The sequence below is a fragment of the Ursus arctos genome, unplaced genomic scaffold (assembly GCF_023065955.2).
Source record: "Ursus arctos isolate Adak ecotype North America unplaced genomic scaffold, UrsArc2.0 scaffold_30, whole genome shotgun sequence".
NCBI classification, from domain to species: Eukaryota; Metazoa; Chordata; class Mammalia; order Carnivora; family Ursidae; genus Ursus; species Ursus arctos.
The window spans coordinates 73,867-145,955 of NW_026622986.1; positions in this window are offsets into that span (position 1 = coordinate 73,867).

Below are 72,089 nucleotides of genomic sequence, written 5' to 3' on the forward strand. Positions count from 1 at the left end.
GGTTGCTAGGGGAGCCGCCACTCATTCAGGGCGGGAGAACGGGCAGGGCCCTCTGAGTCCCCGGCGACATTCGAGGGCCCCTGGCGCCAAAACTTTGGGTACCGCCTTCCAGCTCGCCAGTGCCCTCACCATGGCCCGCCCCTCCGCTCGCCGCACAGCTGGCATATGGGGCCTGCCGGCCTCCTGGGGGCTAACCCTAACCCTAGGTTGGCCCCAGAGGGGCCCCTCCCAAGGGGACTGGTGACCAAAGTCGGGGATTGGGGACACCCGAGCCGCAGCGCCGGACTCACCCTGCCACCCCCGTCGACATCGGGCCCGCTGGGGCATCGCTAGTCCCTCAGGGTGGGAGAATGGGCAGGGCCCTCGAGACTCTGGTGATTTGGAAGGCCATCCGCGCCAAAATGCTGGGGCCCACGCTGGAGCTCGCCAGCGCCCTCACCTCAGCCGGCCCCTCCACTCTCTGCACAGCTGGCGGATCAGGCCTGCCGGCCTCCTGGGGGCTAACTCTAATCCTAGGTCGGCCCCAGAGGGGCCCCTCTGAAGGGGCCTGCCACCACAACGCCGGGGATTGGGGACCCTCGAGTCGTAATGCCGGACTCACGCTGCTGCCCCGCTGACACCAGTGGTGCTAGGGCGCCACGCTAGGGCGTCGTTTTGGGCGGGAGAACAGGCAGGGCCCTCTGAGCCCCGGTGAACTTTGAAGGCCCCCAGCACCAAAACGCTGGTGCCCACGCTCCGCTCGCCAGCGCCCTCACCTAGGACCACGACTCCATTTGCCTCAAGACGGTGGATTGGGCCTGCCGGCCTCCTGAGGGCTCATTCTAGCCCTACATCGGCCCCAGAGGGGCCCTTCCCAAGGGGCCTGGCACCGCAACGTCGGGTATAGGGAAGCCCGAGCCTCAGCACTGGACTCACCCTGCCGCCCCGCCATCACCCGGGCCGCTAGGGGCGCCGCCGGTCATTCAGGCGAGAGAACGGGTAGGGCCCTCCAAGCCCCGGTGACCTTCGAAGGCCCCCCGCTCCAAAACGCCTGGGCCCACGCTCCCGCTCGCCAGCTCACTCACCTTGGCCCACCCCTCTGCTCGCCGCTCAGCAGGCGAATTGGGCCTGCCGGGCTCCTGGGGGCTAAACCTAACCCTAGGTTGGCCCCTGAGGGGCCCCTCCCAAGGGGCCTGTCCCCGCAACACCGGGGATTGATGACCCCCAAGCCTCAGCACTGGACTCACCCTGCCACCCCGCTGGCACCCAGGCAACTAGGGGCGCCACCGGTCATTCAGGGCGGGAGAATGGGCAGGGCCCTCCGAGTCCCAGTGAACATCTAAGGGCCCACGCACCAAAATGCTTGGGCCCACGCTCCCGCTCCCCAGCGCCCTCACTTCGGCCCGCACCTCCGCTCGCCGCACAGTGTGCGGATTGGGTGACGGTCTCCTTGGGGCTAACCCTAACCCTAGGTCGGCCCCCCAGGGGCCCCTCCCAAGGGTCCTGGTGCCACTACGCCGGGGATCTGGGACCCCAAGCCCCAGAGCCAGACTCACCCTCCCACAACGCTGCCACCTGGGCCTCTAGGGGCGCCGCCGGTCATTCAGGGCGGGAGAATGGACAGGGCCCTGGAGAAACCGGAGACATTTGAAGCCTCCAGCGCCAAAATGCAGGGGCCCACAATCCCACTCCCCAGTGCCCTCACTTCGGCCCACCCCTCCGCTCGCCCCACAGCCATCGTATAGGGCCTGCCGGCCTCCTGGGGGCTAAACCTAACCCTAGGTCGGCCCCCGAAGGGCACTCCCAAAGGGCCTGGCGCCACGACGCCGGAGATTGAGGACCCCCAAGCCCCAGCGATGTACTCAACCTGCCCCTCCGCTGCTACCCGGGCCACTTGGGGCGCCGCCGGTCATTCAGGGTGGGGGAACGGGCAGGGCCCTCCGAGCCCCCGGCGACGTTCGTAGGTCCCCCGCGCCAAAACGCTGAGGCCCACGCTCCCGCTCTACAGCGCCCTCACCTCGGCCCGCCCCCCCCTCTAGCCACACAGCTGGCGGATCCGGCCTCCCGGGCTCCTCGGGGCTAACCTTAACCCTAGGTGGGCCCCAGAGTGGCCCCTCACAAGAGGCTTGGTGCCGCCACGGCAGGGATTGGGGACCCGCAAGCCCCAGCGCCGGGCTCACCATGCCACCCCGCCGCCACGCGGGCCGCTAGGAGCGCCGCCGGGCATTCAGGGCGGGATAACTGGCAGGGCCCTCTGAGCCTCCGGTGAAATAAGAAGGCCCCCCACGCCAAATCGCTGGCTACCACGCTACTGCTCGACTGCGCCCTCACCTCGGCCTGTCCCTGTGCTCGCCACACAGCCGGCGGATTGGGTCTGCCGGCCTCCTGGGGGTAACACTAACGCTTGGTCGGCCCCTGAGAGCCCTTCCGAAGGGGCCTGGCACCCCAACGCCGAGGATTGGGAACCCCCGAGCCCCACCGCCCGACTTACCCTAACGCCCCTCCTCCACCAGGGCCGCTAGGGGAGCCACCCGTCATTCAGGGCAGGAGAACGGGCAGGGGCCTCCGAACCCCTGGCGAACTTCGAAGGGCCCCCACACCAAAACGCCTGGGCCCACTCTCCAGATCGCCAGCGGCCTTACCTCCGACTGCCCCTCTGCTCGCCGCATAGCTGGTGGATCGGGCCTGCTGGCATCCTTTAGGCTAACCCTACCCTAGGTCGGCCCCCGAGGGACCACTTCCAAATGCCTGGCACCGCCACGCCGGAGATTGGGGACCCACGAGCACTTGCTGTGGGCTCACCCTGCTGCCCCACCACGACCCAGCCTGCTAGGGGCAATGTCCTCACGGGGCAGGAGAACGGGCAGGGCACTCCGAGCCCCCGGCGACCTTTGAAGGCCACCCTTGCCAAAACGCTTGGGTCCACGCTCCCGCTCGCCAACTCCCTCACCTCGGCCCACCCCTCCACTCGCCGCACAGCCAGCGGATCGGGCCTGCCGGCCTCCTGGGGGCTAACCCTAAACCTAAGTCAGCCCCCAAGGGGCCTCTCCAAAGGTGCCTGGTGCCACCAGCCGGGGTTTGTTGTCCCCCGAGCGCCATTGCCAGACTCACCCTCCCGCCCCGCTGCCACCCGGGCCGCTAGGGTCCCCGCCGGTCATTAAGGGCGGGAGAACGGTCAGGGCCCTCCGAGCCAACGGCGACCGTCGAAGGCCCCCCGTGCGAAAAAACTCGGGCCCATGCTCCCGCTCGCCAGAACCCTCACTTCGGCCCGCCACATCACTCACCGTACAGCGGGCAGATCGGGGCTGCTGGCCTCCGGGGGGCTAACTCTAAGCCTAGGTCGACCCCCAAGGGGCCCCTCCCAAGGGGCCTGGCACCGCCATGCTGGGGATTGGGGACTCCTGAGCCCCAGCGCCGGACTCACCCTACCGCCTCACTGCGACCCGGCCCGCTAGGGGCAACGTCCTCATTCAGGGCGGGAGATCGGGCAGGGACCTCCGAGCCCCCGGCGACCTTTGAATGCCCCCCACGCCAAAACGCTTGGGCCCACGCTCCCGATCGCCAGCGACCTCACCTCCGCCCGACCATCCACTCGCTGCACAGCTGGCGGATCAGGCCTGCTGGCCTCCTGGAGGCTAATCCAAACCCTAAGTCAGCCCCCGAGGGGCCCCTCCCAAGGGGTCTGGTGCCGAAATGCCAGGGATTGGGGATCCCCGAGCCCCAGCACCGGACTCACCCTGCCGCCCCTCTGCAACCCGAGCCGCTAGGTGCGCCGTCGGGCTTTCAGCGCGGTAGAATGGGAAGTGCGCTCTGAACCCCCGGTGACTTTCAAATGCCCCCACGCCAAAACGCTTCGGCCCACGTTCCCGCTCTACAGTGCCCTCACCTCGGCTTGCCCCACTGCTCGCTACACAGCTGGCGGATCGGGTCTGCCGGCCTCCTGGGGGCTAACACTAACGCTGGTTCGGACCCCGAGGGCCCTTCCCAAGGGGTCTGGCACCCCAACGCCGAGTATTGGGGACCCCCGTGCCCCAGCGCCAGACTTACTGTGCTGCCCCACCGCAACCCGGGCCACTAGGTGCATCGCCGGTCATTCAGGTCGGGAGAACGGGCAGGGCCTTCCGAGCCCCCAGGGACTTTCGAAGGCCCCCCGTGCCAAAAGACTGGGCCCACGCCCCCGTACGCCAGCGCCCTCACCTCGGCGCGCAGCTCTGCTCGCAGCACAGCCAGTGGATGAGGCTTGCCAGCTTCCTGGGGGCTAACCCTCAACCTAGGTCAGCCCCCGATGGGCCCCTCCCAAGGAGCCTGGAGCTGCAAGGCCTGGGATTGGGGACCCCCGAGTCCCAGCACCGGACTCACCCGGCCACCCCACCGCAACCCAGGGCACCAGGGGCGCAGCCGGTTATTCAGGGCGGGAGAATGGGCAGGGCCCTCCGAGCCCCCGGCAACTTTTGAAGGCCTCCCTCGCCAAAACGCTTGGGCCCACGCTCCCACTCACCAGCGCCCTCACCTCAGCCTACACCACCATCACCGCACAGCCGGCAGATCGGGCCTGCCGGTGCCCTGGGGGATAACCCTAACTCTAGGTCGGCGCCCAAGGGGCCCCTCCCAGGGGACCTGGCACCACAACAACAGAGATTGGGGACCCCTGAGCCCCAGCTCTGAACACACCCTGCCGCCCCGCCGTCACCCGGCACACTAGGGGCGCCACCGGTCATTCAGGGCGGGAGAACGGGCAGGGCCCTTCCGAGCCCCTGGCGACCTTCGAAGGCCCCCTCGCCAAAACGCTTGGGCCCACGCTCCCGCTCGCCAGCGCCCTGACCTCGGCCCGCCACCCCCCTCACTGCACAGCTGGTGTATCTGGCCTGCCGGCCTCCTTTGAGCTAACCCTAACCCTAGGTCAGCCCCTGAGGTTCCCCCCCAAGTGCCTGGAGCCGCCACAACGGGGATTGGGGACCCCTGAGCCCCAGCTCCAGACTCACCCTGTGCCCTGCTGCCACCGTGGCCGCTAGGGGCGCCGCCGGTCATTCAGGGCGGGAGAACTGGTAGGGTCCTCCGAGCCCCCGGCGAACATCCAAGGCCTCCTGCGCCAAAACGCTTGGGCCAACGCTACCACTCACCAGCGCCCTCATGTCGGCCCGCCCCTCCACTCTCTGAATAGCTGGTGGATCGGCCTGCAATCCTCCTGGGGGCTAACCCTAACCCTAGGTGGGCCCCAGAGGGGCCCGTCCCAAGGGGCCTGGCGCTGCCACGCCAGGGATTGGGGACCCCTGAGCCGCAACACCAGACGCACCCTGCCACCCCGCCACCACCAGGGCTGCTAGGGGCACCGCCGGTCATTCCGGGCTGGAGAACGTGCAGAGCCTTCTGAGGCACCCTCGATCTTCGAAGGCCCCCGCACCAAAACACCTGGGCCCACGCTCCCACTCTCCAGCACCTTTACCTCAGCCTGCCCCTCTGCACGCCGCACAGCTGGCAGATCGGGACTGCCGGCCTCCTGGGGGCTAACACAAACCCTATGTCAGCCCCTGAGGGGCCCCTCCCAAGGGGCCTGGAGCCACCACGCCCCTGCTTGGGGACCCCAAGCACCAGCACCGAACTCACCCTGCCGCCCTGCAGCCACCTGGGCTGCTAGGGGCGCCGACGCTCATTCAGGGCGGGAGAACAGGCAGGGACCTCTGAGCCCATGGCGACCTTGGAAGGCCCCCCACGCAAAAACATTTGGGCCCATGCTCCCGCTAGCCAGAGCCCTCACCTTGCCCCGCCACTCCATAATCCGCAAAGCCGGTGGATGGGGCCTGCCGGCCTCCTTTGAGCTAACCCTAACGCTAGGTCGGCTCCTGAGGGACCACTCCCAAGTGCCCGGCGCTGCCACGCCGGGGATTGGGGATCCCTGAGCCCCAGCTCCGGACTCACCCTGCCGGTCCACTACCACACCGGCCGCTAGGGGCGCCACCGGTCATTCAGGGCGGGAGAACGGGCAGGGCCTTCCGAGCCCCCAGTGACATTCGAAGGCCCCCTGTGCCAAAATGCTTGGGCCCACGCTCCCACTCGCCAGCGTGCTCACCTCAGCCCACCCCTCGCTTGCTGCACAGCCGGCGGATCGGGCCTGCTGGCCTCCTGGGGGCTAACCCTTCCCTAGGTCAGCTCACGAGAGGCCCCTGCCAAGGGGCCTGGCGCTGCCACGCTGGTGATTGGGGACCCCCGAGCCAAACCGCGGGACACACCCTGCCACCCCGCCGACACCCGGGCCGCTAGGGTCGCCGTCCTCATTTAGAGTGGGAGAACTTGCAGGGCCCTCTGCACACCCTGCGACCTTCGAAGGCAACCCGCGCCAAAACGCTAGGGCCTGTGCTCCTGTTCACCATTGCCCTCACCTGGGCCCCACCCTCCGCTTGCCACACAGCCAGCGGATCATGCCTGCCAGCCTCCTGGGGGCTAACCCTAACCCTAGTTCAGCCCCTGAGGAGCCCCTCCCAAGGGGACTGGCGCCGTTAAGCCAAGGATTGGGGACAATCGAGCCCCAGCGCCGGACTTTCACTGCCACCCCGCCGCCACCCGGGCTGCTAGGGGCGCCACCGGTCCTTCGGGGCAGAGGAAGGGGCAGGGCCCTCCGATCCCCGGCGACCTTCGAAGGCCCCCTGCGCGAAAACGCTTGGGCCCACGCTCCCGCTCACCAGCGTGCTCACCTCAGCCCTCCCCTCCGTTCACCACACAGTTGGTGGATCGGGCCTGCCTGGCTCCTGGGGGCTAACCCTAAACCTAGGTCGGCCCCCAAGGGGCCCTTCCCAAGGGTACTGGCTCCACCACGCCGGAGATTGGGCACCCACGAGCATGAGCGCCAGACTCACCCAGCCGCCCCGCCGCCACCCGGGCTGCTAGGGGTGCCGCCAGTCATTCAGGGTGGGAGAAGGGGCATGGATCTCTGAGCCCTCAGCGACTTTTGAAGGAGTCCCACGCCAAAACGCTTGGGCCCACGCTCCCGCTCGCCAGCGCCCTCACCTTGGCCCACCACTCCTCTCGCCGCACAGCTGGCAGAACGGGCCTGCCGGCCTCCTTTGGGCTAACCCTAACCCTAGGTGGCCCCTGAGGGACCACTCCCAAGTGCCTGGCGCTGCCACGCTGGGGATTGGGGACCCATGAGCCCTAGCTCCAGACTCACTCTGCCGCCCCGCCGTGACCTGGCCCGCTAGGGGCAACGTCCTCACAGGGCGAGAGAACGGGCAGGGCCCTCTGAGCCCCCAGTGACCTTCGAAGATCCCCCACGCCAAAACGCTTGGGCCCACGCTCCCGCTCGCCAGCGCATTCACGTCGGCCCGCCCCTCCGCTCGACGCACAGCCAGCGGATCAGGCCACCGGACTCCTGGGGGTAACCCTAAAGCTAGACAGGCCCCAGAGGGGCCCCTCCCAAGGGGCCTGGCGCCACCAAGCCTGGGACTAGGACCACAGGCCCTATCGCCAGACTCACCCTGCCTCCCTGCTGCCACTCAGGCCACTAGGGGCGCTGCCGGTCATTCAGGGCGCGAGAACAGACAGGGTCCTCCAAGCCACTGGAGACCTTTGAAGGCTCCCTGCTCCAAAACCCTGGAGCCCACGCTCCCGCTCCCCAGCGCCCTCACCTTGGCCCGCCCCTCTGCTCCCTGCACAGATGGCGGATCTGGCCTCCCGGCCTTGTGTGGGCTAACCCTAACCATAGGTCGGCCCTCCAGGGTCCCTCCCAAGGATTCTGGTGCCTATATGCTGGGGATCTGGGACCCCAAGCCCCAGAACCAGACTCACGATGCCGCAACGCCGCCACCCTGGCCGCTAGGGGCGCCACCGCTCATTCAGGGCAGGGGAACGGACAGGGCCCTGGAGAAACCAGCGACATTTGAAGTCTCCCACGCCAAAATGCAGGGGCCCACGCTCCCGCTCCCCAGCGCCTTTACCTCGGCCCGCCCACCTCTCGCCACCCAGCCAGAGGACTGGGCCTGCCGGCCTCCTGGGTGCTAACTCTAACCCTAGGTCGGCCTACGAGGAGCCCCTCCCAAGGGGCCTGGCCCCACAATGCTGGGGATTGGGGATCCCCGAGCCGCAGCTTAGGACTCACCCTGCAGCCCCACCACCAATGGAGCCGCTAAGGGCGCCGCTGGTTATTCAGGGCAGGAGAATGGGCAGGGCCCTCAGAGACATGTCAACATTCGAAGGCCCAGGATGCCAAAACGCTGGGGCCCACGCTCCCTCTCCGCACCCCCCTCAACTCGGCCCAAAACTCCCTCCTCGCACAGCCGGCGGATTGGGCCTGCCGGCCTCCTGGGCACTAACCCTAACCCTAGGACGGCCCCTGAGGGTCCCTTCCTAAGGAGACTTGCGGTGCAACACCGGGGATTGGGTACCCCCACGCCCCAGCGCCAGGTGCACCCTGCCGCCTCACCCCACATGGGCCGCTAGGGGCGCCGCCATTCATTCTGGGTCGGAGAACTGGCAGGGGCCTCCGAACCCCCGCCCACCTTCTATGGCGCCCAGAACCAAAATGCTTGTGCCCAGGCTCATGTTCACCAGCACCCTCACCTAGGCCCAAGTCTCCGCTCCACGCACAGGCGGTGTATACGGCCTGCCAGCCTCCTGGGGGCTAAACTTAACTGTAGGTCGGCCCCCGAGGGGCCCTTCTCAAGTGGCCTGGCGCCCCAACTCCAGGGATGGGGCAACCGAGCCCAAGTGCCGGACTCACCCTGCTGCCCTTCAGCCACCTGAGCCACTAGGGGCACTGCCGGTCATTCAGAGCGGGAGAATGGGCAGGTCGCTCCGAGCCCCCACCTACTTTCGAAGGCGCCCCGAATCAAAACGCTTGGGCCCAGACTCATGTTCACCAGCACCCTCAACTCGGCCTGCACCTCCGCTCCTTGCACAGCTGGCGACTGGGGCCTGCCGGCCTCCTGGGCACTAACTAGAACCCTAGGACGGCCACTGAGGGTCCCTTCTAAGGGGCCTGGCACCGCAACGCTGGGGATTGGGTAACTCCAAGCCCCAGCGCCGGATGCATGCTACCGCCCCGCCCCGCACAGGCCACTAGTGGCGCCACCATTCATTCGGGGTGGGAGAACTGGCAGGGCCCTCCAAACTACCGCCTACCTTCGAAGGTGCCCAGAACCAAAACGCTTGGGCCCAGGCTCATGTTCACCAGCACCCTCACCTCGGCCCAACTGTCCTCTCGATGCACAGGTGGTGTATCGAGCCTGCTGGCCTCCTGAGGGCTAACCCTAACTGTAGGTCAGCCACGGAGGGGCCCTTCCCAAGTGGCCTGGCGCCACAACGCCGGGAATGGGGACACCAACCCAAGTGCCGGTCTCAACCTGCTGCCCTTCAGGCCCCGGAGCCTCTAGGGGCCCCACCGGTCATTCAGAGCGGGAGAACGGGCAGGTCCTTCCGAGCCCCCACCGACCTTCGAAGACCCCCCACACTAAAACACTTGGGCTCATGCTCAGTCTCGCCAGCGCCCTCACCTCGGCCCAACCCTCCGCATGCTGCACAGCCGCTGATCGGGTCCACCGGCCTCCTGGGGGCTAACCGTAACCCTAGATCGACCCCGAGCGGCCTCTCCCAAGGGGCCTGGCCCTGCAACGCCCGGGATTGGGGACCCCGAACCTCAGCACTGGACTCACCCTGATGCCGAGCCACCGCCCAGGGGTTTGGGGTGCTGCTGTTCATTCAGGACGGGAGAACGGGCAAGGCGCTCCGAGACACGGCGACCTTCAAAGGCCCACCACGCCAAAACGCTGGGGCCCATGCTTCCTCTGGCCAGCGCCTTCACCTCGGACCGCTGCTCCGCACACCACACAGCCAGTGGATCTGGCCTGCCGGCCTCCTGGGGATAACCCTAACCCTTGGTTGGCCCCCGAGGGGCCCCTCCGAAGGGGCCTTGTGCTGCAACGCTGGGGATTGGGCACCGCTGAGCCCCAGCGCCGGACTCACCCGGCTGCCCCTATGCCACCCGGGCCTTGAGTGGCGCCACCGGTCATTCAGGGAAGAACACGCAGGGCCCTCCAACCCCCTGGCGACTTTTGAAGGCCCAACAGGTCAAAACGCTTGGGCCCACGCTCCCGCTCGCCAGCACCCTCACCTCGCCCTCCGCTCGCACACCACACAGCCAGTGGATCTGGCCTGCCAGCCTCCTGGGGGCTAACCCTAACCCTAGGTCAGCCCTGAGTGGAACCTCCCAGATGGCCTGGTGCCGCAATGCCAGGGATTTCGAACCCCCGAGCCCCAGTGCCGCACTCACCCTGCCGCCCCGCCACACCCGGGCTGCTAGTGGCGCCGCAGGTCATTCAGGGAGAAAGAACGGGCAGGGCCCTCTGAGCCCCCGGCGAAGTTCGTAGGCACCCACGCCGAAACGCTTTGGCCCACGCTCCCGCTAGCCAACTCCCTTACCTCGGACCGCTGCTCCGCACACCGCACAGCCAGCCGATCGGGGCTGCTGCCCTCCTGGGGTCTAACCCTAACCCTAGGTCAGTCCTCGAGGGGCACCTTCCAAGGGGCCTGGCACCGCAACGCCGGGGATTGGGGACCCCCGAGCACCAACGCCGGACTCACCCTGTCGCCCCGCCGCCTCCTGGGCCGCTAGGGGCGCCGCCGGTTATTCGGGATGGGAGAATGGTCAGGGCCCTCCGAGCCCCGGCAACCTTCGAAGGCCCCCCGCGCCAAAATGCTTGGGCACACGCTCCCACTCGCCAGTGCCCTCACCTCGGCCCGCTGATCAGCTCACCGCACAGCCAGCGAATAGGACCTGCCGGCCTCCTGGGGGCTAACCCTAACCCTAGGTCGTCCCCCGAGTGGACCCTCCCAAGGGGCCTAGTTCTGCAAGCCAGGTAATGTGGACCCCCGAGCCCCAGTGCCAGACTCATCCTGCCGCCTTGACACACCTGGGCCACTAAGGGCGCCGCCGGTTATTCATGGCAAAAGAAGGGGCAGGGCTTTCTGAGCCCCCAGAGACATTCGAAGGCACTCCGCACCAAAACGCTTGGGCCTACGTTCCCGCTCGCCAGCGCCCTCACCTCGGACCGCTGCTCCGCAGACCGCATAGCCAGCGGATTGGGCCTGCTGGCCTCCTGGGGGCTAACCCTAAGCCTAGGTCTGCCCCCAAGGAGCCCATCCCTAGGGGCCTGGCGCCGCAACACCGGGGATTTGGGATCCCTGAGCCGCAGCGCGGGACTCCCCCTGTCGCCCCACCAGCAACAGAGCCGCTAGGGGCGCTGCTGGTTATTCAGTGCAGGAGAAAGGGCAGGGCCCTCCTAGCCATTTCAACATTCGAAGGCCCAGGGCGCCAAAATGCTGGTGCCCACACTCCCACTCCCCAGTCCCCTCACCTCGGCCCGCCCCTCCGCTCACTGCACAGTGGGTGGATCGGGCCTGCTGGCCTCCTGAGGGCTAACCTTAACCCTAGGTCGGCCCCCCAGGGGCCCCTCCCAAGTGGCCTGACGCTGCAACGCTGGGGATGGGGACCCTGAGCCCAAGTGCCGGACTCACCCTGCTGCCCTTCAGCCACCCGAGCCTTAGGTGCCCCGCCAGTCATACAGAGCGGGAGAACGGGCAGGTCCCTCTGAGCCCCCGCGGACCTTCGAAGGCCCCCGGGGGTAAAACGCTTGTGCTCATGCTCAGTCTCTCCAGCGCCCTCACCTCGGCCAAACCCTCCGCGTGCCGAAGAGCTGCTGATCGGGTCCACCGGCCTCCTGGGGGCTAACCGTAACCCTAGATCGACCCCGAGCGGCCTCTCCCAAGGGGCCTGGCGCCGCAACGTCGGGGATTGGGGACCCGAGCCTCAGCACCTGACTCACCCTGCCGCCCAGCCGTCACCCAGGGGCTTGGGGTGCTGCCGTTCATTCAGGGCGGGAGAAAGGGCAGGGCCCTCCGAGACATGGCGACCTTCGAAGACCCCCCGGGCCAAAACGACCAGGCACACCCTCCCACTCACCAGCGCCCTCACCTCGGTCCGCCACTCTGGTCTCCACACAGGTTGCGAATAGGGCCTGCCGGCCTCCTGGTGGCTAAAGCCAACCCTAGGTTGGCCCCCGAGGGGCCCCTCCCAAGGGGCCTGGAGTCACAACGCTTGGGATGGGGACCCCGAGCTGCAGCGCGGGACTCACCCTGCCACCCCACTGCCAACGGAGCCGCTAGGGGCGCCGCTGTTTATTCAGCGCAGGAGAAGGGGCAGTGTCCTCCGAGCCATGGCAACATTCCAAGGCCCAGCGCGCCAAAACGCTGGGGCCCACGCTCTCGCTCGCCATCGCCCTCAACTCTGCCTGCACCTCGGCTCCTCGCACAGCCAGCAGATCGGGCGTGCCGGCCTCCTGGGCGCTAACTAGAACCCTAGGACGGCCCCTGAGGGTCCCTTCCTAAGGGGCCTGGCGCCACAACGCTGGGGATTGGGGACCCCCATGCCCCAGCGCCAGATGCAAGCTGCCGCCCCGCCCCACACGGGCCGCTAGGGGCGCTGCCATTCATTCAGGGTGGGAGAACCAGCAGGGCCCTCTGAGCCCCCGCTGACCTTCGAAGGCCCCCTGCGCTAAAACGCTTGGGGTCATGCTCAGGCTCGCTAGCGCCCTCACCTCGGGGCAACCCTCCGCCTGTTGCACAGCCACTGATCGGGTCCACAAGCCTTCTGGGGGCTAACCGTAACCCTAGATTGACCCCCGACCGGCCCCTCCCAATGGGCCTGGCACTGCAACTCCGGGGATTGGGGACCCCTGAGCCCCATCGCCGGACTCACCCTGCCGCCCAGCTGCCACCCGGGGTCTTGGGGTGCTGCTATTATTCAGGGAGGGAGAACGGGCAGGGCCCTCTGAGACACAGTGACCTTCAAAGGCCTCCAGCACCAAAACGCCCGGGCCCACGCTCCTGCTCACCAGCGCCCTCACCTTGGTCCGCCACCCCACTATCCACACAGCTGGCGAACAGGGACTGCCGGCCTCCTACGGGTAAACCTAACCCTAGGTTGGCACCCGAGGGGCCGCTCCCAAGGGGCATGGCGCCTCAACGCTGGGGATTGGAGATACCAGAGCCGAAGCAACTGACTCACCCTGGTGCCCCGCTGCCACCAGGGCAGCTAGGTGCGCCGCCGGTCATTGAGGGAGGAGAATAGGTAGGGCCCACCGAGTCCCCGAAGACATTTGAAGGCCCCCTGCACCAAAACGCTTCGGCCCACGCTCCCGCTCCACAGAGACCTCACCTCGACCCACCACTCCTTTCGCCGCACAGCTGGCAGATTGAGCCTGATGGCGTCCTGGGGTCTGACCCTAACCTTAGGTCAGCCCCCGAGGGGCCCCTGCCAAGCGGCCTGGTGCCCCAATGCGGTGGATTGGGGACCCCTGAGCCCCAGCGCCAGATTCACCTGCCGCCCTGCCGCCACCCGGGCTGCTAGGGGCGCCTCTGGCCTTTCAGGGCGGGAGAACCAGCAGGGCCCTCCAATCCCCCGGCAACCTTCCAAGGGCCCCCGCGCCAAAATGATTGGGCCCACGCTCCAGCTCGCCGGCGCCCTCACCTCGGCCTGGCCCTCCGCTACCACACAGCTGGTGGATCATATCTACCGGACTTCTGGGTGCTAACAGTAACCGTAGGACGGCCCTACAGGGGCCCCTCCCAAGGGGCCTTGCACTGCAACGCATGGCATTGGGGACCCCCATATCACAGTGCGAGACTCACACTGGCAACCTGCCAACACCCGGGCCGCTAGGGGCGCCGCCGGTCATTCAGGGCGGGAAATGGGCAGGACCCTCGGAGCCTCATGCGACGTTCAAAGGCCCCCTGCGCCAAAACGCTGGATACCATACTCCTGTTCGCCAGTGCCCTCACCTCGTCCCACTACTCCACTCCCCGCACAGCCGGCGCATTGGTCCTGCTGGCCTACTGGGGTCTAACTCTAACCCTAAACCCTAAGCCCTAACCTTAAACCCTAAACCTTAACGCCTAACCCTACCCTAACCCCTAACACTTACCCTAACACTAACCCTACCCTAAACCTAACAATAAACCCTAATCCTTAAACCCCAAACCCTAACATTAACACTAAACCCTAAACCCTAAACCCTAACCCCTAACCCTAATCCCGAAACCCTAAACACTAAACCCTAACCTTAACCACTAACCCCAAACCCCAAACCCTAACCCTAAACCCTAACCCTACCCCGATCCCTACCATACCCCTAACCCTACCCCTAACCCTACCCCTTCAGTTAACCCTACCCCTAAACCGTAACCTAACCCTAAACCTAACCCTAACCCGTACCCTAACCCTAAATCTACCCGTACCTTAACCCTAACCGTAACCCTAACACGTACTCTAACCCGTACCCTAACCCTACCTGTACCCTAACCCTAACCTGTACCCTAACCGTAACCCTAAACCCTAAACTGTAACCCGTACCCTAACCCTAACCAGTACCCTTACCTTAACCTTAACCCATACCCTTACCTTACCCTTAACCCATACCCTAACCCGTACCCTAACCCATACCCTATCTATAACCCGGACCCTAACCCATAACCTAACCCATACCTAACCCTAACCTGTACCCTAACCCGTACCCTAACCCATACCCTAACCCTAAACCGTACCCAATCCCTATCCCTAACCCATAACCTAACCCTAACCCGTACCCTAAGCCGTACCTAAATCCGTACGCACTTACCCTAAACCGTACCCTAACCATACCCTAAACCATACCCTAATGCGTACCCTAACCCATACCCTAACCCTAACCTGTACCCTAAACCTAACCCATACTCCAACCCTAACCCTAACCCTAAACCCAAACCCGAAACCCTAACCCGTACCCTAAACCCTAATCTGTACCCTAACCCATAACTTCTAACCTGTAACCCCTAAACCCAACCCTAACCCGTAGCCTCTCCTTACCCTAACCCTAACCCCTACCCTCACACATACCCTAACCGTAACCCATACCCTAACCTTAACCCATACCCTAATCCGTACCCTAACCCCAGGGATTGGGTACACCTGAGCCCCACCATGGGACTCAGCCTGCCACCCCTCAGGAACCATGCCCCTTGGGGTGCCGCAGAGCATCCAGTGCAGGAGAACTGGTAGGGCCCCCCTGAGCCCCCAGCGATCCTCGGCGGCCCCCTACACACCAACCCTGAGGCCCATGCTCATCCCGCCCCACGCCTTTCCTTCAGCTTGCCACCAAGCTCGTCGCAGAGCCGGCAGATCAGGCCTGCCCAGTTCCTGAGGCCTAGACCTGACCCTAGGTTGGCTGGGTAGGGCCCCTCCCCTGGGGCCCGGTGCTGCAGCCCCAGGGACTGGGGACACCTGAGCCCCACTTCAGGACAAAGCCTGCCAGCCTGCAGGAAACCGTGCCCCTTGGGAGGCTGTAGAGCATTCAGGGCGGGAGAACCAGGAGGGCCCCCAGAGCCCCCGGCGAACTTCGGCGATCCCTAAACCCAACCTTGAAGCCCATGCTCACCCCACACCACACCCTCACCTCAGCCCGCGGCGGAGGTCGCCACATAGTGGGCAGATCTGGCCTGCGGGGTTCCTGGGCCCCAACCCTAACCCTAGTTCATCTGTGGAGGGGCCCCTCCCCAGGAGCCTGGAGCTGCAGCCGCGGGGATTCGGGACACCTGAGCCCCACAGCAGGACTCAGTCTGCCACCCCGCAGGAAGCCGTGCGCCATGGGAGGCCATAGAGCATTCAGGGCAGGAGAAACAGGAGGGCCTTCCTGAGCCACCAGAGAACTTCGGTGGCCTCCCGCACCCCAAACCTGAGGCCCACGCTCACCCTCCCCACACCCTCACCTCAGCCCGTGTAACTAGCCATACAGCCAGCAGATCGGGCCTGCGGGGCTCCTGGGCCTAACCCTAGCCCTAGGTCGGCTGTGGGTGTGGGGGCCTCCCCAGGAGCCTTACACCGCAACCCCGGGGAATTGGGATACCTGTGCCCCACCGCAGGACTCAGCTTGCCACCCGACAGGAAACCGTGCCCCTTGGGGCTCTACGGAGCCTACAGGGCACGAGAACTTGGGGAGGCCCCCGGAGCCCATCCCCATCCTTTGGCAGCCCCCCGTGCCCCAACCCTAAGGCCCATGCTCACCCTCCCCCATGGCCTCCTCTCAGCCCTTCACAGAGCTCGCTGCACAGCTTGCAGATTGTCCCAGCCGGGCTCCTGGACCCTAACCCTTACCCTAGGTTGGCCACAGAGGGGCCCCTCCCCAGGGTCCTGGCACCCCACTCTGGGGGATTGAGGACACCCAAGCCCCACCGTAGGACTCAGCCTGCAACCCACAGTAAACTATACCATTTTGGGGCACAACAGAGCATTCAGGGCAAGAGAATTGTGGCACCCCCTGAGAGCCCCTTCTGGTGAACCCCGAACTTTGTGGGCCCTTCCGTATGAAACCCCAAGGCTCACACTCATCCGCCCTTGTGCCCTCATCTCACTTGGCCTGGGAGTTCTCTGAGCACTGGTCAGTTCGGACCTGCTGTCTCTTGAGGCCTAACCTCACCCTGGGTCTTCTGCTGAGGGTCCCTCCCCGTTTGCTTGCCTCCAAGGCAGCAGGCATTGGGCTCACCTCTGCAGGACTAGAGGACTCACCCTGCCCCACAGCAGGAAACTGTCCATTTGGGGCTACAGCAAGGATTCATAGGAAAATCGGAGGGCCCCCCTCAGCCCATCGCAGGCAACCCCCACTTTGAGAGATCTCCCCGGATCCAATTAGTAGCTTCACACTGACCTTTATACTTGCTCTCCACGGAGATCTTTTGAAATTCTCCACACTTCCAACCGATGGCATCATCCAGCTCCAGTGCCTTACCTAGATTTAGGCCTTGAGATGGATTAAAATGGGAAGTTATTTCACTGATGACGATGTACTGGTGACCAAAAGATACATGCATAAATGCTTCATATCACTTGGCTTCAGGGAAATGCAAATCTAAACCCCTATAGATGCCATAGCACACGAGGCCGAATATCTAAAAATAAGAAGACATTAAACTATACATGTTGGAGAGGATATGGAGAAACGGGAACCCTCTTACACCCCTGTACGAATGCAGTCCGGTACAGCCACTCTTGAAAATGGTACAGAGTTTCCTCAAGAAGTTATAAAAAAAAGCTACCCTATGTCCCAGCAATTGCACTACTGGGTATTTACCCCCAGAGACAGAAGTAGTGAAGACGGGACACATGCACCCCAGTGTTCATAGCAGCAATATCCATAATAGACAAGCTGTGGAAGGAGTGCAGATGACCATGGATAGATGAATGGATAAAGAAGATGTGGATCATATATATAATGGAATATTACTCAGCCATCAGATAGGATGAATACTTACCATCACACTGACCTGGGTGGAGCTGGAGGGTATTATGCTGAGTGGAATAAGTCAATGAAAGAAAGGCAATGATCATATGCTTTCGCTCCTATGTAGAATATCAGAAACAAGGAAGAAGACCATAGGGAAGGAAGGGAAAATAGAATGGGAAGTCATCAGAGTGGGAGAAAACACATGATGGACTCTTAACTATCGCAAGAAACTGATGATTGTTGGAGGAGAAGTTGGGGGGGGAAACTGGGTGAGTAGCATTAAGGAGGTCACACGATACAATGAGCACTGGGTGTTACACACGACTGGAAATTTATTGAAGACTACATCTGAAACTAATGATGTACTGTAAGTTGGCTAATTGAATTTAAATTAAAGAACAAAAGACCTCGAATAAACAATCCTAAACATTTGTATGGAACCACTAAAGATACTGAACAGCCAGTGCAATGTGGAAAAGAAAACAAAGCTGGAGGACTCACAATTTCAGATTTCAGGTTATACTACAAAGCTGCAGTCATCCTAACAAGAAAGTACGGCACAAAAATAGACACAGCGACCAAAGGAACAGGATACAAGTTCAGACAGAAACCCACAATTATGTGGTCCATGAATCTTCCACAAAGCAAGCAACGATATCAAAAGGGAAAAGGACAGTCTCTACAACAAATGGTGTTGGGAAAACTAGACAGCTACGCACAAAAGAATGAAATTGGACTGCTTTCTTACACAATACAGACAAACACAAAACAGTTTCAAGACCTCAATATGAGACCTGAATCCATAAAAATCCTACAGGAGGGAAGACAGTAACTTCTTGACATGGACCATATTAACGTTTTTCTAGACTGTCTCCTGAGGCAAAGGAAATGAAAGCAAAAATAAACTATTGGGAATACAGCAAAATAAAAAGTTTCCACACAGCAGAAGAACAATGAAAACGTAAAAATAATAAGACAACCTACTCAAAGGGAGAAGATATTTGCAAAGATCATATGCAATAAAGGGATAGTGTCCAAAACATATACAACTGATACTACTCGACCCCCCAAAAACAAATAATCCAGTTAAAAAGTAGGCAGAGGACATGGACAGACATTTCTCCAAAGAAGAAATACAAATGGCCAACAGTCCCGTGAAAAGATGTTCACCGTCACCCATCATCAGGAAAATGTAAATCCAAAGGACAATGAGGTAATACCTCAAACGTGTCAGAATGGCCAACATCAAAACCACAACAAAGAGCAGGTGTTGGGAGGATGTGGATAAAGGGGAATCCTCGTGAACTGTGGGTGGGAATGCAAACTGTGGTGGCCACCGTGGAAAACAGTATGAAGGTTCCTCAAAAAATTGAATATAGAACTACCCTACGATCCAACAATCACACTACTCGTATTTACCTAAAGAATAGGAAAACAGTAACATAAAAGGATACGTGCACCCCTATGTTTCTTGCACCATTATTTACAATATCACAATATGGAAGCAACCCAAGTGTCTGTAGAAAAATGGACAAATGAGATGATAGATGTGTGTATTCACACACACACACACACACACACACACACAATGGAGTATTACTCGGCTTGAAAAAGAATGAAACCTTGCCATTTGCAGCCATATGGATGGAGCTAGAGAGTATTATCCTAACTAAAATCAGTCAGTCAGAGAAAGATAAATCCCATACGATGTCACTCTAATGGGGAATTTAAGAAACAAACAAAAATAAATAAATAAAAGAGAAAAAGGAGACACACCAAAATACAAACTCTTAACAAGAGAGAACAAACGGATGGTTATCAGAGAGGAGGTGGATAGAGGGATGAGTCAAATAGATGAAGCGGATTAAGAGGACACTTTACTTGATGACCACTGAGTAATATTTAGAATTACTGAATCACTCTATTGTACACCTGAAACAAATGTAACACTGTATGTTAGCTCTAATGGAATTAAAAAATTAAAAAAAAAGATTTTTCTCTCAGGAACCTCTTTGAAAAAGCTTTTCCTGTGCAATGTGCATAGCCCTACTTGGGAGGATTCACTCTACAATAATTATTCACTTCATGCCTCAAATTCAGATTTCACTGAGTTCTTACCATGGATCCCAGCCCACGGGAGCCATGGTCCTTTTCTGTCCAGGCTCAGCACCTATGCATTCAAGATTGGAAGTAGAGACACATGTCACTTCACAGTCCAGAAAGCTATTATTGTTTCTGTTACATTGTGAGAGAGTCACAGACTTTGGGACAAGTTTCAGAGCAGGTTTATTATGGATCCTGGATCTCTACTTCAATGTTCATTGCCTGGATCCATTTGACTAATAGGTTCCCTGTGGATGGGCTTGCTTCCAAGCACATACATGGAAGATGCAAAGGTGGGTGGGCTTGGTGTGGGACAGGAAGAAGATCAAAAACAGACAAGGGTCCGACCCCTCCCCTGATTCAGGAACTGCTATGGGAGAGGGTACGGGAGGTAGAATCCATGCAAAACTCCAAGGTCACCAGCTGAACACAGGAGGCTCAGGTCAAGAGATCTCGAGATGCAGGGGTTGAAGGCTGCTCTGAGTTACCTCTGGGAGGAAGGGAGGGAAGGAATGAGAAGGAGACACTGCCTGCCCCTGGCCCATGCCAGCTGCCCACCGCTCCGACACGCATCAGTGTATGAGCTGACACAGCCTGTGCTCAGGATGGGCTGGCTCGGGTCCCTCAATCCTCTGTGGGACAGCTGGCCCCAGGGCTCAGAGACATGCTGAGAGAGATGAGAGGGAAAGCTGCCCCACCCAGGTCATCCCCTCCTTGAGCAGACAGCCCTTCAGAACTGCTATAAAAACCCCACTAACGGGGTTGAAAGACATGCCATGGATGAACTAAGGCATAGACATATGTAAAATAACATTCATTTTTAAGTTCAGAGCTGTCATCTCAGGAAGTGGGGAGAGCTTCCCTGAGGAAGACTGACGGGAGGGCAGGCCATGCTGAAAAGGGAGACATGGCTCTCCTGATTGGGGACCTTCAGCCACCTTCCAGGGCAGGGCTTCATCCTCGCATCACACGAGATCCATGGAAGTGTTCCATCGGGGCCAGATGTTTGTCTCGAGAAGGCTATCCTGGCATCGGACTGCACAGGGCACCAGGGACGAGGGCCAGATGGAGGACGGACAATACCCCGGAGGCCATGGGGCAAGAGCAGAGGCACATGACCTTGAAGATGATGATGAAAAGCAGGAGGTGGCAGCATGGAGCCAGCCCGAAAGTACCATGGCAGCAGTGCCCACAGCTACACTGACTGGGTGCCTTCTGTGCCTGGTGTGGCTGACTTCAGTGTGCTCCAGACTAGTCCTGACCACAAGTCTAGGAAGTGTGCACCACCCCCGGCCTCCTCTCCCCTTGCAGCTGCTAGGAATCACGGTCACAGACCCTGGTCAGCTTTCGTGGAAACCAAGCAGTGGCTTCCCCGCACGCTGCACCTCTGGTGGTGGTCAAGTGCGACCCTCGTGCCTGGCCAGGCACTGATGTCTACCTGTCTCCACACAAATCCACAGACAGGAGGGTGTCCCTGAATTCCACAGCACCTGATGAGACAGATCCACAGAAACCAACACCCAGTGGGTCACTCGGGACCTCACCTATGGTCATGGAGCTCACCATACCCTATTTCTGTCACTTCCCACAGAAAGCCTGGTTCTGATCCCCCACAATACCATACATCCTGGTTGCTGACCTGGGGTCATGCCATGAACCCACATGGCACCTTTCTTTAAGTGAAGGCTATGCCTACACCTCCTAGAAAATATTTCTAATGAAGTACAAGTCCATCAGGTCTATGGTGTGAACGGTAGCACACAGCCTGCCTGGTAGTAGTCAGTAATTCTAACAAGGGTTAACCCCATCCCCCGTCTCACAAAACCTTCCTCCATCCCCACTGAACTCATGGTCTGCCCTCAGAAAACCCTCCAGGAAACAAACCTTTCATCTGAATGCTCTCTTCACCTTCTGCTTCAAATCTTGTCCAACCACAATGATATGAAACTAGAAATCAGACTCAAGAAAAAAATGGGACAGTCAAAAATAGGTGGAGATTTTTGGGGCCTGGGTGGCTCAGTCATTAAGGATCTCCTTTCAGCTCAGGTCTTGATCCCAGGATTCTGGGATCTAGCTCAAAATCAGGCTCCTTACTCAGTCGGAAGCCCGCTTCTCCCTCTCCCACCACCCTGCTTGCATTCCCTCTCTCGCTGTCTCACTCTCTGTCAGATACTTAAATAATCTTAAAAAAATATGTGGAGATTTAACAACATGCTACTAAACAACCAACAGTCAAAGAAGAAATCAAAAAATTTTTAGAAGTACCTTTACACTGATGAAAAAGACAACCTACAAAAACTTATGGGATGCAGCAACAGTAACTTTATGGGGGACATTCATAGAAATTCAAGTCTTCATCAATCCATGAGAATGGTCTCCAATAAACAACCTGATTTATGTGGTAAAGAAGTAGAAAAAATAAACAACAAACAAAGCCCCAAATTAGTAGAAATAAGGAAATAACAAAAAGGAATGCATAAATAAATCCAACGGAGACTAAAAAGACAAAAAAAAACAAACAATGAAAATGAGAGTGGCCTTTTTTGGAACGATAAACAAAACTGACAAACTTAGCTAGACTCACCAAGAAAGACAGAGGACTCGAATACAATCAGGAGAATAAGATAATGGATTCCTGTCTCATATCAAAATCAAAAGAACTCTTCAACCTTGAACGCAACAACTTCTTGCAAGCCACGTCTCTAAAGGCAAAGGAAATAAAAGCAAAAATGAACTATTGGCACTTCATCAGGATAAAAAGCTTCTGCTCGGCAAAGCAAATGATCAAAAAATAAAAAGGCAACATATGGAATTGAAGAAGATATCTGCAAATGATTTTACAGATAAAGGGCTGGTATCCAAGATCTATAAAGAACTCCTCAAACTCGAAACCCAAAAAATGGGCAGAAGACACAAAGAGATACTTCTCCAGAGAAGACATACAAATGGCCAACAGACACATGAAAAAATGCTCCACATCACTTGCCATCAGGCAAATACAAATCAAAACGACAATGAGATACCACCTTACACCAGTTAGAATGGTAAAAATTAACAAGGCAGGGGGCACCTGGGTGTCACAGCGGTTAAGCATCTGCCTTCGGTTCAGGGCGTGATCCCGGCATTATGGGATCGAGCCCCACATCAGGCTCCTCCGTCATGAGCCTGCTTCTTCCTCTCCCACTCCCCATGCTTGTGTTCCCTCTCTCGCTGGCTGTCTCTATCTCTGTGGAATAAATAAATAAAATCTTGAAAAAAAATTAACAAGACAGAAATAAAAAAAAGTCAGAGAGGAGGTGAAGAAAGGGGAGCCCTCTTACACTACTTGTGAGAATTCCAGCTGGTTACAGCCACTTTTGAAACCAATATGGAGGTTCCTCAAGACGTTAAACACAGAGCTATCCTACGACCCACCAATTGCACTACTGGGTATTTACCCCATAGACACAGAGTAATGAAAAAAGGGGCACCTGTATCCCAATGTTCATAGCAGCAATGTCCATAATAGCCAAACTGTGGAAGGAGCCAAGATGTCCTTCAGCAGATGAATGGACAAAGAAGATGTGGTTCATCTATACAATGGACTATTACTCAGTCATCAGAAAGGATGAATACCCACCATTTGCACCAACGTGGATGGACCAGGAGGGGATTATGCTAAGTGAAATTAAGTCAAGCAGAGAAAGACAATTATCATATGGTTTCACTCCTATGTGGAATGGAAGGAATAGCATGGAGGACATTAGGAGAAGGAAGGGAAAAGTGAAGGGGGGAATGAGAGGGGGACATGAACCATGAGAGACTACTGACACTGGGAAACAAACTGAAGGTTGCAGAAAGGGAGGGGAAGTGGAATGGGTTATTCTGGTGATGGGTATTAAGGAGGGCACCTGTTGGGGCGCCTGGGTGGCACAGCGGTTAAGCGTCTGCCTTCGGCTCAGGGCGTGATCCCGGCATTATGGAATCGAGCCCCACAACAGTCTCCTCCGCTGTGAGCCTGCTTCTTCCTCTCTCACTCCCCCTGCTTGTGTTCCCTCTCCCGCTGCCTGTCTCTATATCTGCCGAATAAATAAGTAAATTCTTAAAAAAAAAAAAAAAGTAGGGCACATGTCATAATGAGCACTAGGTTTTATATGCAAACAATGAATCATGGAACACTACATCAAAAACAAATGAAGTACTGTAGGGTGACTAACATCATTTTAAAAAAAGAGAAAGATATGAAATCCATACAGGAATACTGTCACTATTTACAAAGGACATGAAATCCCGAAAGATTCCACATACACAAAAAAATCTGTTAGAATAAATAAATTCAAGAAAGCTGCAGGATATAAAGTCAATATACAGAGACCTGTTGTCTTTTTTTTTCAGATTTTATTTATTTATTTGAGAGGAAGAGAAAAAGTACGAGCAGGGGGAGTGTCAGAAAGAGGGAGAAGCAGACCCTTGCTAAGCGGGGAGCCCAACACGGGGCTCGATCCCAGAACTCTGAGTTCATGACCTGAGCTGAAGGCAGACGCTTCACCTATGGGGCCACCCAGATGACCCAACTTCTTGCATTTCTGTATACTGATGACACACTTTTGCAAAGAGAAATTAAAAAAGCAATGCCATTTACAATTGCATCAAAAAAGAAATCTAGGAATACAAGTAACCAAAAATGAGAAAGACAGTACATTCAACACATGGCAGAAAAGAAATAAAAAACATGCGTGTCGAGGGGGGCAGGATGTATGGGGCAAAGATTTGGAAGGCAACACAAACAAATGGAAGCATACGCCATGCTCCTTAACTGGAAGAGTTAATTATGTGAACATGTCCATCGTACCCAAAGCAATTGACAGATGTGATGAAATCCCTATCTGAATTCCAGCGGCATTACTCGAGGAAATAGAAAACAGTCCTCAAACTTGTATGGAATCACAAAAGACCCCAAATACCCAAAGTAACCTGGAGAAAGAAAGGTGCAGTCAACACACTCCTGGATTTCAAGCTAGATTACAAAGCTGTTGTCATCAAAACAGGATGGTACTGGCATAAACACAGACACCAGGTCATTGGAACAGAACAGAAAGCTCAGAAACTTACCCACACGTAGATGATCGTAACTTACGACGCAGCAGCAGAAGATATACCATGATGGAAGGACTGTGTCTTCAGTGAGCGGTAACAGGCAAACTGGACACTAAATGCAGAAGAATATAACTGGGTCACTTTCTTACACCACGCACAAAATTTTTAATGGATGAACGATTTGAACATAAGACCTGAATCCATAAACCTCCAAGAAGACACAGGAACTAAGTCTTTCCACATTAGTTTTGGCAAAGAGTCTTCAGATCGGACACCAAATGCAAAGGCAATAAAAGCAAAAATAAACAAGTGGAACAACTTCAAACTGAAATCTTCCACACGGCAAAAGAAACCAGCAAAAACTAAAAAGGCCAGAGACCCAATAAGAAAAAAAATATCTGCGAATCATATGTGTGAGAAGAGGCTAATATCCAAAATACACACAACACTCATACAAATCAAAACCAAAAAAAAACTGTATAAAAATTGGGGGGAATATGTGAATAGATACTTTCTAAAGATGGCACACAGGTGCCAACAGACAGAGAAAGTTTTTCGACATCACTTAATATCGTCAGGGAAACATCATCAAACCCACAATCGGCTATCCCCTCACAACTGCTGGAACAGCAATTGTCCCATAAACAGAGACCAGCTGGGGTCAAGGGTGTGCAGATGAGGAGACACTGTGCACTGTTGGTGGGAATGGAAATTGGTGCAGCCATTGTGACAAACGGTATGGAGGTTCCTGAAAAAATAAATGCAACTACCACATCACCCAGTAATGGCTCTACTGAGTATTGATTTGGAGAACACAAAAATACTGCCTCAAAAAGACAGATGCACTCCCACGTTCACTGCAGCATTATTCACAAGAACCCGACATGGAAACACAGACCTTGGGGGCCTTATGCCAAGTAACTCAGACACAGAAAGACCAATACCAGATGCTCTCATATACATTCCATGTGGAATAAACAAATACTGAACGCATAGATACTGAGAGCAGATTGGTAGGTGCCAGATACGAAGATGGGGTGGTAGAAACGGGTGAAGGTGGTCAAAGTCTTAATGTTTGAGTGAGAAAATCTGACAGCCATTAAATGTTCTGTCCAGCATGGAGACTAAAACTAACCCCGCAGCTTGGGGTATAGGTTTCCCTGCTCTTTGAAAGTACATGGATTCTGAGAAACCTTGCACAGCAGAAATGGTGTCAGGAAGGAATGGCCATTAATTTACATGGAACAATTAGATAGTGTCCTCAGACTCCAAAATTCCTTCTCTTTGATTTTTCTTAGGCCTCAGGACACAAGTTTCTGAGGGAGGCCCAGCATAAATGAAGATAAAGCACAGCAGAGGCTCACAGACACAATTCAAAGTGCTGGTGGCTCGATGCAGAGAGCAGTTCCCAGCAGAAGGAGCTGGTTGGGATGCACGCCGCCTCTGTCGTGCTTCTCCCCAAAACAGATGCTGAACGCGATTCTCACTGTTCACCTTTTTTCATAAGAGGGAAATCCTCTTCAGTTGTCTTCCTCTTACTGAAGCTGGGTAATAACGTAGTTCTCTCAAGAAAACCCAGTGTCTTACTGTGAACGTTTAAAAAGTGGGGGATACTTGTACTTAACCATTGCTGAGGGAGGAGATGTGAAAGGTTCTCCCAGACACAATCCTCAGCAGATCCACAGGGAAAGGCACCTTCCTCAGCATGCGGAACACGGACTACCTCCTACCCCCCGAGAAACCCTCTCCTTCCCCTCGATCAGGACAACCCACAACAGCTGGGAGTTACCCCAATTCCTCCGTTCTCCTGCTCCTAATAGCTAACCCATCAGCAAATCCTGTGAGCTCCATCTTCAAAATGGACCCAGAATAGGTCTAACCACTCCATCCAAGGCCACCTGTCTGGTCCACAGTGCCTGAGTTCCTGGAAAAGCTTCATCATTGACCTGCCTTGCCATCTTCAACCCTCTGTCATCTGTTCTCAACCCTGTAGCCAGGATGGCCCAGTGAAACAGGGTCTCATGGGGTTATAGCCCTGGAATGGCTGTCACCTCTCTGAGCTAATGTCCTAAGCTGTCTCCTGTGGCCACAGGGCCATCGTGCTTCTCCTGGACATACCTGAAATTCTCCTGCCCCAGAGCCTTTTCACATGCTTTCCCTTCTGTTAAGAATGCTCTTGATGTGATCTCACTCACATTTGGAGAAGTCTGAATTGGAGTGACAGGAACAGAAGATGAGGTTGTGTGTTGGGTGAGGCTGGTGGCCAGGAAGAAGGTTCTCTGCCAGCTCTCCGCCTGTGCCTCACTTGTCCTCAGCCAGGAACTTGCACACAGCCCTCACCTGTCACAACTCTCACGCAGGAGACCCACAGCCACCCCTGGAGCCCACCCTGCCCACACCCTGCTGCAGAATGCATTCAGCTCTCCTCTGGGACCCCTGCCAGCTTTATCCAGACCTGGAACTCCCCTGTCTCCTGCAAAGCTCCCGGATTCCCCCTCTGCTTCCAAAATCACACTGGCACAAGGCTTTCATGAGAAAGCTATAATGCTAACAAATGAAAGGTTCACACCTGCTTTCCCCTTCTGTTGCCTCTTTCTCCACCTTCTTTCCTACCTGTGCAAACTGTAACATATCAGTGGAACATGAACATGCTCTGAGACCTGAATCTTTCATTGCAGCTTTCTGAGGACTCCTTATGTGATAAGCAACTAGTGTATCCTACCACAGGGTGTTTTACAACTCTCATCTATAGAATACTACAGCCCAAATCACTACAATTTTACCTCACTCTTCATGAAGTAGACCACTTTTTCCTTTCTTCTTTTACTTAAATTCCAGTTAGTTTACATGCCATGGAATATTCGCTTCAGGGGTAGGGTTTAGTGATTCCTCACCTGCATACAGTACCCGGTGCTCATCACAAGTGCCCTCCTTAATACCCCTCACCCATTTATCTCTTCCCCCCACGCCCCTGTCCTGCAGCAACACTCAGTTTGTTCTCCAAGGTTGAGTCTATTTCCTTGTTTGCCTCTCTCATCACCCTCCACTCTGTTCATCTGTTTTCTTTCTGAAAATCCACAAGCGTGAGAGCGTAGGATATTGGTCTTTCCTCAATGATTTTGCTTAGCTTAATACACTCTAGGTCCATCCACATCCTTGCAAATGGTAAGATTTCATTCTTTTTGAAGCTGGGTCATATTCCATTATATATATGTATCCCACATCTGCTTTATCCATTCATCAGTGCATGGACGTTGGGATTCTCTCCCTAGTTTGTCTACTGTGGACATTGCTGCTATAAACATCATGGTACATGTTCCCCCTTCAAATCTGCATTTTTGTATCCTTTGGGTAAATACCTAGGAGAGCAATTGCTGAATCATGGGGTTGTTCAATGTTTAACTTTTTGAGGAACCCCCACACTGTTTCCCAGACTGGCTGCACCACTTTGCATTCCCACCAACAGGATGGGAGGGATCCCCTTTAAGCAGAACATTATCTGCTGGCAATTTCATAAGAGGAAACAAAACCTCTCTGAGATGCACCCAGGGTCAGGCAAGCAGTTGCAGAATTCACCCCAAGGCTTCTGATGCCAAGCCCCTTGAAGACACCAGCATGCCACTATCCAAAAGAATTCCCAGACTCTCCTTCTGACTCCACCACCAAAGAAACTACAGACAGAATATGGCACCTCAAAATATCTAGATAATACATTTAGTAAAACTAGAAAGTCAAGCTCAACTTTTAAACAGGAACAGGCCACTTTGGATAATTTTGAATTTTCCCTCCACCCTAATTTTAACTCTTCTGATGAATAAACTAATCAATGATGAAACATCACCTTTGTCAAATGACATCATCCAAGTCTGTATCAGATGAAAAAAGCCACCTAACTCTAGATGCTGGCCACTCAACCATATCTTTGGCCCAATTGAATAAACACTGTTAGATGAAGGAACAAATTAGATGTTACAAACAGGCACAGAGTGAATCTCACCTTCCCTTTCTAATAAAAGAGGGTTCCTAGGAAACAGATAGTCAAAATACATTTGTAAGCAATAAATGGACAGAGAAATTGTGATCCCCTGCAAAGTTCTACCTGCAGGGAAACTAAGTAATTCTTGCACCAAACCCAGAATGCTGACAGCTACTTCAATTTTACTTTGTGGCTCAACTAGAGAAAAGAGAAAAGCCCAGGAGGTTTTGGGATAATGAGAGGTTTTACCTCCAGCCCTGTCATAGATAGGACATTTTGCCAAACATACCTGTGCTTTCTCTGAACACTGGCATCCTGTAACAAGCTGCCTCGCTGACTCCAATGCTGACATTCAATACCTCGGGTGTCTTGGAGCCAGAGCGGAGAAGTGCTGTCAGCTGGGGAGAAGAAGGCACCTCTGACCTAAAGCCTGCACACCTCCTTCGGTTTCTGGGTGAAGGGGCAACACATACTTGTTGTTTAGCAGTAATTATCTTCATTCTAAATAGACCAATGACCTTGCCTTTTCTGGAAAGCAGACTTACTCTTCTAAAGAAACCCTCAATTCCTCTATTCCCAATGCAACTAGAGTGGGGTCTCGTTTATGCCCGCCTCCAGGCCCCCACCTGGAGGATTTTCCTGCATGATTCTAATAGCCAATTACCATTCCCCGGGGGCACACGGGGCGTAATGTTGAAGTTGGCTGACGGCTCTGTGGCTTGCTACTGCCACACCTGTGCCTGGGGGACCAGGGCACACCCTGCTGAACTCGGGGTACTGCTCAAGATGAATCGCCTGCACTGTGTCAGAGAACTGAAGGTGGGGATTGTGTGAGGTCCTTACCCGCACTCTTCCAGGGGAACAGGGGAAACCCTGAAATTCTGCAACCCATCCCACAAAAGCTCTGGTGAGTGGGTGCCCTGGAGTTCATGGGTATGGGGAATAAGGTCAGTTGAGGACATGGGGCAGAAGAGACTTTAAAGGGAAAAAGAAAACTCACCTGAGTCCTCACAATGAACCCTCTCCACGTGCCCTTCCAGAACCCTGCCTCCCACCTGGGGCGCACCCTACCCCCGGACCCCCACCCCAGTGCACGCTGCTCACTCACCAGCAGGGATCTCAACAGGGCAACTCTCTCTCTCTCTCAGTGCCCCTTCTTCTGCCCCAAGTCTGCAACCCACTGCAAATCTGGGACTGCCCACAGAGACATAGCTCCACCCCCAAGCGGTGAATGGTTGGGGAGGTTGGTGCCTGAGCCCCTTGGATGCTGGGCAACCCGCCCTCAAGCCCCTGGAACCCTGAAAGTGCAGGGGGCCCAAGAGGCCCCTCCTCTACCCAACACCCGGCACAGGCATGGGTGGGGTCATGGGCCGGGTCCCCCACACACACCTGGCCCCATCCAGGGACACCTCTAGCCTCAGACCACCCTCAGAGTCCTGCCCATTCCCTTTCTGCACCAGCCCTCCCTGCTGGGGTGTGCCTGGTTCTGGGCAAGGTCAGTGGCTCTCAGACCCTCCAAGGCTTGGGCTTTAGGAAATGCAATGATTTCATGCATTTTCAGTATATACATGTCAGTATGACTTTAATCTTATGGGAGCCAAAGAGGTTCTTTATTTTTTCTTATCTTCATGTTGGCATTTCTGGTTGTTTTCTTCTCGAAGCAGATGTACAACATGTGCTTGGGGCAGAAATAGGGCCCATGCTTTAAGTTTTTGCCCAATCATTTTGAGCCAGGTAAAATGTTAAAGGATAGCTTCCCTGGGATCCCAGGATCAGGGCCCACAGATGATATAAGATAAAAATTACTTTCATCATTATAATTACTACTAAATGGTGGAATTTGAGACAAAAGCACCTTTCACAAGAGTACCAAGAAATTAAAATGATGCCCACAGAAGGCTACCTGCTCCATGGTCAGCACAGGTAACAGAAGTGTTCACAGTCTCTGGACTCCTGCCCTTCTCCTGCCCAAATCTCTGAAGCACACAGACCTCTTAAAATCAGAATTGTAGAACTGCTAGACACCTTAGAGATGTCTGGCACCATTCCCTTGGACTGCAGAATAAAACACAGTAGCTCGTTGTCACAAACTAATTTCAACATGAAGTGCCCCCTGGATGCACTAAGTTCTTTCTCTGCAAATGTTGACTAATGTAAGTCACAGTCATACCATTTAAACACTAGGATGGCTGGGAAGTTATCGTAGGTAAGGCAATATTTTAGCCATATTTATAAGCATTGGCTCACTTTGTAGAAGAGGCTGAGCTGAGTGTTTTTAAATACTATTTCAGGTACAAGAGAGGAGTTAAGATGGCAGAGGAGTAGGGGACCCCTTTTTCAGCAGGTCCCCTGAGTCCAGCTGGATAGGTAGCAGACCAGCCTAAACAACCACAGAATCAGCCTGAGAGGCAGGAAGATATATCTGGATCTCTACAAATGAATATCTCCAGCGCTGAGTATTGAGGTAGGAAGTGGGGAGTCCTGAAACCTGGCACAGATACTGGAAGATAAAAGGAAGGGGGAGGGAGCCGCCACGTTCGGGCACCAGGAAGTAGCAGCCACCTGCACAGGGGAGCAGGCTGACTCTAGAGAGCGGACTGAGACTGGTGAGCCCAGAGAGCACACCACCAGGCATCTCATGGAACACAGGAATCCCAGTGTGCTCATGGGATCCAGAATGAGCTTGGGAGCTCCTGGAGTGCATGCGCGTCCCCTGGAGGCTGGCAGGCCACCTGCACAGGGGAGCGGGCAGATTCATGGTCAGAACCCGGGAAACAGCATACTGAGACCCTGAACCAGGTGCGCCCGCCACCAGGCTTCTCACGGAACTCTGGAATCCCGGTGTGCTCACCGGGCATAGACAGACCCAGAGTCCTGGGAGCCCACGGGGCGGCTGGTGGCTGGTGGGCCACCTGCATGGGGGAGCAGGCGGACTCGAGGTTGGCACCTGGGAAACAGCAGACTGAGACCCTGAAGGAGGTGGAATGCCACCAGGCTTCTCAGGAAACTCCATAATCCTGGTGTACTCACGGGATCCAGACTGAGACCTGGAGATCTGGGAGCTCTAGGGGGCGGCTGGTGGCTGGTGGCCTTAGAAACACAAAGGACAGAGATGAGCCTGCCCTGGAAGTGAGGGCAGGGACACCAAGTGTGGGGCACACATCCAGGGACGCTATGGGGTTGAGCAGCACCAACAGTAATGGAGTTAAAGTGGCCAGAACATCCATGGAGAACAGGCAGCAATCCCTCTGTTCTGTGACAATTCAGCCTGTGCTGCTCTGACTCTCAGAAGAGGCAGAGCAGACCGCCAGAGAAAGCCGCCAGGGAACAAAAGCCTGGAAATACTGGCTCACAGCTTGCCCACACCCATCCCCCGTCGCAGGGGACAGGGCAACTCTACCCAAACAGGGTTGCCTGAGTATGGGTGCGGCAAAATACAAACTCTTAACAATAGAGAACAAAGGGATGGATACCAGAGAGGAGGTGGATAGAGGGATGAGTCAAATAGATGAAGCGGATTAAGAGGACACTTTTCTTGATGACCACTGAGTAATATATAGAATTACTGAATCACTCTATTGTACACCTGAAACGAATGTAACACCGTATGTTAGCTCTAATGGAATTAAAAAATTAAAAAAAAAGATTTTTCTCTCAGGAACCTCTTTGAAAAAGCTTTTCCTGTGCAATGTGCATAGCCCTACTTGGGAGGATTCACTCTACAATAATTATTCACTTCATGCCTCAAATTCAGATTTCACTGAGTTCTTACCATGGATCCCAGCCCACGGGAGCCATGGTCCTTTTCTGTCCAGGCTCAGCACCTATGCATTCAAGATTGGAAGTAGAGACACATGTCACTTCACAGTCCAGAAAGCTATTATTGTTTCTGTTACATTGTGAGAGAGTCACAGACTTTGGGACAAGTTTCAGAGCAGGTTTATTATGGATCCTGGATCTCTACTTCAATGTTCATTGCCTGGATCCATTTGGCTAATAGGTTCCCTGTGGATGGGCTTGCTTCCAAGCACATACATGGAAGATGCAAAGGTGGGTGGGCTTGGTGCGGGACAGGAAGAAGACCAAAAGCAGACAAGAGTCCGACCCCTCCCCTGATCCAGGAACTGCTACAGGAGAGGGTACGGGAGGTAGAATCCATGCGAAACTCCAAGGTCACCAGCTGAACACAGGAGGCATAGGTCAAGGGATCTGGAGATGCAGGGGTTGAAGGCTGCTCTGAGCTACTTCTGGGAGGAAGGGAGGGAAGGAATGAGGAGACACTGCCTGCCCCTGGCCCATGCCAGCTGCCCACCACTCTGACACGCATCCGTCTACACAGCTGACACAGCCTGGCCTCAGGAGGGGCTGGCTCGCGTCCCTCAATCCTCAGTGGGACAGCTGGCCCCAGGGCTCAGAGACAGGCTGAGGGAGATGAGAGGGAAAGCTGCCCCGCCCAGGTCATCTCCTCCTTGAGCAGACAGCCCTTCAGAACTGCTAAAAAAAAAAAAAACCCACTAACGGGGTTGAAAGACATGCCATGGATGAACTAAGGCAAAGAGATATGTAAAATAACATTCATTTTTAAGTTCAGAGCTGTCATCTCAGGAAGTGGGGAGAGCTTCCCTGAAGAAGACTGAGGGGAGGGAAGGCCATGCTGAAAAGGGAGACATGGCTCTCCTATTGGGGACCTGCAGCCCCCTTCCAGGGCAGGGCATCATCCTCGCATCACATGAGATCCATGGAAGTGTTCCATGAGGGCCAGATGTCTGTCTCGAGAAGGCTACACTGGCATCGGACTGCACAGGGCACCAGGGACGAGGGCCAGATGGAGGACTGACAATACCCCGGAAGCCATGGGGCAATAGCAGAGGCACATGACCTTGAAGATGATGATGAAAAGAGGTGGCAGCATGGAGCCAGCCCAAAAGTACCATGGGAGCAGTGCCCACAGCTACACTGACTGGGTACATTCTGTGCCTGGTGTGGCTGACTTCAGTGGGCTTCAGACTAGTCCTGACCACAACTCTAGGAAGTGTGCACCACCCCCGGCAGCCTCTCCCCTTGCAGCTGCTAGGAATCACGGTCACAGACCCTGGTCAGCTTTTGTGGAAACCAAGCAGTGGCTCCCCCACACGCTGCACCTCTGGTGGTGGTCCAGTGCGACCCTCATGCCTGGCCAGACACTGATGTCTACCTGTCTCCACACAAATCCACAGACAGGAGGGTGTCCCTGAATTCCACAGCACCTGATGAGACAGATCCATGGAATCCAACACCCAGTGGGTCATTCGGGACCTCACCTATGGTCATGGAGCTCACCATAAACTATTTCTGTCACTTCCCACAGAAAGCCTGGTTCTGATCCCCCGTAATACCATACATACTGGTTGCTGGCCTAGAGTCATGCCATGAACCCACATGGCACCTTTCTTTAAGAGAAGGCTATGCCCACACCTCCTAGGAAATATTCCTAATGAAGTACAAGTCCATCAGGACTACGGTGTGAACGGTAGCACACAGCCTGCATGGTAGTAGTCAGTAATTCTAACAAGGGTTAACCCCACCCCCCGTCTCACAAAACCTTCCTCTGTCCCCACGGAACTCATGGTCTGCCCTCAGAAAACCCTCCAGGAAACAAACCTTTCATCTGAATGCTCTCTTCACTTTCTGCTTCAAATCTTGTCCAACCACAGTGATATGAAACTAGAAATCAGACTCAAGAAAAAAATGGGACAGTCAAAAATAGGTGGAGATTGGGGAGCCTGGGTGGATCAGTTGTTAAGGATCTGCCTTCAGCTCAGGTCCTGATCCCAGGATCCTGGGATTTAGCCTGGAATCAGGCTCCTTGCTCAGCAGGAAGCCCGCTTCTCCCTCTGCCACCCCCCTGCTTGCATTCCCTCTCTCACTGTCTCACTCTCTGTCAGATAATTAAATAATCTTAAAAATATATGAGGAGATTTAACAACATGCTACTGAACAACCAACAGTCAAAGAAGAAATCAAAAAAGATTTTAGAAGTACCTTGACACTGATGAAAAAGACAACTTACAAAAACTTATGGGATGCAGCAAAAGTAGCTCTATGGGGGACATTCATAGAAACTCAAGTCTTCATCAATCCATGAGAATGGTCTCCAATAAACAACCTGATTTATGTGGTAAAGAAGTAGAAAATAAAACAACAAACAAAGACCCAAATTAGTAGAATTAAGGAAATAACAAAAAGGAATGCATAAACAAATCCGACAGAGACTAAAAAGACCAAAAAAAGAAAAACAATGAAAATGAAAGCTGCCTTTTTTGGAAAGATAAACAAAACTGACAAACTTAGCTAGACTCACCAAGAAAGACAGAGGACTCGAATACAATCAGGAAAGAAAGATAATGGATTCCTGTATCATATCAAAATCAAAAGAACTCTTCAAACTTGGGCACAACAACTTCTTGCAAGCCATGTCTCTAAAGGCAAAGGAAATAAAAGCAAAAATGAACTATTGGGACTTCATCAAGATAAAAAGCTTATGCACGGCAAAGCAAACGATCAATAAAACAAAAAGGCAACCTAGGGAATTGAAGAAGATATCTGCAAATGATATTACAGATAAAGGGCTGGTATCCAAAATCTATAAAGAACTCCTCAAACTCGACACCCAAAAAATGGGCAGAAGACACAAAGAGATACTTCTCCAGAGAAGACATACAAATGGCCAACAGACACATGAAAAAATGCTTCACATCACTTGCAATCAGGCAAATACAAATCAAAACGACAATGAGATACCACATTACACCAGTTAGAATGGTAAAAATTAACAAGGCAGGGGGCACCTGGGTGGCACCGCGGTTAAGCATCTGCCTTCGGCTCAGGGCGTGATCCTGGCATTATGGGATCGAGCCCCACATCAGGCTCCTCCGTTATGAGCGTGCTTCTTCCTCTCCCACTCCCCTTGCTTGTGTTCCCTCTCTCGCTGGCTGTCTCTATCTCTGTCGAATAAATAAATAATATCTTGAAAAGGAAATTAACAAGACAGTAAATTACAAAAAGTCAGAGAGGATGTGGAGAAAGGGGAGCCCTCTTACACTACTCGTGAAAATTCAAGCTGGTATAGCCACTTTTGAACAATATGGAGGTTCCTCAAGACATTAAACACAGAGCTATCCTACGACCCACCAATTGCACCACTGGGTATTTACCCCATAGACACAGAGTAATGAAAAAAGGGGCACCTGTATCCCAATGTTCATAGCAGCAATGTCCATAATAGCCAAACTGTGGAAGGAGCCAAGATGTCCTTCAGCAGATGAATGGACAAAGAAGATGTGGTTCATCTATACAATGCACTATTACTCAGTCATCAGAAAAGATGAATACCCACCATTTGCACCAACGTGGATGGACCAGGAGGCGATTATGCTAAGTGAAATTAAGTCAAGCAGAGAAAGACAATTATCATATGGTTTCACTCCTATGTGGAATGGAAGGAATAGCATGGAGGACATTAGGAGAAGGAAGGGAAAAATGAGGGGGGGGAATGAGAGGGGGAGATGAACCATGAGAGACTATTGACACTGGGAAACAAAATGAAGGTTGCAGAAAGGGAGGGTAGGGGAATGGGTTATCCTGGTGATGAGTATTAAGGAGGGCACGTGTCATAATGAGCACTAGGTGTCATATGCAAACAATGAATCATGGAACACTTCATCAAAAACAAATGAAGTACTGTAGGGTGACTAACATCATTTTAAAAAAAGAGAAAGATATGAAATCCATACAGGAAAACTATCACTATTTGCAAATGATATGAAATCCTGAAAAATTCCACAAAAAAACTGTTAGTTTAAACAAATTCAAGAAAGCTGCAGGATATAAAGTTAATATACAGAGATCTGTTGTCTTTATTTTTTTTCAGATTTTATTTATTTATTTGAGAGGAAGAGAAAAAGCACATGCAGGGGGAGTGTCAGAAAGAGGGAGAAGCAGACCCTCGTTAAGCGGGGAGCCCAACACGGGGCTCAATCCCAGAACTCTGGGATCATGACCTGAGCTGAAGGCAGACGCTTCACCTATGGGGCCACCCAGATGACCCAACTTCTTGCATTTCTGTATACTGATGACACACTTTCACAAAGAGAAATTAAAAAAGCAATGCCTTTTACAATTGCATCAAAAAAAAAAAATCTAGGAATAAAAGTAACCAAAAATGAGAAAGACATAGTACACTCAACACATGGCAGAAAAGAAATGAAAAACATGTGTGTCAAGGGGGCAGGATGTATGGGTCAAAGAGCTGGAAGGCAACACAAACAAATGGATGCATACGCCATGCTCCTTAACTAGAAGAGTTAATTATGTGAACATGTCCATCGTACCCACGGCAATCGACAGATGTGATGAAATCCCCATCTGAATTCCAGCGGCATTATTCAAGCAAATAGAAAACAGTCCACAAACTTGTATGGAATCACAAAAGACCCCAAATACCCAAAGCAACCTGGACAAAGAAAGGTGAAATCAACACACTCCTGGATTTCAAGCTAGATTACAAAGCTGTTGTCATCAAAACAGGATGGTACTGGCATAAACACAGACAGCAGGTCAGTGGAACAGAACAGAAAGCTCAGAAATTTACCCACACGTAGATGATCCTAACTTAGGACACAGCAGCAGAAGATATGCCATGAGGGAAGGACTGTCACTTCAGTGAGCGGTAACAGGCAAACTGGACACTAAATGCAGAAGAATATAACTGGGCCACTTTCTTACACCACACACAAAATTTTTAATGGACGAATGATTTGAACATAAGACCTGAATCCATAAACCTCCAAGAAGACACAGGTACTAAGTCTCTCAACGTTGGTTTTGGCAAAGAGTCTTCAGATCGGACACCAAATGCAAAGGCAACAAAAGCAAAAATAAACAAGTGGAACAACATCAAACTGAAATCTTCCACACGGCAAAAGACCCCAGCAAAAACTAAAAAGGCCAGAGACCCAATAAGAAAAAAATTTCTACGAATCATATGTGTGAGAAGAGGCTAATATCCAAAATACACACAACACTCATACAAATCAAAAGAAACAAAAAAAAAACTGTATAAAAAATGGGGGGAATATGTGAATAGATACTTTCCAAAGATGGCACACAGGTGCCAACAGACAGAAAAAAGTTGTTTCACATCACTAAATATCGTCAGGGAAACATCAGTCAGACCCACAATCGGCTATCCCCTCAAAACTGTTGGAACACCATTGTCCAGAGACAGAGACCAGGTGGGGTCAAGGGTGTGCAGATGAGGAGACACTGTGCACTGTTGGTGGGAATGGAAATTGGTGCAGCCACTGTGACATACGGTATGGAGGTTCCTGAAAAAATAAATGCAACTACCACATCACCCAGTAATGGCTCTACTGAGTATTGATTTGGAGAACACAAAAATACTGCTTTAAAAGGACAGATGCACTCCCACGTTCACTGCAGCATTATTCACAAGAACCAGACATGGACACACAGACTTTGGGGGCCTTATGCCAAGTAACTCAGACACAGAAAGACCAATACCAGATGCTCTCATGTACATTCCACGTGGAATAAACAAATACTGAACGCATAGATACTGAGAGCAGATTGGTAGGAGCCAGATTCGGGGGTGGGGTGGTAGAAACGGGTGAATGTGGTCAAAGTCTCAATGTTTGAGTGAGAAAATCCGACAGTCATGAAATGTTCTGTCCAGCATGGAGACTAAAACTAACCCCGCAGCATGGGGTATAGGTTTCCCTGCTCTTTGAAAGTACAGGGCTTCTGAGAAACCTTGCACAGCAGAAATGGTGTCAGGAAGGAATGGCCATTAATTTACACGGAACAATTAGTGTGCTCAGACTCCAAATTTCCTTCTCTTTGGCTTTTCTTAGGCCTCAGGATATAAGTTCCTAACGGAGCCCCAGCATAAATGAAGATAAAGCACAACAGAGGCTCACAGACACCATTCAAAGTGCTGGTGTCTGGATGCGGAGAGCGGTTCCCAGTGGAAGGAGCTGGTTGGGGTGCACACCGCCTCTGTCGTGCTTCTCCCCAAAACAGATGCTGAACGCGATTCTCACTGTTCACCTTTTTTCATAAGAGGAAAATCCTCTTCAGGTCTCTTCCTCTTACTGAAGATGGGTAATTACGTAGTTCTTTCAGGAAAACCCAGTGTCTTACTGTGAACGTTTAAAAAGTGGGGGATACTTGTACTGAGGGAGGAGATGTGAAAGGTTCTCCTAGACACAAACCTCAGCAGATCCACTGGGAAACGCACCTTCCTCAGCATGCGGAACATGGACTATCTCCTACCCCCCGAGAAACCCTCTCCTTCCCCTCAATCAGGACAACCCACAACAGCTGAGAGTTACCCCAATTCCTCTGTTCTCCTGATCCTAATAGCTAACCCATCAGCAAATCCTGTGAGCTCCATCTTCAAAATGGTCCCAGAATAGGTCTAACCACTCCATCCAAGGCCACCTGTCTTGTCCACAGTGCCTGAGTTCCTGGAAAAGCTTCGTCATTGACCTGCCTTGCCACCTTCAACCCTCTGTCATCTGTTCTCAACACTGTAGCCAGGATGGCCCAGTGAAACAGCGTCTCATGGGGCTATAGCCCTGGAATGGCTTTCTGTCACCCTCTGTCACCTCTCTGAGCTCATGTCCTAAGCTGTCTCCTGTGGCCACAGGGCCTTCTTGCTGCTCCTGGACATACCTGGAATTCTCCTGCCCCAGATCCTTTGCACATGCTTTCCCTTCTGTTCAGAATGCTCTTGAGGTGTTCTCACTCACCTTCGGAGAAGTCTGAATTGGAGTGACAGGGACAGAAGATGAGGCTGTGTGTGTTGGGTGAGGCTTGTGGCCTGGAAGAAGGTTCTCTGTCAGCTCTCCGCCTGTGTCTCACTTGTCCTCAGCCAGGACCTAGCACACAGCCCTCACCTGTCACAACTCTCACCCAGGAGACCCACAGCCACCCCTGGAGCCCACCCTGCCCACACCCTGCTGCAGAATGCATTCAGCTCTCCTCTGGGACCCCTGTCAGCTTTACCCAGACCTGCAACTCCCCCGTCTCCTGCAAAGCTCCCGGATTCCTCCTCTTCTTCCAAAATCACACTGGCGCAAGGCTTTCATGAGAAAGCTATAACGTTAACTAATGAAAGGTTCACACCTACTTTCCCCTTCTGTTACCTTTCTCTCCACCTTCTTTCCTACCTGTGCAAACTGTAACATATCAGTGGAATATGAACATTCTCTGAGATCTGAATCTTTCATTGCAGCTTTCTGCGGACTCCTTATTTTAAGCAACAAGTGTATCCTACAACAGGGTGTTTTACAACTATCATCTATAGAATAGTACAGCCCAATTAACTACAATTTTACCTCACTCTTCATGAAGCAGAACACTTTTTCCTTCTTCTCTTACTTAAATTCCAGTTAGTTCACAGGCCATGGAATATTCGCTTCAGGGGTAGGATTTAGTGATTCCTCACCTGCATACAGTACCCGGTGCTCATCACAAGTGCCCTCCTTAATACCCCTCACCCATTTAACTCTTCCCCCCACGGCCCTGTCCTGCAGCAACACTCAGTTTGTTCTCCAAGGTTGAGTCTATTTCCTTGTTTGCCTCTCTCATCACCCCTCCACTCTGTTCATCTGTTTTCTTTCTGAAATTCCACAAGCATGAGAGCGTAGGATATTTGTCTTTCCTCACCCATTTTCCTTAGCTTAATACACTCTAGATCCATCCACATCCTTGCAAATGGTAAGATTCCATTCTTTTTGAAGCTGGGTCATATTCCATTATATATATGTAGCCCACATCTGCTTTATCCATTCATCAGTTCATGGACATTGGGATTGTCTCCATAGTTTGTCTACTGTGGACATTGCTGCTATAAACATCATGGTGCATGTACCCCTTTGGATCTGCATTTTTGTATCCTTTGGGTAATACCTAGGAGAGCAATTGCTGGATCATGTGGTTTTTCTATGTTTAACTTTTTGAGGAATCCCCACACTGTTTCCCAGACTGGCTCACCACTTTGCATTCCCACCAACAGGAAGGGAGGGTTCCCCTTTACGCAGAACATTATCTGCTGGCAATATCATAAGAGGAAACAAAACCTGTGGGACATGAACCCAGGGTCAGGCAAGCAGTTGCAGACTTCACCCCAAGGCTCCTGACGCCAAGCCCCTTGAAGCCACCAGCATGCCACTATCCAAAAGAATTCCCAGACTCTCCTTCTGACTCCACCACCAAAGAAACTGCAGAGAGAATATGGCATCTCAAAACATCGAGATAATACGTTTAGTAAAACTAGAAATTCAAGCTCAACTTTTAAACAGGAACAGGCCGCTTTGGATAATTTTCAATTTTCCCTCCACCCTAATTTTAACTCTTCTGATGAATAAACTAATCAATGATGAAACATCACCTTTGTCAAATGACATCATCCAAGTCTGTATCAGATGAATAAAGCCACCTAACTCTAGATGCTGGCCACTCAACTATATCGTAGGCCCAATTGAATAAACACTGTTAGATGAAGGAACAAATTAGATGTTACAAACAGGCACAGAGTGAATCTCACCTTCCCTTTCTAATAAAAGAGGGTTCCTAGGAAACAGATGGTCAAAATACATTTGTAAGCAATAAATGGACAGAGAAATTGTGATCCCCTGCAAAGTTCTACCTGCAGGGAAACTAAGTAATTCTTGCACCAAACCCAGAATGCTGACAGCTACTTCAATTTTACTTTGTGGCTCAATTAGAGAAAAGAGAAAAGCCCAGGAGGTTTGGGGATAATGAGAGGTTTTACCTCCAGCCCTGACATAGTTAGGACATTTTGCCAAACATACCTGTGCTTTCTCTGAACACTGGCATCCTGCACAAGCTGCCTCGCTGACTCCGATGCTGACGTTCAAAACCTCGGGTGTCTTGGAGCCAGAGCAGAGAAGTGCTGTCATTGGGGAGAAGAAGGCACCGCTGACCTAAAGCCTGCACACCTCCTTCGGTTTCTGGGCGAAGGGGCAACACATACTTGTTGTTTAGCAGTAATTATCTTCATTCTAAATAGACCAATGACCTTGCCTTTTCTGGAAAGCAGACTTACTCTTCTAAAGAAACCCTCATTTCGTCTAGGATATTTTTCCCAATATAACTAGAGTGGAACATTTATTTCTCACTTAAATAGAAAACACTGTTATTGTCGACATTGCCTGAATGAAGTTTTAAAAACATTTTAGAGAGAAAGGAAGAGACCTTTATTCAAACCCAAGTCAGTACAGCTGCCTGGGAGACACAATCTTCACCAAGAAGGGAGTGCTCCGGGGAAGGAACATTTGGGGCAGGCTTATATAATTTTTCTGTTTTGTTTTACATAGAGTTACACACCACAATGAGGATCTTCTTAGATTCCAGAAAGTGACAGACTCTTTCTTATGTTTTCAGTATGTACATGTCAGTATGACTTTAAACTTATGGGAGCCAAAGAGGTTCTTTATTTTTTCTTATCTTCTTGTTGGCATTTTTGGTTATTGTTTTCTTCTCGAAGCAGATGTACAACATGTGCTTGGGGCAGAAACAGGGCCCATGATTTGAGGTTTTGCCCAGTCATTTTGAGCTGGGTAAAATGTTAAAGGATAGCTTCCCCGGGAGCCCAGGATCAGGGCCCACAGATGATATAAGATAAAAATTACTTTCATCATTATAATTACTACTAAATGGAGGAATTTGAGACAAAAGCACCTTTCACAAGAGTACCAAGAAATCAAAATGATGCCCACAGAAGACTACCTGCTCCATGGTCAGCACAGGTAACAGAAGTGTTCACAGTCTCTAGACTGCTGCCCTTCTCCTGCCCAAATCTCTGAAGCACAGAGACCACTTAAAATCAGAATTGTAGAACTGCTAGACACCATAGAGATGTCTGGCACCATTCCCTTGGACTGCAGAATAAAACACAGTAGCTCGTTGTCACAAACTAATTTCAACATGAAGTGCCCCCTGGATGCACTAAGTTCTTTCTCTGCAAATGTTGACTAATGTAAGTCACAGTCATACCATATAAACACTACGATCGCTGGGAAGTCATCGTAGGTAAGGGAATATTTTAGCCATGTTTATAAGCATTGGCTCACGTTGTAGAAGAGTCTGAGCTGAGTGTTTTTAAATACTATTTCAGACCTGTTTTACAGCACCCTCTGAACATACCAGAGCCTGAATCAACTAAAAAAGATAGTTGGTTTCAGTAACTTTAATACCAGAAACATATTATACTGTCTGTATTCCTAAGGATCTTTGAGTATCTTACCCACAGGTCCTCCACTGAGATAATGATCTTAATGATCACCATGGGCAGAGGTGAAAAGGCCTGCTGAATTTGTTCCAGTTGTCCACATGACAAGAAAATCCTGATACTTGATAGGTTTCCAGATTGAGAAGACCAGAGATAAGAGGGAAATAGTACCCTGTATGGAACAACAAGGGATTTGGAATCAATTTGGGGATCCCACTTAGGTTTCTGACACTAAAATCCTCTGTGACTCATATCATCTGAGTCCCTGTCTAACCACCTGAAAATGTGCCTAAAAATATCTACACCCTAGTTGAGAAGTTTAAGAGGCAGAATGCTACAAAGAGCCAGTATGATGTCTCTCAAGAACAGGTGCTCAGGAAGCCATAATTGCTATTGGGTCTATTTCTTTTCCAGAAGAAGGAACACATGCTGAATGCATATTCCTAACAGATTTCTCACCAGATGATTTTCAAACATGAAGGAAGGCCAAGAAATCGCTCTTGTGTCATATTTCATTCAGAAATCATGTTGTTGGTGAGGATGATACGATAGCAACGTCATCACTAAGAGTGGGGAGCTTCTAATTTCCATAAGGCCATTTTGACCCCCTTAGCTCAGAGCCACCAGAAAGGGCAGCTGGGGAGGGGGCACCATCATCACTATGAGTGGAGAGCTTCCCATTTCCATATGGCCATGTTGACCCTCTAGCTCAGGGCCACCAGAAAGGACAGCTGAGGGGGACCACAGGCCAAGGCTGCCAGGTGTGGCTGGGGCAGGCAGAACTCTGACTGAAGGCTCAACTCCTGTCTAGGTTATTATAATGCTCTTCACATAGAAAGTGCCATTCTGTGTGAGCCCTCATGTAGAAAAGGTTTAGAATTTCCATTGAGATTCCCTCTCTAACCTTTAGGATATGTAGCAAAGTTCCATTTAATTTTTAAACATTGAAGACTTCCTGGTTTTCTTTTCGCTATGACTGTGGCTCAATTCCCCTGTGGTCTAAGAATAGAATCTAGTTAATTTCAGGGTTTAATATTTGTAGACTTGATTCGTGGCCCCACCTATCATCTATTTGGGTAAAGAGTCTATGACCACTTGAAAATAATGTATTCTGCACTTATTATGGAATGTTCCCTATATGTCAATTAGGTCACATTTGTTACCAATGTTTTGTCTGCGTTTTCTGTCAGATATTGAGAAAGGTATATTAAAATCTGCAAAAAATGCTGCTCTATTCAACGTGGCATCGGAGAATCTACCAGTGTTAGAAGGCAAGAGAAACAAAAAGTATAAGAATTGAGGGGATAATTGTGACTGTTCACAGATAATATGACTGTGTACATAGAAAATCCAAAACAGTCTATAAATACCCTATTAGAATTAAAAATGCAATTTATAAATTTGAGATGGATTGTAGCTTCCCATTGGACAGTTTCTGAAAGAAAACGTAGAACCTGTCAATCTTGGGGTAGGACATAGGGTGCACTAACCATTTAAAAGAATTCAGTGGGACTTCATAAAAATGTGACATTTCTCCTTATCTCATGACCATAAGAAATTGAAAAAGTGAACCGCAGGCTGGGAAGTAAAGATTTGCAATACACACACTGACAAAGACTTGTCAATAAAGAATTCCTGCTCATCAACCATAAAAAGTCTATTTATAAACAAATACTTCACAAAAGATTGACTGATGGCCAATAAGAACAGGAAAGGGTGCTCTACAGTATTATTTTCAGGAGCAGCAAGGCCTTTCCTAAAATGAAAACATACACACAAACCAGTATTCCCTAGATGGATGATGTCCTTATTTCTGAGGACAGCTTGAAGAACACACTAGCATCAAAGTAAAGTGATGGAATTCCTGACTCAGAGGATGGACAATTGACCTCAAACCACAGTACAATTTCTAGGCATCATTCGGTCCTCTGAAGGCAGACAACTACCACACCCCTTCCTACACCACACAGGTTGCTTCCCAACCCCTACCATAAAAGAAGAAGATGAGAAACAGATAGGAGTAGTAGGAAATAGCAAAAATCACATGTGGGGATTATCCTGAAACACACTGATCACATAATTAGTGTAAGGAAGTGTAGGGAACTGACAAGGACAGAGACTCAAGAGGTACTTCTTTGGGAAATGCTGTCTGAAATCGTCACACGTTGGTACCTGCTAATGAGGGCTCTGACCATGCCCTAGGGTTTGCTCACAAGGGTCTGCAACACCATCTCTGAGGACCGAAACTCTTCAAGACCTCAAAGCTTGCCTGATTGACTATTGGACTAAGAGATTCCCATGTTCTGAAAACAGATACCAACTCATTGAAAGATTCACCTGGGCTCTCTCGGAGGCCCTACAAGAAGCTGAACCATTCACTGAGAATCAATTACACACACACACACACACACACACACACACGCACCTGTCATTTCAGCAATTACTTAAACATTCAAGGTTCTTCCTACCTTTTCTTTTTCACATTGATATTCATACTCACATGAAATGTCATCATTTCTAACGAACACTGATGTCAAAATAGAGATCCATTGACACAATATTTACAAAATGGAACTTCCCTGCTGTCATTTTCAATATAGCGTTTTTTAAAGTTCATACATATTTTAGGTTTTTGGTAACTTATACAGGAGAAGATCAGCATTGAAAAACTCTGAATACTGACAATGAGTTTTAAGCCTAGAGAACAAAAATTGTCCAATTTCATAGATAATAAGGAACCAAAGGGAAAGCATGGAAGCTGTAGTCAAATAATTTTACACATATGCATCCTCTATTATTCTACTACTGAGGGGCGTGTTTTATTACCACTATACATGCATCAATTATCTTCCACGTGCACCTGCACAGGTATAATGAATTACTACAGTAGAATGAAATGTCTGGGAACTACTTGGCGGCATCTATAATGAATAATGAAATTTCGATCTTATATTTGGTGAACTTCCACTGTCTGTCCCTTTAGACAATGGACCCTAAACAGAAGGGGGAATGAACCACGAGAGACTATGGACTCTGGGAAACAAACTGAGGGCTTCAGAGGGGAGAGGGGTGGGGGATTGGGATGGGCCAGTGATGGGTATTAAGGAAGGTACATATTGCACGGAGCACTGGGTGTTATATGCAAATAATGAATCATGGAACACTACATCAAAAACTAAGGAAATACTGTATAGTGACTAACATATCATAATAAAAAATAATTATTAGAAAAAAAATTAAAGGTAAAAAAAAACCAATACAGCTTTTCTGTTTCAAGAACAATCACAATTGAGAAAAAGCTAACTTCCAATCCCTAAAGCAAAACACAGACCAAGTTCCATTTCACTCCCCTTTATTCACATTCTCTGTGGGTTCTAAGCTATTTCCCTACCTCCTTTCCTGCTGAGCAGGGAGCCCAGGCTCTATCCCAGAACCCTGGGATCATAACCTGAGCCAAAGGCACATGCTTAACTGGCTGAGCCAGCCAGGTGCCCCAGCCATGTTTTTCTTAAGCAAAAGGACACTTTCTCACGATGCCTTCACATGACTTCACATGGTACCAGAGATCTGCATTTGCCTCTAGGAGGTTGCAGATGAAGGCAATTGCAAACTCTCACAGTGGTTTATCAAATACAATGACCTGCCTGGTGACAGTGAAACTCTTATGAGTCCACGAGAGGGTGCTGTGACACTCAGCTGTGGCTGGGCTGGCACAGAGAACCAAATCCATTTCCCTGCCTGATGTCTGTGAGGAACAGTTGCCCCCACTGTGAATGAGACCCTGCCACTGAGCTGTCCAGAGATGGCCATCCTCACGGAGGATGAGGATAAAGGACAATGCCTGAGGAGACCTCATCTGTCTCTTTTATCTTTTCATATGTTTGACAGTGGACAAATCACTGCCTAGGAGTCCCCAACTACTTTAGTCTCATCTGTGAATGACCAAGAGGTTTTACAAAACACTTAAGATTTTGACCTCACAAATGCCCACAACAACTTACCGTAGTGATTCAACATTAAGCAAAGATACTGTTCGGTGGAAGAGAAGTCCTGCCCACTGTTGTTTCTCACTTATATGCTCATCTTCCTTACCTCATGGTAACATAACCAACTTGATTCCTGCTTCTGTCTTCAGGAAGGCTGATGTGACTTGAAGGGCATTACCCTGACATCATACTTTCTTAGCAATAAGATGTGGACATTTCCCTAGTCCTACACACCCGAAGTTGAATCGGAATCAGGATTGAGGAGGCTGATGAGAGTTGAAGGTGTTTTCCTGTACACGGTGGTTTATTACCAATAAGGATGGGTCAGAGTCCTCGAAATTCCAGAACCTTTTCATTAATGCTTCCTACTCGTGAAAGATGATGTACATTGGTCTTTCCCTGTATAGTGTGGTGACTCAGAGAAAAGTGCTTAGCCCTTTCGTCAGACTTCCACGACCACTTTGGGGCTGGCTTCCATATTCACAAAGGATGATGTTAGGGCTAAGAGGGTTCCTGTACACTGTTATTTCTTACAGATAAGTGTATGGCATTTTTGTTACATTGCCAGAACCACTTAGCGCCGGGCTTCCCGGCCTCCTGGAGACGAACCCTAAACCAAGGTCGGCCCCCGAGGGGCCCCTCCCAAGGGGCCTGGTGCCACAACGCCGGGGATTGGGAACCCCCGAGCGAAGCGCCGGAGTCACCCTGCCGCCCCGCAGCAACCTGGGCTGCTAGAGGTGCCACCAGTCTTTCAGGGCGAGAGAACGGGCAGGGCCTCCCAAGCCCCCGGCGACCTTCGAAGGTCCCCGCGCCAAAACGCATGGGTCCACGCTTCCACGCACCATCGCGCTCACCTCAGCCTGCCCCTCCACTGACCGCACAGCCGGTGGATCAGGCCTGCCTGCCTCCCGGGGGCTAACACTAACCCTAGGTGGGCTCACGAGAGGCCCCTCTCAAGGGGCCTGGCTCCACTACGCCAGGGATTGGGGACCCGAGAGCACCAGTGCCTGACGAACCCTGCCGCCCCACCGCAACGCGGCGGGCTTAGGGCGTCGCTGGTCATTCAGGGCGGGAGACCGGGCAGGGCCCTCAGAGCCCCAGGCGACCTTCGAAGGCCCCCTCGCCAAAAAGCTTGGGCCCATGCTCCCGCTCACCAGCGCCTTCACCTCAGCCAGCCCCTCCACACACCACACAGCCAGGGGATCAGGCCTGTCGGCCTCCTGGGAGCTGACTCCAAACCCTATGTCGGCCCCCGAGGGGCCCCTCCCAAGGGGCCTGGCGTTGCCACGCCAGGGATAGGGGATGCCCGATCCCTAGCGCCGGACTTAACCTGCAGCCCCGCCACCACCCTGGCCTCTAGGAGTGCCGCTGGTCATTCAGGGCAGGAGAACCTGCAGTGCCCTCGGAGCCCCCAGCAAACTTTGAAAGCCCTGCGCGAAAACTCTTGGGCTCATGCTCCCGCTCGCCAGTGCCCTCACCTCGGCTAGCCCCTCCGCATGCGGCAGAGCCAGCGGATTGGGCCTGCTGGCCTCCTGGGGGCTAACCCTAACGCTAGGTCGGCCCCAGAGGGGCCCCTCCCAAGGGGCCTGGCGCCACCACGCCTGGGATTCGGGGTACCCGAGCCCCAACGCTGGATGCATCCTGCCACACCGCCGACAGCCGGGCCGCTAGGAGATCCGCCGGTCATTCAGGGAGGGAGAACAGGCAAGGCCCTCCGAGCCCCCACCGACATTCGAAGCCTCCTGGCGCCAAAACCCTAGGGTCCACGCTCCCGCTCGCCAGTGCCCTGCCTCGGCCAGCCCCTCTGCACGCCATAGAGCTGGCGGTTCGGGCCTGCCGGCCTCCTGGGGGCTAACCCAAACCCTACCTCAGCCCCCGAGGAGCCCCTCCCAATGGGCCTGGTGCCGCCACACCGGGGCTCGGGGACCCCCGAGCCCCGTCTCTGGGCTAACCCTGCCACCCCGCCGCCACCCGGGGCTGCTTGGGTGCCGCCGGTAATTCAGGGCGGAAGAACTTGCTGAGCCCTTCGAGCCCCTGGTGACTTTCGAAGGCGCCCCGCGCCATAACGCTTGGGCCGACGCTCCCGCTCACCAGCGCCCTCACTTAGGCCAGCCCCTCCGCACTTCGCATAGCCAGCGAACCGGGACTGCCAGCCTCCTTTGGGCTAACGATAACCCTAGGTCGGCCCCCGAAGGACCCCTCCCAAGGGGACAGGCAGTGCCACAGCGGGTATTGGGGACCCCCGAGGCCCAGCTCTGGACTCACTGTGCCGCCCCTCCACCACCCTGGCCGCTAGGGAGCCGCCAGGCATTGAGGGCGGGAGAACAGGCAGGGGCCTCCGAGCCCCCAGCGACATTCGAAGGACCCATGCGCCAAAACTCTAGGGCCCATGCTCCCGCTCGCCAGCGCCCTCACCTCGGCCAGTTCCTCTGCTCCCCTCACAGCCGGCGGACCAGGCCTGCGGGCCTCCTGGGGTCTAACTATAACCCTAGGACGACTCACGAGGGGCCCTTCCCAAGGGGCCTGGTGCCGCCATGCCAGGGATTGGGGACCCACAAGCACCAGCGCCGGACTCACCCTGCCACCTCACCGTGACCCTACCCGCTGGGGTTGCTGTCCTATTTCAGGGCGGAAGAACGGGCAGGACCCTCCAAGCCACCTGCGACCTTCGAAGGCACCCCGAGCCAAAGCCAAAATGCTCTGGCCCACGCTCCTGCTCGCCAGCTACCTCACCTGGACCCACACCTCCATTCACCGCACATGGGCTGAACTAGCCTGCCAGTCTCCTGGGGGCTAACCCTAACCCTAGGTCGGCCCCCGAGGGGCCCGTCCCAAGGGGCCTGGTGCCACAATGGCGGGTATTAGGGACCCCCGAGCCCCAGCGCCGGACTCACCCTGCCGCCCCGCTGCCACCTGGGCCGCTAGGGGCACCGCCCGTCATTCAGGGCGGGTGAACGAGCCGGGTCCTCTGACGCCCCTGCAACATTAGTAGGCGCCCCACACCAAATGCTTGGGCCCACTTTCCCACTCGCCAGCACCCTCACCTCCGTCCACCCCTCCACTTGCTGTACAGCTGGCGGATCGGGACGGCCGGCCTCCTGTGTGTTACCTAACCCTAGGTCGGCCCCCGAGGGGCCCCTCCCAAGGACCCTGGGGGCGCAACGCCTGGGATTGAGGAACCCCAGAGCCCCAGCGTTGGACTCAACCTGCCGCCCCGCCACCATCCGGGTTTCTAGGGGCGCCACCGGTCATTCAGGGCGTGAGAACGGGCAGGGCCCTCCTAGCCCACGGTGACATTCGAAGGCGCCCCGCGCCAAAACGCTTGGGTCCACGCTCCCTTTCGCGGCCCCATCGCTCGTCCGACAGGGGGCGGATCGGGCCTGCCCAACTCCTGGGGGCTAACTCAAACCCTAGGTCGGCCCCCGAGGGACCCATCCGATGGGGCCTGGCGCCACAACGCCTGGGACTGCTGAACCACGAGCTCCAGCGCCGAACTGACTGTGCTGCCCTGCTGACAACTGGGCTGCTAGAAGCGCCACCGGTCATTCAGGGCGTGAGAACGGGAAGGGCCCTCCGAGCCCCCGTTGTCCTTCGAAGGCCCACCGCGCCAAAACGCTTGGTTCCACGCTCGCGCTCGCCAGCGCCCTCACCTCAGCCCGCCCCTCCGCTCACCACCCAATGGGCAGATCGAGCCTGCCGGCCTCCTGGGGGTTAACCCTAACCCTAGGTAGGCCCCCGAGGAGCTGCTCCCATGGGGCCTGGCACCGCAACGCGGGGATTGGGGACCCCCGAGCCCCAGCACTGGACTAAGCTTACCACTCTGCCGGCGGCCGGGCTGCTAAGGGCGCCGCCGGTCATTCAGGGCGGGAGATCGTGTAGGGCCCTCCGAGCCCCCGGCGAACTACGAAGGCCCCCCGTGCCAAAATGGTTGGGCCCACGCTCCTGCTCGCCAGCGCCCTCATATCGGCCCGCCCCTCCTCTTATAGCAGAGCCCGCGGATCGGGCCTGCCAGCCTCCTGGGGGCAAACTCTAACCCTAGGTCGACCACCAAGGGGCCTTCCCAAGCGGTCTGGCGCTGCAATGCCAGGGATTGGGGACCCCAGAACCCCAGCCCCTGACTCCCCCTGCCGCCCCGCCACCACCTGGGACGCTAGCGGCGCCGCAGGTCATTCAGGGCATGAGAACTGGCAGGGCCCTCCGAGCCCCGGGCGACCTTCAAAGGCACCCAGCATCAAAACGCTTGTGCCCACAATGCCGCTAGGCAGTGCCCTCACCTCAGCCTGCCCTTCCGCTCACCGCACAGCTGGCAGATCAGGCCTGCTAGCCTCCTTGGGCCTAAACCTAACACTAGGTCGGCCCCCGAGGGGCCCCTCCCAAGGGGCCTGGCTCCGCAACGCCAGGGATTGGGAAAGGAGCCCATTTCCCAGACTCACCCTGCCGCCCCACCGCTGCATGGGCCACTAGGGGCGAAGCAGGACATTCAGTGCGGAAGAACGGGCAGGGCCCTCTGAGACTCCGTCGTTGTTCGAAGGCCCACCGCGCCAAAATGCTTGGGTCCACGCTCCCGCTTGCCAGCGCCCTCACCTCAGCCCGCTCCTCCATTCACCGCACAACCGGCGGATATGGCCTGCCGTCTTCCTGTGGGCTAACACTAACCCTAGGTCGGCCCCCGAGGGGCCCCTCCCAAGGGGCCTGGCGCCGCAGCACCAGGGATTGGGGACCCCCGAACCCCAGCGCCAGAATCACCCTGCCGGTCTGCCGGCACCTGGGCTGCTAGGGGCGTCGCCGGTCATTCAGGGCGGAAGAACGGGCAGGGCCCTCCGAGCCCTGGGCGACCTTCGAAAGCACCGCACATCAAAATGCTTGCGCCCACGCTCCCGCTAGTCAGCGCCCTCACCTTGGCCCGCCCCTCCGCTCGCCGCACAGCCGGCAGATTGGGACTGCTGGCCTCCTGGAGCTAACCCTAACCCTAGGTATGCCCCCGAGGAGCCCATCCCAAGGGGAGTGGGGCAGCAACGCGGTGATTGGGGACCCCCGAGCCCCAGCACCGGACTCATCCTGCCAGACCGCCGCCACCCGGGCCGCTAGGGGTGCTGCCAGTCATTCAGGGCGGGACAACGAGTAGGGCCTTCCAAGCCCCCGATGACCTTCGAAGGCCCCCCGCACCAAAACGCTTGGGCCCACGCTCCTGCTCGCCAGCGCCCTCATCTCGGACCACCCCTCCGCTCGTTGAAGAGCGGGCGGATCAGGACTGCCGGCCTCCTGGGGGCAAACTCTAACACTAGGTCAGCCACCGAGGGGCCCATCCCAAGGTGCTGGTGCCGCCACGCTGGGGATTTGGGACCCCCAAGCCCAAGCACCGGACTCACCCTGCCCCCCCTCTTCCACCCGGGCCGCTAGGGGAACTGAGGATCATTCAGGGCGGGAGAACGGGCAGGGCGCTCCGAGCCCCCAGCGACCTTTGAAGGCCACCCACGCCAGAACGCTTGGGCCCACGCTCCTGCACACCAGCGGCATCACCTCAGCCAGCGCTTCCGCTCTCCGCACATCTGGTGGATCTGCCCTGCAAGCCTCCTGGGGGCTAACCCAAACCCTGGGTTGGCTCCCAAGAGGCTTGGCACCGCAACGCCGGGGATTGGGTACTGCCTAGCCCCGGCGCCGGACTCAACATGCCGCCCCCAGGCCACCTGGGCCGCTAGGGTTGCCACCGGTCATTCAGGGCGGGAGAATGGGCAGGGCCCTCCGAGCCACTGGTGACTTTTGAAGGCCCCCCACGCCAAAATGCTTGAGCCCACGCTCCCGCTCCTCAGCGCCCTCACCTCAGCCCGCCCCTCTGCTCGCCACAGAGCCGGTGGATGAGGCCTGCCCTCCTCCTGGGGTTACCCATAACCCTAGGTGGGCCCATGAGGGGCCCCTCCGAAGGGGCCTGGCACCACAATGCCTGGGATTGGGGACCCCCGAGCCCCAGCGCCAGACTCACCCTGCCGCTCTGCCGCCACCCCGGGCCGCTAGGGGTGCCGCTGGTCATTCAGGGTGAGAGAACGGGCAGGGCCCTCCGAGCCCATGGCAACCTTCAAAGGCCCCCCCATCCAAAACGCTTAAGCCCAGGCTCTTGCTCCTCAGAGCCCTCACCTCGGCCCGCCCCTCCGCTCGCCGCAGAGCCGGCGGATGAGGCCTGCCCTCCTCCTGGGGGCTACCCATAGCCCTAGGTTGGCACCTGAGGGGCCCCTCCGAATGGGCCTGGCACTGCAATGCCTGGGATTGGGGACACCCGAGCCCCAGCGCCAGACTGACCGTGTCACCCTGCCACCACCCGGGCCGCTAGGAGCACCGTCGGTCATTCAGGCAGGGAGAACAGGCTGATCCCTCCGAGCCCCTGGCAACCTTCAAAGGCCCCCCATGCCAAAACGCTTGGGCCCATGCTCCCGCTCGCCTGCGCCCTCACCTCGGTCCGCCCCTCTGCTCGCTGCACAGCCGGTGGATCGGGACTGCCAGCCTCCTGGGTGTTACCCTAACCGTTGGTGGGCCCCATAGGGGCCCATCCCAGGTTCCTATTGCTGCAACACTGGGGACTCGGGACTCCCAAGCCCCAATGCCGGACTCACCCTCCCGCCCTACCAACACCTGGGCCGCTAGGGGCGCTGCCGGTCATTCAGGGAGGGAAAACGGGCAGGGCCCTCTGAGCCACCGGCGACATTCAAAGGCCCCCCGCACCAAAACGCTTGGGCCCAAGCTCCCGCTCGCCAGCGCCCTTACCTTGGCCCTCCCCTCTGCTCGCCGCACAGCTGGCAGATCGGGCCTGCAGGCCTTCTGGGGGCTAACCCTAACCCTAGGTCGACCCCCTAGTGGCCCCTCCCAAGGGGCCTGGCGACGCAACAACGGGGATTGGGGACTCCTGAGCCCCAGAGCCAGACTCACCCTGCCGCAACGCCGCCACCCGGACCGCTAGGGGTGCCTCTAGTCATTCAGGGCGGGAGAACGGGCAGGGCCCTCCAAGCCCGCGGCGACTTTCGAAGGCCCCCCCATCCAAAACGCTTGAGCCCATGCTCCTGCTCACCAGCCCCCTCACCTGGCCTGCCCCTCCGCTCGCCGCACAGCCAGTGGATCGGGCCTGCCGGTCTCTTTTTGGCTAACCCTAACCGTAGGTCCAACCCCGAGGGACCCCTCCTAAGGGACCTGGCGCTACCAGGCCGGGGATTGGGGATACCCAAGCCCCAGCTCCAGAGTCACCCTGCGGCCCCACGTCCGCCTGGGCTGCTAGGGGCGCAGCTAGTCATTAAGGGCGGGAAAACGGGCAGGGCCCTCAGAGCCCCCGGCTACCTTTGAAGGCCACCCGCGCCAAAACTCTTGGGCTCACAATCCCACTCGCCAGCGCCCTCACCTCAGCCCGCCCCACCGAAGTCGCAGCGCTGATGGATCAGGAGTGCCAGCCTCCTGGGGGCTAACCCTAACCATAGATCGGCCGCCGAGGAGCCCCTCCCATGGGGCCAGGCGTCGCCACACCAGGGATTGGGGACTCCCGAGCCCCAGTGCCGGACTCACACTGCTGCCCCGCCGCCACCTGGGCTGCTAGGGTCGCCGCCGTTCATTCAGGGCAGGAGAACGGGCAGGGCCTCCTGAGCCACCTGTGACCATCGAAGACCCCCCGCGCCAATGTGCCTGGTCCCATGGCCCTGCACTCCAGTGCGCTCATCTTGAACCACCCCTCCGCTCGTCACAGAGCCAGCGGATTGGTCCTGCCAGCCTCCTGGGGGCTAACCCTAACCCTAGGTCGGCCCACAAGTGGCCCCTCCCAAGGGACCTGGTGCCGCAACACCAGGGTTTCGGGACCCCCGAACAACAGTCAGGACTCACCTTGTCGTCCCGCCGCCACCCGGGCCGCTAGGGGCGCCACCGGTCATTCAGTGCGGGAGAACAGGCAGGGCCCTCCGAGCCTACTGCAATATTCGAAGGCACCCAGTGCCAAAATGCTTGGTCCCACGGTGCAGCTCCCTAGCGCCCTCATCTCGAACCGCCCCTCCGCTCGTTGCAGAGCCGGCAGATCGGTCCTGCTGACCTCCTGGGGGCTAACTCAAACCCTAGTTCAGACCCCGAGGGACCCATCCCAAGGGGCCTATAGCTGCAACGCCTGGGATTGAGGACCCCCAGCCCCAGCACCGGACTCACCCTGCCGCCCTGCCACCACCCGGGCCGCTAGGGGCGCCGCTGGTCATTCAGGGCGGGACAAAGGGCAGGGACCTCTGAGCCCTGAGCGACCTTCGAAGGCACCCTACATCAAAATGCTTGCGCCCATGCTCCCGCTACTCAGTGCCCTCACCTCGGCCCACCCCTCCGCTCGCCGCACAGCTGGCAGATCGGGACTGCTGGCCTCCTGGGGCTAACCCTACCCTAGGTAGGCCCCTGAGGAGCCCATCCCAAGGGGCCTGGGGCAGCAACGTGGTGACTGGGGACCCCTGAGCCCCAGCGCCGGACTCACCCTGCTGGACCACCGCCACCCAGGCCTCTAGGGGTGCCGCTGGTCATTCAGGGCGGGACAACGAGTAGGGCCTTCCGAGCCCCCGACGACCTTCGAAGGTCCCCCACACTAAAACGCTTGGGCCCACGCTCCTGCTCGCCAGCGCCCTCATCTCGGCCCACCCCTCCGCTCCTTGCAGAGTGGGCGGATCGGGACTGCTGGCCTCCTGGGGGCAAACTCTAACCCTAGGTCGGCCACCGAGGGGCCCATCCCAAGGCGCCTATCACCGCAATGCCTGGGATTGGGAACCCCCGAGCCCCAGCGCCAGACTCTACACTGCTGCCCTGCCGCAACCCGGGCCGCTAGGCACGCCTGCCGGTCATTCAGGGCGGGAGAACGGGCAGGACCTTCCGAGTCCCCGGCGACAATCGAAGGCCCCCCGAGCCAAAACGATTGGGCCCACGTTCCCGCTCGCCAGCGCCCACAACTCGGCCTGCCCCTCCGCTCGCTGCACAGCCAGCGGATCGGGCCTGCCGGCCTCCTGGGGAAACCCTCACCTTGGGAGGCCCCCGAGGAGACCCTTCCAAGGGGCCTGGCGCCACAATGTGGGGATTGGGGACCCCCGAGCCCCAGCACCGGACTCACCTGCCGCCCCGCCGGCACCCGGGCCGCTATTGGCGTGGCCGGTCATTAAGGGCGGAAGAACGTGTAGGGCCCTCGGTGCCCCCGGAGACCTTCAAAGGCCCACCGTGCCAAAACGCTTGGGCCTACGCTCCCGCTCGCCAGAACCCTTACCTCAGCCTGCCCCTCTGCTCACACACAGCCGGCGGATCGGGCCTCCCGGCCTCCAGGGGGCTAACCCTAACCCTAGGTCTGCCCCTGAGGGGCCCCTCCCAAGGGGCCTGGCCGTGCAATGCAGGGGATTGGGAACCCCCGACCCCCAGCGCCAGACTCACCCTGCCACTCCGCCACCACATGGGCCACTAGGGGCGCCGCAAGACATTCACTGCCGGAGAATGGGCAGGGCCCTCCGAGTCCCGTCGTCTTTCGAAGGCCCATCACGCCAAAAGGCTTGGGCCCATGCTCCCGCTCACCAGCACCCTCACCTTGGCCCACCCCTCCACTCAGCGCACAGCCGGCGGATCGGGGCTGCTGGCCTCCTGGGGGCTAACCCTAACCCTAGGTCGGCTCCCAAGAGGCCTGGCACCACAACGCCGGGAATTGGGTACCCCTGAGCCCCAGCGCCAGACTCAACTTGCCGCCCCCAGGCCACCTGGGCCACTAGGGGCACCGCGCGTCATTCAGGGCGGGAAATCGGGTAGGGCCCTCTGAGCCTCCGACGACTTTCAAAGGCCCCCCACGCCAAAACGCTTGAGCCCACGCTCCCGCTCGCCAGCGCCCTCACCTCGGCCTGCACCTCTGCACGCTGCACAGCCGGCAGATTGGGCCTGCCGGCCTCCTGGGGGCTAACGCTAACCCTAGGGCTGCCCCTGAGGGGACCCTCCCAAGGGGCCTGGGACCACAACGCCAGGTTGGGGACCCCCGAGCCCCAGCGCCGGACTCACCCTGCCACCCCACTGCCACCCGGGCTGCTTGGGGCGCCGCCGGTCATTCAGGGCGGGAGAACGTGTAGGGCCCTCCGAGCCCCCGGAGACCTTCGAAGGCCCCCCATGCCAAAACGCTTGGGCCCGCACTCCCACTCGAAGCGCCCTCACCTCGGGCCACCCTTCCTCTCGCCGCACAGCGGGCGGATCGGGCCTGCTGGCATCCTGGGTGCTAACCCTAAACCTAGGTCGACCCCCGAGGGGCACCTCCTAAGTGGCCTTGCACCGCAATGCCGGGGATTGAGGACCCATAAAACCCAGCGTCGGACTCACCGTGCCTCCCCATCACCACCCAGGCTGCTATGGGCGCCGTTGGTCTTTCAGGACGGGAGGACGGGCAGGGCCCTCCGAGCCCCTGGCGACCTTGAAGGCCCCCCACGCCAATACGCTTGGGCGCACACTCTCACTCGCCAGCGACCTCACCTCAGCTCGCCCCTCCAATCACCGCACAGCCAGCGGATTGGGCCTGCAGGCCTCCTGGGGGCTAACACTAACCCTAGGTTGGCCCCAGAGGGGCCTCTCCCAACGGGCCTGGTGCAGGAATGCCCGTGATTTTGGAACCCCAAGGCCCAGCGCTGGACTCACCCTGCCACCCCGCCTCCACCTGGGCCGGTAGGGGCACCGCCGGTCATTGAGGGCGGGAGAACGGGCAGGGCCCTCCAAGCCCCCTGCGACATTCCAAGGCCCCCCGACCCAAAATGCTTAGGCCCATGCTCCTTCTCGCCAGTGCCCTCACCTTGCCCCACGCCTCCCCTCGCAGCACAGCCGGCGGATCGGGCTTGCTGGCCTCCTGGGGGTTAACCCTAACCATAGGTCGGCCCACGAGGGCCCCCCCCAAGGGGCTTGGCGCTGCAACATGGGGACTGGGGACCCCCGAGCCCTGAGCCGGACTCAACGTGCCGCCCTGCCTCCACCCTGACCGATAGGGGTGCTGCCGGTCATTCAGGGCGGGAGAACGGGCAGGGCCCTCAGAGCACCCAGAGACCTTCGAAGGCTCCCCGCACCAAAATGCTTGGGCCCATGCTCCCGCTCTCCAGCAGCCTCACCTTGGCCCGCCCCTCCGCTCCATGCACAGCGGGCGGATCGGACCTGCCTGCCTCCTGGGGGCTAACCCTAACCCTAGGTCGGCCCCCCAGGGGCCCCTCCCAAGGGTCCTGGTGCTGCTACGCCGGGGATTGGGGACCCAAAGCCCCAGAGCCAGACTCACCCTGCCGCAATGCCGCCACCCGGGCCGCTAGGGGCTCCGCCGGTCATTCAGGGCTGGAGAATGGACATGGCCCTGGAGAAACCGGCGACATTTGAAGCCTCCTGCGCCAAAATGCAGGGGCCCACGCTCCCACTTGCCAGCGCCTTTACCTCGGCCCACCCACCTCTCGCCGCCCAGACAGAGGATTGGGCCTGCTGGGTTGTTGGGGGCTAACCGAAACCCTAGGTCGGCCCCGTGGGGCACATCCCAAGGGGCCTGGCTCTGCAATGCTTGGGATTGGTGACTCAGAGCCCCAGAGCAGGACTCACCCTGGTGCACTGTTGCCACCCGGGCCGCTAGGGGCGCTGACGTTCATTCAGGGTGGGAGAAAGGGCAGGGCCCTCCGAACCCCCGCCGACCTTTGAAGGCGCCCCGAACCAAAACACTTTGGCCCAGGCTCATGTTCACCAGCACCCTCACCTCGGCCAAACTCTCTGCTCGATGCACAGGTGGTGTATCAGGCCTGCTGGCCTCCTGGGTGCTAACGCTAACCATAGGTCGCCCCCCGAGGGGCCTTCCCAAGGGGCCTGGCGTCGGAACGCTGGGGATGGGGACCTCGAGTCCAAGTGCCGGATTCACCCTGTTGCCCTTCAGCCACCCGAGCCGTTAGGGGCCCACTGGTCAATCGGGGCAGGAGAACAGGCAGGTGCCTCCGAGCCGCCGCTGACCTTTGAAGGCCCCCCATGCTAAAATGCTTCGGCTCATGCTCAGGTTTGCCAGCGCCATCACCTCGGCCCAACCCTCCGCGTGCTTCACAGCCGCTGATCGGGTCCACCGGCCTGCTGGGGGCTGACTGTAACCCTAGATCGACCCAGAGCGGCCTCTCCCAAGGGGCCTGGTGCCACAACGCCGGGGATTGGGGACCCTGAGCTTCAGCACTGGACTCACCCTGATGCCGAGCCACCACCGCTGCTCTGCACACCTCACAGCCACTGGATCTGGACTGCCGGCCTCCTGGGGATAACCCTAACCCTTGGTCGGGCCCCAAGGGGCCCCTCCGAAGGGGCCTGGTGCTGCAACGCTGGGCATTGGGGACCCCCGAGCCCCAGCGCCGGACTCACCCTGCTGCCCCTATGCCACCCGGGCCTTGAGTGGCGCCACCGGTCATTCAGGGAAGAACAGGCAGGGCCCTCCGAACCCCCGGCGACTTTTGAAGGCCCATCACGTCAAAACACTTGGGCCCACGCTCCCGCTCGCCAGCGCCCTCACCTCGGCCCTCCGCTCGCACACCTCACAGCCAGTGGATCTGGCCTGCCGGACTCCTGGGGGCTAACCCTAACCCTAGGTCGGCCCCGAGTGGACCCTCCCAGGTGGCCTGGTGCCGCAACGCCAGGGATTTTGAACCCCCGAGCCCCAGTGCCGCACTCACCCTGCCACCCTGCCACACCCGTGCGGCGAGTGGCGCCGCAGGTCATTCAGGGTGGAAGAACGGGCAGGGCCCTCCGAGCCCCCAGCAAATTTCATAGGCACCCACGCCGAAACGCTTTGGCCGATGCTCCTGCTCGCCAACGCCCTTACCTCGGACTGCTGCTCCACACACCGCACAGGCAGCCGATCGGGGCTGCTGGCCTCCTGGGGTCTAACCCTAACAATAGGTCAGTCCCCGAGGGGCACCTCCCAAGGGGCCTGGCACTGCAACTCCGGGGATTGGGGACCCCCGAGCACCGGCACCAGACTCACCCTGGCTCCCCGCCACTTCCTGGGCCGCTAGGGGCACCGCCGGTCATTCAGGATGGGAGAACGGTCAGGGCCCTCCGAGCCCCGGCGACCTTCGAAGGCCGCCCGTGCCAAAATGCTTGGGCCCACACTCCCACTCGCCAGCGCCCTCACCTCGGCCCGCTGATCAGCTCACCGCACAGCCAGCGAAAAGGGCCTGCCAGCCTCCTGGGGGCTAACCCTAACCCTAGGTCGGCCCCCGAGTGGCTCCTCCCAAGGGGCCTAGCTCCGCAAGCCAGGTAATGTGGACCCCCGAGCCCCAGTGCCGGACTCACCCTGCCGCCTTGCCACACCCGGGCTGCTGAGGGCTCTGCCGGTTATTCATGGCAAAAGAAGGGGCAGGGCTTTCCGAGCCCCCGGAGACATTCGAAGGCGCCCCGCGCCAAAATGCTTGGGCCTACGCTCCTGCTCGCCAGCACCCTCACCTCGGACCACTGCTCCGCAGACCACATAGCCAGCAGATCGGGCCTGCTGGCCTCCTGGGGGCTAACCCTAAGCCTAGGTCTGCCCCCGAGGAGCCCATCCCAAGGGGCCTGGCGCCGCAACGCCGGGGATTGGGGACTCCGAGCCTCAGCAGCTGACTCACCCTGCCGCCCAGCTGCCACCCGGGGTCTTGTGGTGCTGCTATTATTCAGGGAGGGAGAAAGGGCAGGGCCCTCTGAGACACAGTGACCTTCAAAGGCCCCCGGTGCCAAAACACCCGGGCCCACGCTCCCAATCACCAGCGCCCTCACCTTGGTCTGCCACTCCGCTATCCACACAGCTGGCGAATAGGGCCTGCTGGCCTCCTAGGGGCTAAACCTAACCCTAGGTTGGCACCCGAGGGGCCATTTCCATGGGGCCTGGCGCTGCAACGCTGGGGATTGGAGATACCAGAGCCGAAGCGCCTGACTCACCCTGCTGCCATTCAGCCACCAGAGCCGCTAGGGGCCCACCGGTCAATCAGGGAAGGAGAATGGTCAGGGCCCTCCCAGCCCCCACAGACCTTCGAAGGCCCACTGCGCTAAACACTTGGGCTCATGCTCAGGCTCGCCAGCACCCTCACCTCGGCCCAACCCTCCGTGTGTTGCACAGCCACTGATCGGGTCCACCGGCCTTCTGGGGGTAACCGTAACCCTAGATTGACCCCCGAGGGGCCCCTCCCAAGGGGCCTGGTGCCGCAACGCTGGGGATTGGGGACCCCAACCTCAGCACTGGCCTCACCCTGCCACCCAGCTGCTACCCGGGTCTTGGGGTCCTGCCCTTCATTCAGGGTGGGAGAACGGGCGGGGCCCTCCAAGACACGGCGACTTTCAAAGGACCCCTGCGCCAAAACGCCCGGGCCCACGCTGCCGCTCACCAGCGCCCTCAACTCGGTCCGCCACTCCGCTATCCACACAGCTGGTGAATAGGGCCTGCTGGCCTCCTAGGGGCTACCCTAACGCTAGGTTGGCCCCCGAAGGGCCCCTCCCAAGGGGCCTGGCGCCAGAACGCGGGGGATTGGGGATACCCGAGCTGCAGCGCCTGACTCACCCTGCCGCCCCACCACCACTTGGGCTGCTAGGGGCGCCGCCAGTCATTCAGGGAGGAGAATGGGCACGGCCCGCCGAGTCCCCGGAGACATTTGAAGGACCCTGGCGCCAAAAGGCTTGGGCCCACGCTCCCGCTCAACAGAGACCTCACCTCGACCCACCCCTCCTTTTGCCGCACAGCTGGCGGATTGAGCCTGCTGGCATCCCGGGGGCTAAACCTAACCCTAGGTCATCCCCCGAGGGGCCCCTCCCAAGCAGTGGATTGGGGACCCCCGAGCCACAGCGCCGGACTCACCTGCCGCCCCGCAACCACACGGGCCACTAGGGTCCCCGCGGATAATTCAGACTGGGAGAATTGGCAGGGCCCTCCGTTTCCCCTGCGAAATTCGAAAGGCCCCTGCTCAAAAAAGTTGGCTCCCACACTCCTGCTCGCCAGCGCCCTCACCTCGGCCCACCCCTCCGCTTGCTGCAGAGCCAGTGGATAGTTCCTGCCAGGCTCCTGGGGGCTAACTGAAACCCTAGGTCGACCCCGTGGGGCACATCCCAAGGGGCCTGGCTCTGCAACGCTTGGGATTGGTGACTCAGAGCCCCAGAGCCGGACTCACCCTGCCGCACTGTCGCCACCTGGGCCTCTAGGGGCGCTGCCGGTCATTCAGGGTGGTAGAACAGTCAGGGCCCTGGAGAAACCGGCAACATTGGAAGCCTCCCGCTCCAAAATGCAGGGGCCCACGCTCCCGCTTGCCAGGGCCTTTACCTAGGCCTGCCCACCTCTCGCCACCCAGCCAGAGGATTGGGCCTGCCGGCCTCCTGGGGGCTAATTCTAACCCTAGGTCAGACCAGGAGGAGCCCCTTCCAAGGAGCCTGGCGCTGCAACGCTGGGGATTGGGGATCCCCGAGCCAGAGTGCAGGACTCCCTCTGCCGCCCCACCACCAACGGATCCGCTAGGGGCGCCGCTGCTTATTCAGGGCAGGAGAATGGGCAGATCGCTATGAGCCATGGCAATATTCAAAGGCCCAGGGCGCCAAAACACTGGGGCCCACGCTCCCACTCGCCATCGCCCTCAACTCAGCCCGCAACTCCTCTCCTCACACAGCCAGCAGATCGGGCCTGTCGGCCTCCTGGGCGCTAACCTTAACCCTAGGATGGCCCCTGAGGGTCCCTTCCTAACAGGCCTGGCGCCGCAACACCAGGGATTGGGGACCCCCAAGCCCCAGCGCCGGATGCACCCTGCCGCCCCGCCACACACAGGCCGCTAGGGGCGCCGACGTTCCTTCAGTGTGGGAGAACGGGCAGGGCCCTCTAATCCCCCAGAGACATTCCAAGGCCCCCCGCGCCAAAATATTTGGGCCCACGTTCCAGCTCTCCGGCGCCCTCACCTCGGCCTGGCCCTCTGCTACCGCAGAGCTGGCGGATCATGCCTGCCGGACTCCTAGGTGCTAACACGAACCCTAGGACGGCCCCAGAGGGGCCCATCCCAAGTGCCTTGCACTGCAATGCATGGCACTGAGGACCCCCAAACCACACTGCCAGACTCACACTTCCACCCCGCCACCACCCAGGCCGCTAGGGGCGCCGCCGGTCATTCAGGGCGAGAGAACGGGCAGGGCCCTCCGAGCCTCTAGTGATGTTCAAAGGTCCCCTGCGCCAAAACGCTGGATACCATACTCCTGCTCAACAATGCCCTCACCTCGGCCCACTCATCCGCTCGCCAGACAGCTGGCGAATCAGTCCTTCTGGCCTACTGGGGTTTAACCCTAACCCTAAACCCTAACCTCTAACTTTAAACCCAAAACCTTAACCCCTAATCCTAATCCTAACCCCTAACCCTTACCCTAACCCTAACCCCACCCAAAACCTAACCCTAAACCCTAATTCTTAAACACTAAACACTAACATTAACACTGAATCGTAAACCCTAACCCCTAACCCTAATCCCGAAACCCTAAACACTAAACCCTAAACTTAACCACTAACCCCAAACCCCAAACCCTAACCCTAAACCCTAACCCTACCCCGACCCCTACCATACCCCTAACCCTACCCCTAACCCTACCCCTTCAGCTAACCCTACCCCTAACCAGTAACCTAACCCTAAACCTAACCCTAACCCATACCCTAACCTGTACCCTAACCCTAACCCTAAACTGTACCCTAACCTGTAACTTCAACCATACCATAAACCTAACCGTAACCCTAACAAGTACCCTAACCCATATCCTAACCTTAACCCTAAACCCTAAACCCTGACCCTAACCCATACCCTAACTCGTACCATAACCCGTACCCTAACCCTACCCGAACCCTAACCCTAACCCGTACCTTAACCGTAAACCTAAACCCTAAACCATAACCCTAACCCTAACCCTAACCAGTACCCTTACCTTAAACTTAACCCATACCCTAACCCGTACCCTAACCCATACCCTAACCCGTACCCAATTCCTAACCCGGACCCTAACCCATATCCTACCATACCTAACCCTAACTTGTACCCTAACCCATACCCTAACCCATAACTTAACCCTAAACCGAACCCAATCCCTATCGCTAACCGGTTCCCTAACCCGTACCCTAACCCTAAACCTAAACCTAACCTGTACCATAACCCTAAACTGTACCCTAACCCTAAACCGTACCCTAACCCTAAACCGTACCCTAAACCGTACCCAAATCCATACGCCAACACTAATGCTAAACCGTACCCTAAACCGTACCCTAAACCGTACCCTAATGCATACCCTAACCCGTACCTTAAACCTAACCCGTACCCTAAACCTAACCCATACTCCAACCCTAACCCTAACCCTAAACCCAAACCCGAAACCCTAACCCATACCCTAAACCCTAATCTGTCCCCTAACCTATAACTTCGAACCTGTAACCCCTAAACCCAACCCTAACCCGTACCCTCTCCTTACCCTAACCCTAACCCCTACACTCACCCATAACCTAACCCTAACCCATACCTTAACCTTAACCCATACCCTAATCCGTACCCTAACCCCGGGGACTGGGTACACCTGAGCCCCACCACGGGACTCAGCCTGCCACCCCTCAGGAAAACATGCCCCTTGGGGCGCCACAGAGCATCCCGTGAAGGAGAACTGGTAGGGCCCCCCTGCGCCCCCAGCGATCCTCGGCGGCCCCATACACCCCAACCCTGAGGCCCACGATCAAACCGCCCAACGCCTTCCCTTCAGCTTGCAACCGAGCTCGTCGCAGAGTCAACAGATCAGGCCTACCAGGTACCTGGGTCCTAGACCTGACCCTAGGTCAGCTGGGTAGGGCCCCTCCCTTGGGGCCCGGTGCCGCAGCCCCAGGGACTGGGGACACCTGAGCCCCACTGCAGGATAAAGCCTGCCAGCCCGCAGGAAACCGTGCCCCTTGGGAGGCTGTAGAGTATTCAGGGCGGGAGAACCAGGAGGGCCCCCAGAGCCCCCGGCGAATTTCGGTGATCCCTAAACCCAACCTTGAAGCCCATGCTCACCCCACCCCGCACCCTCACCTCAGCCCGTGGCGGAGCTCGCCACATAGTGGGCAGATCTGGCCTGCGGGGTTCCTGGGCCCCAAACCTAACCCTAGTTCATCTGTGGAGGGGCCCCTCCCCAGGAGCCTGGAGCCACAGCTGCGGGAATTCGGGACACCTGAGCCCCACAGCAGGACTCAGTCTGCCACCCCGCAGGAAACCGTGCGCCTGGGAGGCCATAGAGCATTCAGGGCGGGAGAACCAGGAGGGCCCTCCTGAGCCACCAGCAAACTTCGGTGGCCTCCCACACCCCAAACCTGAGGCCCACGCTCACCCTCCCCACACCCTCACCTCAGCCCGTGTAGCTAGCCATACAGCCAGCAGATCAGGACTGCGGGGCTCCTGGGGCCTAACCCTAGCCCTAGGTCGGCCGCGAGTTTGGGGGCCTCCCCAGGAGCCTTACACCGCAGCCCGGGGAATTGGGATACCTGTGCCCTACGGCAGGACTCAGCTTGCCACCCGACAGGAAACCGTGCCCCTTGGGGCTCTACGGAGCCTACAGAGCACGAGAATTTGGGGAGGCCACCGGAGCCCGTCCCCATCTTTTGGCAGCCCCCCGTGCCCCAACCCTGAGGCCCATGCTCACCCTCCTCCATGGCCTCCTGTCAGCCCTCCACAGAGCTCGCCGCACAGCCTGCTGATTGTCTCTGCCGGGCTCCTGGACCCTAACCCTTACCCTAGGTTGGCCACAGAGGGGCCCCTCCCCAGGGTCCTGGCACCCCACTATAGGGGATTGGGGACACCCAAGCCCCACCGTAGGACTCAGCCTTCAGCCCACAGTAAACTGTACCATTTTGGGGCACAACACAGCATTCAGGGCAAGAGAATTGGGGCACCCCTGAGAGCCCCTTCTGGTGAACCCCGTCCTTTGGGGGCCCTTCCGGATGAAACCCCAAGGCTAACACTCACCCGCCCTTGTGCCCTCATCTCACTCGGCCTGGGAGTTCTCGGAGCACTGGGCAGTTCGGACCTGCTGTCTCTTGAGGCCTAACCTAACCCTGGGTCTTCTGCTGATTGTCCTTCCCCGTTTGCCTGCCTCCAAGGCAGCAGGCATTGGGCTCACCTCTGCACGACTAGAGGACTCAGCCTGCCCCACAGCAGGAAACTGTCCATTTGGGGCTGCGGCAAGCATTCACAGGAAAATCGGAGGCCCCCCCTCAGCCCATCCCAGGCAACCCCCACTTTCAGAGATCTCCCCGGATCCAATTAGTAGCTTCACACTGACCTTTAAACTTGCTCTCCACAGAGATATTTTGAAATTCTCCACACTTCCAACCGATGGCATCATCCAGCTTCAGTGCCTTACCCAGCTTTAGGTCTTGAGATGGATTAAAATGGGAAGTCATTTCACTGATGACTATGTACTGGTGACCAAAAGATACATGCATAAATGCTTCATATCACTTGGCTTCAGGGAAATGCAAATCTAAACCCCTATAGATGCCATATCACACGAGGCCGAATACCTAAAAATAAGAAGACATGAAACTATACATGTTGGAGAGGATGTGGAGAAACGGGAACCCTCTTACACCCCTGTACGAATGCAGTCCGGTACAGCCACTCTTGAAAATGGTACAGAGTTTCCTCAAGAAGTTATAAAAAAAGCTACCCTATGTCCCAGCAATTGCACTACTGGGTATTTACCCCAAAGAGACAGAGGTAGTGAAGTCGGGACACATGCACCCCAGTGTTCATAGCAGCAATATCCATAATAGACAAACTGTGGAAGGAATGCAGATGACCATGGACAGATGAATGGATAAAGAAGGTGTAGATCATATATATAATGGAATATTACTCAGCCATCAGAAAGGATGAATACTTACCATCACACCGACCTGGGTGGAGCTGGAGGGTATTATGCTGAGTGGAATAAGTCAATGAAAGAAAGACAATGATCATATGCTTTCACTCCTATGTGGAATATCAGAAACAAGGAAGAAGACCATAGGGGAAGGAAGGGAGAATAGAATGGGAAGTCATCAGAGAGGGAGAAAACCCATGATGGACTCTTAACTATCGCAACAAACTGATGATTGTGGGAGGAGAAGTTGGGGGGGGGTAACTGGGTGAGTAGCATTAAGGAAGTCACAGGATACAATGAGCACTGGGTGTTACACACGACTGAAAATTTATTGAAGACTACATCTGAAACTAATGATGTACTGTAAGTTGGCTAATTGAATTTAAATTAAAGAACAAAAGACCTCGAATAAACAATCCTAAACATTTGTATGGAACCACTAAAGATACTGAACAGCCAGTGCAATGTGGAAAAGAAAAACAAAGCTGGAGGACTCACAATTTCAGATTTCAGGTTATACTACAAAGCTGCAGTTATCCTAACAAGAGAGTACGGCACAAAAATAGACGCAGCGACCAAAGGAACAGGATACAAGTTCAGACAGAAACCCACAATTATGTGGTCCATGAATCTTCCACAAAGCAATCAATGATATCAAAAGGGAAACGGACAGTCTCTAGAAAAAATGATGTTGGGAAAACTAGACAGCTACGCACAAAAGAATGAAATTAGACTGCTTTCTTACATAATACAGACAAACACAAAACAGTTTCAAGACCTCAATATGAGTCCTGAATCCATAAAAATCCTACAGGAGGGAAGACAGTAACTTCTTGACATGGACCATACCAACGTTTTTCTAGACTGTGTCCTGAGGCAAAGGAAATGAAAGCAAAAATAAACTATTGGGAATACAGCAAAATAAAAAGTTTCCACACGGCAGAAGAACAATGAAAACATAAAAATAATAAGACAACCTACTCAAAGGGAGAAGATATTTGCAAAGATCATATGCAATAAAGGGATAGTGTCCAAAACATATACAACTGATACTACGCGACCCCCAAAAATCAAATAATCCAGTTAAAAAATAGGCAGAAGTCATGGACAGACATTTCTCCAAAGAAGAAATACAAATGGCCAACAGTCCCGTGAAAAGATGTACAACGTCACCCATCATCAGGAAAATGTAAACCCAAAGGTAATGAGGTAATACCTCAAACCTGTCAGAATGGCTAACATCAAAAGCAGAACAAAGAGCAGGTGTTGGGAGGATGTGGATAAAGGGGAATCCTTGCAAACTGTGGGTGGGAATGCAAACTGTGGTGGCCACCATGGAAAACAGTATGAAGGTTCCTCAAAAAATTAAATATAGAACTACCCTACGATCCAACAATCACACTACACGTATTTACCAAAAGAATAGGAAAACAGTAACGTAAAAGGATACGTGCACCCCTATGTTTCTTGCACCATTATTTACAATATCACAATATGGAAGCAACCCAAGTGTCTGTAGAAAAATTGACAAATGAGATGATAGATGTGTGTATTCACACACACACACACACACACACACACACACACACACACACAATGGAGTATTATTCGGCTTGCCATTTGCAGACACATGAATGGATCTAGAGAGTATTATCCTAACTAAAATCAGTCAGTCAGAGAAAGACAAATCCCATACGATGTCACATTAATGGGGAATTTAAGAAACAAACAAAAATAAATAACTAAAAGAGAAAAAGGAGACACACCAAAATACAAAGTCTTAACAATAGAGAACAAATGGATGGTTACCAGAGAGGTGGTGGATAGAGGGATGAGTGAAATAGATGAAGGGGATTAAGAGGACGCTTTTCTTGATGACCACTGAGTAATATATAGAATTACTGAATCACTCTATTGTACACCTGAAACGAATGTAACACTGTATGTTAGCTCTAATGGAATTCAAATAAATTTTTAAAAAGATTTTTCTTTCAGGAACCTCTTTGAAAAAGCTTTTCCTGTGCAATGTGCATAAGCCCTACTTGGGAGGATTCACTCTACAATAATTATTCACTCCATGCCTCAAATTCAGATTTCACTGAGTTCTTACTGTGGAGCCCAGCCCACGGGAGCCATGGTCCTTTTCTGTCCAGGCTCAGCACCTATGCATTCAAGATTGGAAGTAGAGACACATGTCACTTCACAGTCCAGAAAGCTATTATTGTTTCTGTTTCAGTGTGAGAGAGTCACAGACTTTGGGACAGGTTTCAGAGCAGGTTTATTATGGATCCTGGATCTCTACTTCAATGTTCATTGCCTGGATCCATTTGGCTAATAGGTTCCCTGTGGATGGGCTTGCTTCCAAGCACATACATGGAAGATGCAAAAGTGGGTGGGCTTGGTGAGGGACAGGAAGAAGACCAAAAACAGACAAGGGTCCGACCCCTCCCCTGATCCAGGAACTGCTACGGGAGAGGGTACGGGAGGTAGAATCCATGCGAAACTCCAAGGTCACCAGCTGAACACAGGAGGCACAGGTCAAGGAATCTGGAGATGCAGGGGTTGAAGGCTGCTCTGAGCTACCTCTGGGAGGAAGGGAGGGAAAGAATGAGAGGGAGACACTGCCTTCCCCTGGCCCGTGCCAGCTGCCCACCACTCCGACACGCATCAGTGTATGAGCTGACACAGCCTGGGCTCAGGATGGGCTGTCTCGGGTCCCTCAATCCTCAGTGGGACAGCTGGCCCCAGGGCTCAGAGACAGGCTGAGGGAGATGAGAGGGAAAGCTGCCCCACCCAGGTCATCCCCTCCTTGAGCAGACAGCCCTTCAGAACTGCTAAAAAACCCACTAATGGGGTTAAAAGACATGCCATGGATGAACTAAGGCATAGAGATATGTAAAATAACATTCATTTTTAAGTTCAGAGCTGTCATCTGAGGAATTTGGGAGAGCTTCCCTGAAGAAGACTGAGGGGAGGGCAGGCCATGCTGAAAAGGGAGACATGGCTCTCCTGATTGGGGACCTGCAGCCCCCTTCCAGGGCAGGGCATTAACCTTGCATCATACGAGATCCATGGAAGTGTTCCATCAGGGCCAGATGTTTGTCTCGAGAAGGCTACCCTGGCATCGGACTGCACAGGGCACCAGGGACGAGGGCCAGATGGAGGACGGACAATACCCCGGAGGCCATGGGGCAAGAGCAGAGGCACATGACCTTGAAGATGATGATGAAAAGCAGGAGGTGGCAGCATGGAGTCGGCCCAAAAGTACCATGGCAGCAGTGCCCACAGCTACACTGACTGGGTGCCTTCTGTGCCAGGTGTGCCTCACTTCAGTGGGCTCCAGACTAGTCCTGACCACAAGTCTAGGAAGTGTGCACCACTCCCGGCCGCCTCTCCCCTTGCAGCTGCTAGGAATCATGGTCACAGACCCTGGTCAGGAAGTGTGCACCACCCCGGTCTCCTCCCCCTTTGCAGCTGCTAGGAATCACGGTCACAGACCCTGCTCAGGAAAATAAGATAATGGATTCCTGTCTCATATCAAAATCAAAAGAACTCTTCAACTTTGGACACAACAACTTCTTGCAAGCCAGGTCTCTAAAGGCAAAGGAAATAAAAGCAAAAATGAACTATTGGCATTCATCAGGATAAAAAGCTTCTGCACGGCAAAGCAAACGATCAACAAAACAAAAAGGCAACCTATGGAATCGAAGAAGATATCTGCAAATGATATTACAGATAAAGGGCTGGTATCCAAGATCTATAAAGAACTCCTCAAACTCGACACCCAAAAAATGGGCAGAAGACACAAAGAGATACTTCTCGAGAGAAGACATACAAATGGCCAACAGACACATGAAAAAATGCTCCACATCACTTGCCATCAGGCAAATACAAATCAAAACGACAATGAGATACCACCTTACACCAGTTAGAATGGTAAAAATTAACAAGGCGGGGGGCACCTGGGTGGCACAGTGGTTAAGCATCTGCCTTCGGCTCAGGGCATGATCCTGGCATTATGGGATCGAGCCCCACATCAGGCTCCTCCGCTATGAGCCTGCTTCTTCCTCTCCCACTCCCCCTGCTTGTGTTCCCTCTCTCGCTGGCTGTCTCTATCTCTGTGGAATAAATAAATAAAATCTTGAAAAAAAATTATGAAGACAGGAAATAAAAAAACGTCAGAGAGGATGTGGAGAAAGGGGAGCCCTCTTACACTACTTGTGAGAATTCAAGCTGGTTACAGCCACTTTTGAAAACAATATGGAGGTTCCTCAAGACATGAAACACAGAGGTATCCTACGACCCACCAATTGCACTACTGGGTATTTACCCCATAGACACAGAGTAATGAAAAGAAGGGGCACCTGTATCCCAATGTTCATAGCAGCAATGTCCATAATAGCCAAACTGTGGAAGGAGCCAAGATGTCCTTCAGCAGATGAATGGACAAAGAAGATGTGGTTCATCTATACAGTGGAATATTACTCAGTCATCAGAAAAGATGAATACCCACCATTTGCACCAACGTGGATGGATCAGGAGGGGATTATGCTAAGTGAAATTAAGTCAAGCAGAGAAAGACAATTATCATATGGTTTCACTCCTATGTGGAATGGAAGCATGGAGGACATTAGAAGAAGGAAGGGAAAAGTGAAGGGGGGAATGAGAGGGGGATGAACCATGAGAGACTACAGACACTGGGAAAAAACTGAAGGTTGCAGAAAGGGAGGGGAAGTGGAATGGGTTATCCTGGTGATGGGTATTAAGGAGGGCACATGTTGGGGCGCCAGGGGGCACTGCGGTTAAGAGTCTGCCTTCGGCTCAGGGCGTGATCCCGGCGTTATGGGATTGAGCCTCACAACAGGCTCCTCCGCTGTGAGCCTGCTTCTTCCTCTCCCACTCCCCTGCTTGCGTTCCCTCTCTCGCTGGCTGTCTCTATCTCTGTCGAATAAATAAGTAAATTCTTTTTTTAAAAAAAGGAGGGCACGTGTCATAATGAGCACAACGTGTTATATGCAAACAATGAATCATGGAACACTACATCAAAAACAAATGAAGTACTGTAGAGTGAATAACAATTTTAAAAAAAGAGAAAGATATGAAATCCATACAGGAAAACTGTCACTCTTTGCAAAGGACATGAAATCCCGAAAGATTCCACACACACACAAAAAAATACTGTTAGAATAAACAAATTCAACAAAGCTGCAGCATATAAAGTCAATATAAAGACCTGTTGTCTTTATTTTTTTTCAGATTTTATTTATTTATTTGACAGGAAGAGAAAAAGCACGAGCAGGGGGAGTGTCAGAAAGAGGGAGAAACAGACCCTCGCTAAGCGGGGAGCCCAACACGGGGCTCGATCCCAGAACTCTGTGATCATGACCTGAGCTGAAGGTAGATGCTTCACTTATGGAGCCACCCAAATGACCCAACTTCTTGCATTTCTGTATACTGATGACCCACTTTCGCTCAGAGAAATTAAAAAA